General features: G+C 36.5%; 5 protein-coding genes across 6 annotated transcripts; 3 read left to right on the top strand and 2 right to left on the bottom strand.

Moving 5' to 3' along the window:
• The first annotated feature begins 3425 nt into the window (after positions 1 to 3425).
• Positions 3426 to 5188, top strand: LOC127074970 (caffeic acid 3-O-methyltransferase). Its single transcript, XM_051016396.1, has 4 exons — positions 3426 to 4015; positions 4111 to 4421; positions 4516 to 4580; positions 4678 to 5188. The coding sequence occupies exons 1-4, from the start codon at positions 3534 to 3536 to the stop codon at positions 4972 to 4974; spliced, it is 1155 nt and encodes a 384-aa protein (XP_050872353.1). The 5' UTR covers positions 3426 to 3533; the 3' UTR covers positions 4975 to 5188.
• A 21807-nt stretch (positions 5189 to 26995) lies between these two features.
• LOC127074971 (protein SKIP34) lies at positions 26996 to 27676 on the top strand. The gene has a single exon (XM_051016397.1). It carries the CDS (start codon positions 27162 to 27164, stop codon positions 27426 to 27428), a length of 267 nt encoding a protein of 88 aa, XP_050872354.1. The 5' UTR covers positions 26996 to 27161; the 3' UTR covers positions 27429 to 27676.
• A 16725-nt stretch (positions 27677 to 44401) lies between these two features.
• On the top strand, positions 44402 to 48422 carry LOC127074972 (nucleobase-ascorbate transporter 11). 2 transcript variants are annotated; one of them, XM_051016398.1, is made up of 10 exons: positions 44414 to 45510; positions 45617 to 45714; positions 45819 to 45989; positions 46078 to 46178; positions 46330 to 46465; positions 46571 to 46621; positions 46814 to 47101; positions 47183 to 47417; positions 47602 to 47882; positions 47970 to 48422. In XM_051016398.1, the coding sequence occupies exons 1-10, from the start codon at positions 44772 to 44774 to the stop codon at positions 48189 to 48191; spliced, it is 2322 nt and encodes a 773-aa protein (XP_050872355.1). In that variant the 5' UTR covers positions 44414 to 44771; the 3' UTR covers positions 48192 to 48422. The 2 variants fall into 2 exon arrangements, with proteins under 2 accessions (XP_050872356.1, XP_050872355.1); XM_051016399.1 differs by lacking the exon at positions 47970 to 48422 and having other exon boundaries at positions 44402 to 45510; positions 47607 to 47881.
• On the bottom strand, positions 48115 to 51784 carry LOC127074973 (putative U-box domain-containing protein 50). Its single transcript, XM_051016400.1, has 8 exons — positions 51568 to 51784; positions 51382 to 51494; positions 51174 to 51298; positions 50666 to 51101; positions 50438 to 50578; positions 49550 to 50089; positions 48664 to 49260; positions 48115 to 48584 (listed from the first exon to the last, which is right to left on the bottom strand). Exons 1-8 carry the CDS (start codon positions 51734 to 51736, stop codon positions 48390 to 48392), a joined length of 2316 nt encoding a protein of 771 aa, XP_050872357.1. The 5' UTR covers positions 51737 to 51784; the 3' UTR covers positions 48115 to 48389.
• A 2167-nt stretch (positions 51785 to 53951) lies between these two features.
• LOC127074974 (G-type lectin S-receptor-like serine/threonine-protein kinase CES101) lies at positions 53952 to 57517 on the bottom strand. Its single transcript, XM_051016401.1, has 7 exons — positions 56113 to 57517; positions 55825 to 55941; positions 55555 to 55736; positions 55131 to 55341; positions 54747 to 54984; positions 54504 to 54654; positions 53952 to 54417 (listed from the first exon to the last, which is right to left on the bottom strand). The coding sequence occupies exons 1-7, from the start codon at positions 57281 to 57283 to the stop codon at positions 54097 to 54099; spliced, it is 2391 nt and encodes a 796-aa protein (XP_050872358.1). The 5' UTR covers positions 57284 to 57517; the 3' UTR covers positions 53952 to 54096.
• Between the last annotated feature and the right edge of the window lie 14572 nt (positions 57518 to 72089).

Below are 72089 nucleotides of genomic sequence, written 5' to 3' on the forward strand. Positions count from 1 at the left end.
AGTGTTTTGAGTAAAAATTGATAAGTGTGTATATATATTATTTAGATAACTAAATAAATAGAAGTTGTATTATTAATATTATGTTTAAAATAATGTATAAAAAAACAAAACATTAATTTCATATATATTTTTATATTAAAAATATGTTTATAAAAAAAATTAGTATGAATAATATGTATGTCTAAAATGTTTTTTTTTTAAATAACACATATTAGGGTATATGTTTTATAAATATATGTTTAGTTTAAACAATAAAGTATATAATAGTTATATTATATATTTATTAATAGTATAATATATTTTTTTTAAATTGTACGTAATAATTAGTTGGATGTACGATAGAACGATTTTTAAATTGGACGATAGAGGAATATCACTTTTGAAATTAAAATAGTAACGATTTTGTAAATGTGCAGTATGGAATATTTGGAGCTTAGTCACTGGAGGGAAGGGACGTAATGGGTGTTTTTTTGGTGTTGGTCCTTTGGCTGACAACTACAGAACCAGAGATAGAACTTTATTTGATAGAGTTGCAAGTGGGGAAGGAACGTCCCGTCCAACACAATTGACACATGAAATGATGGAAACGGTGAGGCAACTGGCTCTAACAGAGGCTAGACGAGAGACGGCGGAGCGTGAGGCGGCGTTAAAGGCCGAATTAGAGGAAATGAAAAAAGACAACACGATATGGAGGAGCAAATGAGACAATTTATGCAGTCCATGAGTAGAAATCAAAATCAAAGAACAAGTGAAGACGATGAAGATGACGACGAATTTGATGTGTAATATTTATTTAGTTTTAAATATTAATTTTTGTATAAATAATTACTTTGCTATTTTTATAATACATTTTCATATGTGTAATTTTAATTTAAAAATATTTCACTTAATTATTAATTATTCTATATTTTATTATTTATTAATTATTTTATCTTTTATTAATAATATAATTTAATAATAACAATATATTTATCTTTTATTTTAATTTTGTTTTTAAGTTGTGAAGTGTAAATCACGTGGGTAATTTGCCACGTGATTTTCATGTGGCAACATACCATCCATTTTCAAATGTTGTGACGTGATATTCATGTGGCAAAGTTGTGTCATGAATATCACGTGGCAAAGTTTAAGCGCAGAAGCAAGTTAATTCACAATGTTGCGACGTGATTTGCCTTTGGCAAATTAGCGACGTGTTTATCACGTCACAAAAAGTTGCCACACGCGTTCCAGCGACGTGAATCAACACGTCGCTATTTTTGACTAGTGAAGTGATTTTCACCTTTGCCACGTGATAATCATGTGGCAGGGGGGAGTTTTTCTTGTAGTGGTAATTATTAACTTATTTTACAAGAAATCAATATAAAACCCTCCAATTTATCTTGAAAAGTGATAGAACACCTTTTTTTAGACTTTCCTAATATGTATTAACTAAAAACTTGTAAAAGGGCCAGAAAACCATAATTCAGCATGCAAAGATCAAGCTAGAGAAAAACCCTGAAAATCAAGGCTCGCTAGGCCAGGACATAAGTGAGCTCAAGAGACTAGATGGAACTCCCAAGTTAAAGTACTTCATGCTGAAGCAAGGGTTTATGCACTAAGTACATAGGTTCTCCTAGCGAGGCAAGGCTACTAGGGCCACGTGTCAGACCACTAAGATTTCTTAGTCCTGAAGAAAGCCGACTCGTTATGACCAACTGGATATGCATGGGAAGTGTTGGAGGATCCAAACTTGAAAATGGAACAGATGAATCATTAATATTGGCGTTGCAAAAGTGTTATGAAAATGACACAAAAACACTTAAAGACCAAGAAATATTACCGTCAATAGTGTGATGCTTCCTATTACTTGTTTGATCTTCCACATCCAGCCTTCGGATAACTTTGAGTACAAGTAGACCAAACAAGTGGATCCCAATTATACTCATGGATCCACTCCAAGTCATCGAATTATCACAGGTAGATGACATTCACATAAGTGGATCTCTTTTCCACAAAAATGGACATCTCATCCAAATACAACAGGTATCCTTTTAGAGTTTATGCTCTATGTGCGCAATATGCTTGTCATCATTAGTAGTCTGCTCGGCTCTATGCAGCTCTTGTGTATACACCCTCTCCAGGAATTGAAACCTAGCATGACACCCTCGGGTGGCTTCTAACTCCTTCATGGCATCCTCGGGGTCAACTCCCAGGTAGTCAACCATCATCTCTAGTGCATCATCTTTGTTAATCTTCTTGTGGTCTAAAAGTTCCCCCCTAATTAAAAGATGCAGCCAGCACGAGACACTGTCTAGTGTGATAAACATCTCACCATGTGTAAGATAAAATTATGACGTCTTAGTGTGCCATTTCTCTACAAACACAAACATCATACCATGGTTAACCGTAACATAATTGGTCTTGCATAAGTCTCTCAGCCCATATAGTCGCAAAACATCCTGAAACCACTGCTCATTAGGCTGCTGCAGGCCAGTAATCTTTCGGCCATGATTGATGAAAATGTTGGTGCATTTTGATCAAATAGCATTCGAAGATGCATCTCCGTAATTTTCACGAAGATGCATATCCGTAATATATTTTTTTGTCATTGTCTTAGGATCTGACTCAGGAATGTATAGAATTGGGATGCGCTCTGAGATGCATCTTCAAAATCTGAAAATATTATTATATTTTTACGAAGGTGTGATAGTAATCCACATTAAGTATTTCCCTTAATTTCTTCAATGTTATTTTTTATTTCTTCCAAGTGGGTCTGGCCTAGTAATCCAAAGAATTCGTTAAGCATGCCTAATATTTAAATGTAATTGCTTTTAATTAATGAGATGAGAATATTCAAATGTTATTTTATTTCCTTCTTTAATCTAAGGGTTAAAAAACTCTAGTTTGATAGTAGTTGCAGAACCCTCCCATCATCTTGCAATAAAAATATAATTTGTAATATGTATAACATATTCCCTCCATCTTATTATAAATAATTTTTTTAATTGATCGCATGAATAAATTTATAAGTGAAATAAAAATTAATTTATAGATATCACTAGATAAATTTATTTATATGACTAATTTTTATTAATATTTGAATAAATGAAATTCAAATGGAAAGTAAAAAATGAGTAAAATTTAGTGGGGTTGACAATGCAAAATCAATAGTCTTTATAAATAGCTTCTCTCCTTTTCTTTCTTTCTTTAAATGGACAAGTTGTGGCTTTAGAACTTATTACAAGTCTCAAAATAATTACAGCAGCTAATAAAATTTCGTCAAATATTTTACACGGCTCTCACTTCCTCTTCATTTAACGTGTTGAATCTTTTCAACACCAAATAATTCATCTCACTTTCAAAACTCCATTTCAACCATTAAACTACCTAATAATTTTTCAACTACCCCATTATAAATGGTCTAATGTCTTTGTAAATAGCATCTTTCTTTTTCTTTTCTTTTTTTAAATGGACAAGTTGTGGCTTTAGAACTTACAAGTCACCATAACCCAACGCATAGGGAAACTTCAGAACATTATTAAATACAGTTTTGCATGTTATTTGATTCCTCAGGTTCAGAGATGTCAAACCTTTCCAACGTGATAGATTTGAATGAGAACGAAGAGAGAAAACCAGAAGCAGAAGAAGAGTTAGAAGATGAAGAAAGTTTCTCATATGCTATACAACTTAGCACCTCTATTGTTCTTCCAATGGCACTTCAATCTGCAACCGAGCTTGGTGTCTTTGATGTGTTGCTAAAAGCTGGTAACGATGCTCAACTCTCTGCCGACGAGATTGCGTCTCGTCTCTCATGTACCAATCCAGATGCTCCCAAAATGTTGGATCGGATCCTTGCTCTTCTTGCATCTCATTCTATATTGAAGTGTTTGGTTCTTCAAGATGAACAAAAGCTTGGATTGTTTCGTAGACTTTATACTATGGCTCCTGTTGCTAGATTCTTCGCTCGTGATTCTGGTGGTGTTTCCTTGGGACCCTTACTGGCTTTGATTCAAGATAAAGTCTTCTTAGCTAGTTGGTAAGTTTTCAACCTTTTTTCAATTTCAACAGTTAGTTTCTTCATTTAATTTATAAGAAAAATAATTAGTTACAAAAATGTTTCTTGATTCTTAGGCCGGAGCTTAAGAATGCAATTCGAGAAGGGGGTGTTCCATTCGACAGAGTTCATGGCACACATGCCTTTGAATATCCGGGTTTGGACTCGAGGTTCAACCACGTTTTCAATACAGGTATGATCAATCATACCAAAGTAGTTATGAAGAAGATTCTCGAATGCTACAAAGGTTTTGATAATGTAAAAAAGCTTGTGGATGTTGGAGGTGGTCTTGGTGTCAACATTAACTTAGTCACCTCCAAATATCCTCGTATTAAGGGTATCAATTTCGACTTGCCTCATGTCATACAACACGCTCCTTCTTATCCTGGTATGGCCTTTTACATGTTATTTATAAAAATGAAGTTGTTTTACTCAATATCAAATGAGGTATAAGAGTTGGTAAATCTACTTGATGTTGATAGGAGTTGAACATATTGGTGGAGATATGTTTGAAAGTGTGCCTAAAGGAGATGCCATTTTTATGAAGGTGAGTGAATGAATACATATGAGTTTTTTAGTTGCTTTCATAAATAGAATATAATGTTTTTAAAAAAATAAAATAATGGCATATATAAATTTTATAGTGGATACTTCATGATTGGAGCGATGAGCATTGCTTGAAGCTTTTGAAGAATTGTTATGATGCTATTTCTGATGATGGAAAGGTGATTGTTTTGGAGGCACTTCTTCCTATTATACCTGAAAATGGATATGCTTCGAAGTCTACCTCTCAATTGGATGTTCTGATGATGACTCAAAATCCAGGTGGAAAAGAACGAACTAGGCAAGAATTTGAAGATTTGGCAACAAGAGTTGGATTTAGTGGCATCAGATATGAATGTTGTGTTCGTAACTTTTGGGTTATGGAATTCTTTAAGTGAAGAGTGTTATTGCTGTTATATCAAAGTCAAGTTGTCTCTGGTGGTGCTACTTGTTTGTTATACTACTATAATAATATTTCATGTGTGTGTTTTTTTTAACAATCATTCCATGTGTTGTATATGTTGAAAAATAAAATATGTTCAAATTATTTATGCACAATGTTATGAAAACTTAACTCAAAAAGAGTAACTATTGAGTATTTATTTTTGGTAATTGAATTTTTAAATTATCAATTTGTCTTCACATGATAATTCTTTATTTACTTGAAAGAATGTTAAGTACATGGGTAAGGATGTGAACTAAGAAATTCATAAAAATGGATAACAAAATAGCTTGTTTGATTAGACTTAGCTAAATAATTTCCGAGTTGTGTTTTTTTTTATAGAAGAAATTATCCTAATGAGCTATCGAAAATGTGTCTCATTTGACTATTTACACGAGTAATGTGTGAGTGATGTCTCTATTTTAGAATATGTGATGTCTCATGTTTGACTTGTTGTCCTTTGTTTTATGTCGAGTTTTGTTGAGTGTATGCAACTTTATTACCTCAAGGTTTCACAATCTTTGTCCTCTTTAGTTAGTAATATTATTAACATACAACATGGTCATAAATCCTAATTATTCACTCATATGATGCTTAAACTGTCTCTAACCACGATACGCCTTAGTAAACTTGAGAAATATTCGATTGACTCATGTTTGATTGTGTTTGCACTCCCCTAACCTTGTCTCCGCTGACAAACCTTTAATTAACTCTAAAATGGCGTGTTTTCCAGTTTTAAATGATACTTTGATTATTTTTTAGGTGTAAACAAACACCTTCTGTTGGAACAAGTCTGATTTTACATCTATAATCCTTGAGTTTTTATAATTACAAAGTATAAAGAATAATTTTGTATTCTACTAATTTGTTAAGTGTGCAGAATCTGAATAAGGCAGATACTGGATAAAGCAAACTCTAAACAAGTCAGATGCTAGATAAAGCAGACTTTGAACAAGGCAGACGCTGAACAAAGCTAGACAAAACAGACTATGGACTCTAGATAAAGAGACTATGGACTCTGGACTTCATCAGACTCTGCATTCTAAACTTTATTAGACTCTGGACTCTGGACATCATCAGACTCTGGACTTTGGACTCCATCAGATCTGAACCAAAGTTAGAATACAAAGAGGTGCTTAACTAAAGTCAACCTTTGGACATCCTAGTCAACACTTCTGAAGTAAACAATCCAGACTTACTATGATAAATTCAAGTCTCATTTTTACTAGACTCTGAAGTTTAATCTTAAAGGCTCTGAACTACGACAAAGCTTCAAAATATTTCAAATACGAATCCAGTGATTTAGAGAACAATGATTGAAAGAATATTTCTGAAAATCGTATTCAAATAGCAAAATCAAATGTTTCCTTAAAGGATAATATGCTGGAATTATTAAGGAATGTACTACCAACGTGTTAGCCAATAAATTTCAATGTACAAACTTGACAATGGAGTTAGCTGAATTTTTTTGTACAAAACGTAAGGTAAGATTTCATGCCTTTCGGCCAGAGATAGTTTGGGAAAAAACATCAATGTTCGATATATTGAGAATTTGGTCTGGTACTTAGTGAAATTTCCAAAAGTTAGTTGTTGACCAATTCGACAAATTGAAGGATATTCGACCAAAGCAAATTCAAAATCAAATCAGATAACTATTTTTTGGTCTTATCCAAAACGCCAAAAACATGTGGAGATCAATCGAAGGCAGGCGAAACATGTATAAGTGACGTGTCGAATGGAAATTAGTTGAACATTGAAGACAATTAGTTTCATAGTACGATAGAAAGAGAATATAGCGTTAGGATTCAAGGGTGGAAAAATCATTGTAAACTTCAATACAAACTCAAAGTACCCATAAGCAAGCGAGAAACGAGTCTGAAGAAAACGTATTTGTCTGCCAACTTTTACTTATGCAAATAAAGTCTTTTCATTTCATCTACATTTTCTTGTTTTTATTTTCATTCAAGTTACCATTTTGACTTAGTCGAAATTACTAATACATTTACTTTCAGACTTAATCATTTTTCCAAGTGATTGTTTATCAAAATCATCGGTGAACAGATTGGCACACCCAATGAGACCTGTTTGTGCAAAACTTTGAATTTTCTCCTTTTAAAAATAAATAAAAAAGTGTTGCATTTTTATTTATTTGTTGTCGGTCTTTTCTTGTGTTGAAAAATGTTTTCTGCGTCTGGACTTTTATGCGCTTAAGGAGCGGTAGAACTGTAGCTGAAATGGTTCACCCTAAGAACACTTTGCTTCCCCGAAATAATATTCTAGATCCTGAATAACCTGTTGGATCGACAATTGGAACGACAGGGAATTCAAATCCCATATGAACCAATGAACCTATCCTTACCCCAATAACAAGTGCAACATAGTTACCATGAGTGGTGGTTTCATTTCCCGCGGAAACAAGCATTCCAACACTTCGAGTGCCACACACACCAGGTTTTACGATGCCACTGGTTTATAGAAGTTTCCCTTACAGTATGCCAACTGCGATGATGAAAGGATTATAGAGTAACATGTCAACGTACGCAGATAATAATGTAACGATATTGTCTCTTTTAAATCCATATGTGGCGTCGGGGTTCGCTATTAGCAACCCTGGTCAAATAACACAACCTGGAGGGATTTGATTTGCCCTTCCAAATATGTATACTCTAACAACAAATTCCATGTTGTTCATAAGATAATAAATGGATGAAAGTAACCACGAGATGGTTAACATGCTTACTCAGCAAATCAATACAATGTTCAATCCTCTAATTCATAACACTAACCAAAGTTACCAATTCATGGCTAATCAAATGGGTCAAATAGCCGATTTTTTTGATGCCCCTCAGACCCATGCACAACCAATCCCTCAAATTTTGCAAGCCATAGCAATAAAGATACCTGACAATAGGGTTGCCCCTGTTAACCAAAGGCAACAACAATGTGTGGTTTTTTGACCTATCGAACCTCCTCTGTGTGGGGGATAAGAACAGTATATAGGTCAAGTTAACCCAAGAGTGGTTATGGTAAATAGGGACCAAGATATTGAGTGTGTAGTTAGGCTTTTGCAAGTTTCATAATTTTCTGGGTTATAAGACTTCTCGTTGTGTCCTTTACAGGGATTTGGTGCAAGGAGCGATGAACGAGGGAATGCTGAAGTTTGTTGATAAAGCTAAAGTCCCAATGCAGGTGGACTTTGACCCTCTATAAACCAAAGACACAAAATATGATGAACCACTCGAATGGTTGATGGTCGGGGCTACTGAGAGCCCCAACGTGACAATGGAAGTGTCTGAGTCGGAACATGCTAAGAAAGTCAAAGCGGTTTACCCCAGTGCTGAGGAGGAACTCATAGATTTTCTCATTAGGTGCAAATTGAAAGGCTCGAAGTTTATGTTGTTCTCTAGGTGTAGTTCTATGTTTGACAAAAAGGCTACTGAAGGCCTTGAGAAAACTAATCCCCAACCTTTTAAGGGGGGGAAATGGCCTCAGGCGAGGCCAAATTATTCTTTCAACAAAAGAGACATCCCTTATAGGACACAAAATGTGGCCACAAGCTACAAAGAAGGTTGAAATAAGACCTGCGCGCCTTAGTCTAAGGTGCCAGTTGGGGAGTGGGTACACCCCTACAACAGAAGAAACATCAACCAAAAGAATGAAGAGGTGTTGGCGCTAAACACGACTTGGACATACCGTAATAACCCCCAGGTCACCAAGATATAGGCTTGCAGTCCAAATTACTTGGCGAAGAACTTCATGACTCAAACACAATGGAAAATGTATCAACACTAAAAGAAGGTGTTTTGAGAAATGTAGGGTTCTAGTAGAAACCAAAAATAAGAACTAGACAACAAGATAGCCAAAAGGCTAGTTAAAGAAAGAATCTTCCCCCACCATCACCTATCAAAGCTAAAGTCGAGGTGGGAAAAAGGCCAGTGAAGGAGAGGATGAACCTGCCTTTGGCAATTGACAAGGAAGAGGGTAAAGATGGAGATTTGGAAATGATAGCAGATGATTTCTCTGATTCAGAGGGCGATTTAGATGTACTGTGCAATATGGTGTCAGTGTTGCCCGTTGAGTACGACATGGTGACGGAAGTAACTGAAGCATAAGAGGAATATTCTGTAGAAAGTATGGATGAACACAAGCCAATCTTCTATTATATGATGAATGACAGTTGTGTTGAAGAGCAGAATTCCGTCTTTGAAAAACCATATATGGGGATCAAAATCCATTTAAAGCCTTTTTTCATCAAAGCAAAAGTTGGCAATCATGGTGTCAACAAAATCCTAGTCGATAGTGCATAATAATTAACTTGATGTTACATTCCCTGTTAAGAAGGATAGGAACGTGTGACATCGACTTAAGGCCTCATAACATGTTACTCTCCAATTATGAAGGAAAATTTGGCCATTCTCTAGGGGAAATCCAAGTAGATTTGGTTGTTGGAACATAGTTCGACCAACCTTATTCATGGACATTCCTTCCAAAGCCAACTATATATATATATATATATATATATATATATATATATATATATATATATATATATATATATATATATGAAATATGACTCGGGATACAACATTAAACTTATGCATATGGTACTATTATGGATAACATATGTCCTCTCTCCTGAATCCCCACCATATAACCAAAGCACACCAATTTGTTACTATCGCCATAAGTAACGCTTCATTGATTCCCATATTGAACCATTTACTCGATCCTGAATCCACATCATCGGACCATAGCACATTAATTCATTACTATCACTGTAAGTAACACTTCATCGATTACCATATATAATCAGCTACTCGCTCATGAATCTACACCATCGGACTAGAGCACACCAAAACTGGACCGAAGCTTGTACACCATGACGCAGGACTTTCAACAACATGCAATATCACCAAAATTATCACCATACAATCAACACAATATGCATAACATTATACTCAATACACAACAATTGATTAACACCACGGTGAATAATAAACAACACCAGAAAACAACACCACCTCAAATGTGTATTCACACGACATCCAATCATGTTAAATCACTTTAACATTAATTCATCATTAAGTAAGCCCAACGATTCACACAATTATCCACACATTTTATAATATATATTCCTACAGTTAACATATGTTTACACATCAATTATCTAACCAAGAACTACCATGAGGTGGTTTTGCGTGTTAGCTCTCCAACGCTTTAAGCGGCACCTCATTTGGATCTACGGAACTAAAGTTATTGCCATAAATGTTGGGCAATGCAATAGAGTTCAAAACATAATATTTTCAAATTTTGGCCTAAGTCAATCGATTGACATGGGATGCAGTGAGCTTCAGGAGGCCATGCAATCAATTAATTGGAGACAACAACCGATTGTAATTCTATTTTTTTTCAAAATTTGAACGCGTGCAATCGTTTGAGACTAGTATTTTTTCCATATAAACTCAATTTTAACACACGTTCTTCATCATTTATCCTACATACATCATCCTAACCATTATTCCCCCATTCAACTACCCCATGACACGAATTTAACAATACACCATAGTATTATCACAATCAAACAATTTATCATGCACATATCATTCAGAGATCATGGCAATTTGTCATACAATTAAACCATCATTCTCGCACACATTCATACTCATGATCAAAGCTTTAAATATGCACCAATGGCAGAAAATTACATGTTCATAAACAGAATGATTCACACATGTTATCAGTCATACAATCACATAATCAAGCATATCCAATCATAAATTTCTCAGATTTTAACACAAGAACAACACATCCAAAACAGAATTATACAACCCTAATGAGAGCAATGACTTATCTTCTCTATCCAACCATGTAATTCACCCATAGAGAAAGCCCTTACTCCCTCTTACCTTAGGTTCCTTACAAAAACTCATATTCGGGTCAAGTATCTCCTTCCTCCTTCAAGTCTTAGCCCTGCCTTGCCTCTTCCTCCCAAAAATTTGTTTTCACGTACTGACAACTCTAGGTCCCTCTCTAATCCTTTTTACTCCAAACCTAGTTATTCTAACTTTTCAGTAATTCTATTTTCCTTCCCCCATATTATATTTTCTCTCTAATTGTTCCCTCTATTTTCTCATTATGCCAAAATTACCTCAACTCCTCTAATTCATATTATTTTCTCATTTCATTTAATTGATTAATCAAAATGACTATAATTCTAATTATTCTATTCTTTCCTCCACCCTACCAAGGCTCTCACTACACCTTGTCTATGCTCCACATACACATTCATATTTAATTAGAAGCATACCAAATACCAAATAATTAAATAAAAATTTAAACAATTTGATTAAATAAATTAATCAAATTTCAGGGTGTTACAACTCTCATCCACTTATAAAATTTTCACCCTCGAAAGTTACCCAAAGGAAACAGAGTCAGATACGACTCTCTCATCTGACTCTCCAACTCCCAAGTTATGCTTCCACCTGCTGGTCCTCCCCACACTACCTTCACCAAGGCAATCTCCTTACCACGTAACTGCTTCACTTCCCGATCCTCTATCTGCATGGGCGATGCCTCAACAATCATGTTTTCTCTTACCTGTACATCATCCACTTGGATCACCTGAGGCGGATCTGGAATGTATCTCCTCAACTGAGATACATGACATGCATCATGAAGATTAGAAAGTGGAGGTGGCAAGACAACCCGATAGGCCACCTCTCCTATCCTTTGCAAGATTTGATATGGACCAACAAAATGAGGTGTGAGCTTCCAAGACTTCAAAACTTGACCAACACCAGTTATCAGAGTAACTTGTAAAAAAACATGATCTCCCTCCTAAAACTCAGGTGCTTTCCTCCTCTTATCATGGTGACTTTGTGAAGCTTTCACCTTCTCTTGGATCATCTTGATCTTCTCGGAAGTTTGTTGCATAATCTCTAGTCCAAACACAACACTCTCATTAAATTCATACCAACATGGTGGTGTCATACACCTCTTACCATACAAAGCCTCAAACAGTGTCATTCCAATACTTGAATGGAAATTATTATTGTAAATGAACTCAATCGATGACAAGCAGTTATCCCAAGCATCTCTTTGTTCTATCACACAAGCCCTCAACAGATCCTCCAAGGATTGGATGGTTCTCTCTATTTGACCATCCGTCTTTGGATGATAATCGAAACTCAGCTTCAGCTTAGTACCTAACGTTTCCTGTAAAATCTGAAAAAACCTCGATGTAAACCTCAGATCTCTATCCTAAACAATGCTTGATGGGATACCATGCTGGCTAACAATCTTCTCAATATACAACTCAGCTAACTTCTACAAAGGATAATCGATCTTAATCAGAATGAAGTGAGTCAACTTAGTCATCCTATCCATAATCACCCAGATGGAATCACTTCCTTTTGTCGTCTTCGGCAAACTCATCGCAAAATCCACAAAAATACTATCATATTTCCACTCAGGGATGTTCAACGGTTACATCAGACCCAATGACTTCTGATGTTCAATATTCGACTTTTGACAAGTCAAACAAGCATAAACAAACTCAGTTAATTCCTTTTTCATTATTGGCCATCAAAATATTTTCTTCAAATTCTGATACATCTTAGTGACACCAAGATGAATGCTCATACCACTTCTATGACCTTTCTCAAGAATACTCTTCTTAAGCTCTGGCACATCTGGTATACAAACCTTGTATGTGAACCTCATCACACCATTCTCATCAATTCTGAAGTCACCCTGTTTACCTTGATTGATTAACATAATTCGATCAACCAATCCCAAATAAAATTTATGACCTTCTTTGATCTCTTCAAGGATACCACTAGTGAGATTAAACATGCCCAACTTTGCACTGTTAGAAGTATCTTCACACACTAAACTCATGTCTCTGAAATGCTTGATCAATTCTAATTCTCAAACCATTAACATTGACATATGTAACTACTTCCTAATGAGTGCATCAGCTATAACATTGGCTTTACCAGGATGGTAACTCAAGACAAAATCATAATCCTTCAAATTTTTGAGTCATCTCCTCTATCTCATATTCAACTCTTTATGATCAAATAGATACTTCAAACTCTTGTGATTACTGAACACTTCAAACTTGTAACCAAACAGATAATGCATATAGATATTTAACATAAATACCATGGTTTCCAACTCTAGATCATGTGTAGGATAATTCCTTTCATGAACTTTTAACTGCCTAGAAGCATAAGCCACAACCTGACTATTTTGCATCAACACACCTCATAGACCCATCTTCGAAGCATCACAATACAAAACAAAGGACTTACTTGGGCTCGAAAAAATCAAAACTGGAGCAGATGTCAACTTTTTCTTGAGATCTTGAAAACTCTTTTCACAATGTACATCCCAAAGATAAGCTTAACCCTTTCTATTTAACTGAGTCAAAGGTAATGCCAAATTTGAAAATCCTTCGATAATCCTTCTATAATAACCAGTTAAACCAAGAAAACTTTTGATCTCTGTAAAAGACTTTGAAGTTTCCCACTACAACACAACATCTATCTTCGATGGGTCAACAAAAATACCACCACTAGAAATTACATGACCAAAGAAAATCACTTCCTTCAACCATAACGCATACTTAGACAACTTCACATATAACTTTTTCTCTTGTAAAGTCTGCAAAACAACTCTCAGATGCTCAGCATGCTCTTCATCGGACTTTGAATATATCAAGATGTCATCAATGAAAACAACAACAAACTAATCTAAGTACGAGTGGAATATTATATTCATATAATCCACAATCACTCTAGGCGCATTAGTCACTCCAAACGGCATCAATGAATACTCATAGTGACCATACCTCATGTTGAATGCAGTCTTTGGAATATCTTCTAGTTTCACACGAATATAATGATAACCCAACTGTAAATCAATCTTACTGAATACACACATACCAGCCAACGGATCCATCAAATCATTAATTATTGGAAGAGGATACTTGTTCTTGATTATAACCTTGTTCAACTTTTGATAGTCAATACATAACCTCATTCTACCATCTTTCTTCTTGACTAACAACACCGGAATTCCCCATTGAGAAACACTCCCAACTCTTCTAATTACTTCTTTATCTCACTCAACTATGAAGTAGACATCCTATAAAGAGCCATCGAAATAAGAATAGTATCAGGTACTATGACTATGGAGAACTCAACCTCGCGCTCCGACAGCAAATCATTGATATCATTTGGAAACACTTCTAGAAATTTTCATACCATAGATAATTAATTAATCACAACTTTACTTTCAGCCTTCATAAAAGCTAATATCATAAACATCTCTTCCTCGTCCTTCATGAACTCATCTACTTGCTTAGCAGACACAAAAACTCATCACTGGTATCAAACTCTTGAAATGACACTGACTTGTCAAAATAGTTGATATGGACATGGTTCAACTCCAACCAATTCATTCCAAGGATAACATCGAGTTTATTCAACGGTAGACAGGTTAAGTCCAACCCGAAACTCTTGCCATAAATAGTCAGCGGACAATTAAAACAAACCCACGAAGTGCTTACCGGAACCAAAGTTGGGGTATCAACAAGCATACTCCCAACCATAGAAGACAATTCCAAACCCAACCTTTTATCACAATCAAGCGAAACAAAAGAATGTGTTGCACCAGTGTCAATAATAGCAATCAACGAAATACCATTAATAAAACACGTACCTCGAATCAAATTGTCTGAGCTAGTAGTCTCTGACCCAATAAAAAAAAAACTCCCTCTAGACTGAACCTTCTTTGGCTTCTAACAACTAGTACTAATAGGACCCTGTTCGCCACAATTATAATAAGTCAGCCCAACAGTCTTGCAATCTGTAATACAATGGTGACCTATCTTTCCACATTTGAAGCACCTCAGAACGTTATTCTTGCATTCATTAGCACAGTGGCCCAACTCTCCACACTTGAAACACTTGATAAAAGCGGGAGTTTCTCCCCCACTTGGCTTTTTTTCATCTGAAGCTCTCTGCTTCCCTTTGTCAGTTGGAGCATTATACGGTTTCCCACGATACTGATTCCTCCATTTCTTCTCACTAAGACTCTTATAGTGAGCAGATCGAGCCCTATTATCCTCATCATATATCCTACACTTATTCACCCGAATAGGAAATCTGAGAATCTCTTTATAACCAATATCTTTCTTGATCTTAGGATACATCTCGCTTTCGAACCTGATGCACTTCGACCCCTCAGCAGCCGCACCATTGAGTGTGGACAATACTTCACCAGCTATTTAAACTTAGCAACATACTTAGCAATAGTCATATTTCCATGCTTTAGTTCGAGGAACTCTATCTCCTTCTTACTACGCACGTCCTCTGGAAAATAAGCCTTGAACACAACACAAGAAACCCTAGTACCAACAACCTCCAATCTCTAGTGCGCATTATCCCACCAGTCTCCGGCCTCTTCCGACAACATGTGAGTACTGAACTGAACCATTTGGACTTCAGTGCAAGACATCACTCAAAAATTCTTCTCAATCACTCTGAGCCATGCCCATGCACCCTCTAGATCATATCTACCCTTGAAAGTCGGCATATTGTTTCTCTAAAATTTATCCAGCCCACGAAACCCATCATTAGCGCCTTGATGATTTTGTTGACCCTGCAGCGCCTGAGCCATTAAATCCAAAGCATCAACAATTGCACTAGTTTCTTTCAGTCATTACTCTGCACATCAGCAAACAGACATTAGAAGAAACAAGGTATCAATAATGTACACACACATGTCGCATACTAGGTACAATTAATCATGTCAAAAACCTGACGGGGTGAACCGACATGCTCTAATACCACTATGTAACACCCTAAACCCTGAAACTTATTTATAAAGCATTACTCGACAATTTAAGGTGTCACCAACGATAGCTCTTCGAAACTCATCAAAATTATTTACAACTATGCAACAGAAAAACATTTCATAGCAACTTCATAAATAAAGTAATAAACTTTAAACCGACAAAATCAACATTAACTCAAAAAACATAACAACCCTCTCCCCTATGTTACACAATCATAACACTAGAAACCACTAATGTATGACAAAATGATAAATAAAGAAACAAATAGTAGCTCCAACAAGCCACCTTCCATACACATCCACAATGCTTACTCCTGGTTATCTACAAGATGTCCATGGTGAAAAACATGAAACAAAGGGGTGAAAAACAACATTCAATATGAATATTGTAAAAAATGTGAAGGTAGAGAAATATACAACACAACACACATTCAATACACAATCAACATCGCCATAATCTCACACTCATTCATAACAACATGAACATACACACACACACACACACACACACATACACACACACACACACAGATATCTATCTATCTATCTATCTATCTATATCTATCTATCTATCTATCTATCTATCTATCTATCTATATCTATCTATCTATCTATATGAAATGTGACTCACGACACAACGTGACACTTAATCATGTGGCACCATTATGGATAATACATGACCATCTCTATCCTGAATCTCCATCATATAACCATAACATACCAATTCGTTATTATCACCATGAGTAATGTTTCATCGATTCCCATATGAAACCAACCACTCGCTCCTGAATCCACATTATCGGACCAGAGTACACCAATTCGTTACTATCACCTTAAGTAACACTTTGCCAATTACAATATAAAACCAGCTACGCTCCTGAATCCACACCATCGGACCAAAGCACACAGAAACTTTACCAAAATCCGTACACAATGATGCATGACTTTCAATAATCTACAATATCACCAAAATCATCACCATATAATCACCATAATGTACATGCCATTATACTCAATTCACAATAATTGATTAACACCACGATAAATAATAAACAACACCAAACAACAACATCACCACAAATGTGTATTTACACGACATTCAATGATGTTAAATCATTTTAACATCAATTCATCATTAAGTAAAAACAATGACTCACACAATTATCCACACATTTCATATCATACATTCCTTCAGTGGACATACATCTACACATCAATTATCTAGCCAAGAACTACCATGAGGTATTTTTGTGCATTAAATCTCCAACTCTTCAAACGACATCTCATTTTGACCTACGAAACTAAAGTTATGGCAAAAACTATCGGGCAATGCAACATAGTTCAAAACATAATTTTTTCAAAATTTTTCCTAAGTCAATCGATTGACATGGGATGTCAATCAATTGACATAAAAATGTCTACATTCTGACTTTCTTAGAATTTTCTTCAGGAGGCAATGCATTTGATTAATTGGAAACAACAATCAATTGCAATGTTATTTTTTTCAAAAATTGAACGTGTGCAATCGATTGACATATAGTGCCAATCGATTGACACTGGTATTTTTTCTAGAAAAACTCAGTTTTAAAACACGGCCTTCACCCCCCTCATCCCTTATCCTTCATACATCATTCCAACCATTATTCCCCATTTAATTACCCCATGACACGAATTTAACATTACACCATAGTATTATCACAATCAAACATTTTATCATGCACATATCATTCATAGATCATGGTAATTTGTCATACAATTAAACCATCATTCCCCCACACATTCATGCTCATGATCAAAGCTTCAAATATACATTAATGGCAGAAAATCACATCTTCATAAATAGAATGATTCACATATGTTATTAGTCATACAATCATATAATCAAGCACGTCCAATCATCAATTTCTTAGATTTTAACATAACAACAACACATCCAAAACAAAATTATACAACTCTAATAAGTACAAGGACCTCTCTTATCTATCCTATCATGCAATACACCCATAGAGAAAGCCTTCTTCCCCCTTACCTTGGATTCCTTGCAAAAACTTAGATTTGGATCAAGTATCTCCTTCCTCATTCAAGGCCAAACCTTGCCTTGCCTCTTTCTCCCAAAAATATATTTTAACGTACTGACAACTCTAGGTCTCTCTCTAATCCTTTTTATTTCAAATCTATTTATTACAACTTTTTTAGTAATTTTATTTTCCTCCCCTCTTATTATCTTTTCTCTCTCCTTGTTCCCTTTATTCTCTCATTATGCTAAAACAACCTCAACTCCTCTAATTCACATTATTTTCTCATTTTATTTATTTAATTAAATCAAAATGACTATAATTCTAATTATTTTAATTATTCTAATTATTTTATTCCTTCATCCACCCTACCAAGGCTCCCACTACACCTCATCCATGTCCCACATATACATACATATTTAATTAGAAGTATATCAAATACAATATAATTAAATTTAAAAATAATTTCATTAAATAAATTAATCTAATTTTGGGGTGTTACAACAGAAGTGAACCATGTTAGTAAAAGAAACTTTGATAAGAACCTGGCAAACAATGCGCCATGCCCATCCAAGGATCAAGGAGTTAGGCCCTAGGAGAATGTATTCCACTCAGTGAGGCTTCACCCAACTCACAACTTCATGTGGAAAGAAGAAATTTAGGGGGAACAATCATCAGAAGAGGGTGAGATAACCCCAACAGGGTGGGGTGACGATAGCGTCTACTATGTCTAAGTCAAGTGCTTGGACCAATATTACGACCTATGTAGCCGAAAATCAGACAAAGTTGGCTCAAGAAGCCAATGTGGGGTGTTACACAAGCTAATGGCCTGGATTTCTTAAAATTTTATGGGCAATATACCTTAGGGATTAATGCGATAAGAGTCTCAAAAAGAGAGGAGTGAAAGCTACCTATCACAAAAGCATTTGATACAAGCCGGACAACATCATCTCCAACTATATGCCAAAATTGTTTAAAAACAATACCCTGGAATCCATCCGGGCCAGGCGCCTTAAAAGGGTGAATTTGATTCAATGTATAAATAATTTCTTCCATTGTCACCTGTTGAGTCAAAGAGTGTTGGGCTTCTTCTGTAAGGCTTGGAGCCATATTTGAGTCACCCATGCCAGCGAAGAGTATAAGAGATGTAGGGCAAAAAATACCTTTAAAAAATTTAGTGTTTCTTCCTAGAGAATAATAATATCATTGCACCAAATATCATTGGGAAGATGAATACCATGTTCTTTATTTCTCTTCCGCCTGATTACCGTCTTGGTATGAAAACATTTGGTATTCCTATCTCCCAATTTAATCCAATAATCTTTAGCCTTTTGATACCAATAAATCTCCTCTTACGTAAGGATCTCATCATAATTATGTTGAAGCTCCTATTGGAGATAAACTAGTCTTGCTGAATGTATTCTCTCCAAAGAGCGTTGGATACCCTTGAGTCTCTTCTCAATGTTTTTCTTTCGTTTGCTGATATTGCCAAAAGTTTCCTTATTAAAAAAGGATAGAATCATGTTGCACATTTTAGAAATAAGATATAATGCCATATTGGGGATTTCCCTCAAGAAGTCTGGACTATATTGAAGTATTCCAAGTGAGTGATCCAAACTGCCTCAAACCTAAAAGGGCACAACCCATGGTCTTGGAAGGGAAGGTCAGACCTAAAGAGAATTGGGTTGTGATCAAAATGAAATTTACATAACACATATGGTGAAGCCATGCGCCACACAACATCAACCAATGCCTTATCCAGCTTGCGACAGACCATTTGATTACCAGTACAAGGCCTATTCCAAATGAATTTCCCACCAGTCATGTATACTTCAACTAAACTAAATTTATCAATGGCATTCAACAAAGAAGCTGCCCTAGAATGATTAAAATTACCTTCTTTTTGTTTACTTGGATGAACAATGTCGTTAAAATCTCCAATCAACATCCAAGGACCATCAACAATGTTCCTCTGATCAATGAGGTGGAGCCACATGTTAAGACGAGAAATGTACGCAGGACTAAAATAAGTTCTAGTTACATACCAAGAGGAAGCTCCCGATGATAGCTTGATAGTAATTGTATCCATAAAGACACCATGCACGACAATTACAATGTTATTACCATTTTGATTTAACACTCAAATGCCCTCGGATTGACCATGTGTATCCATGTAATGAACACTCACATATCCATCTTTGTCCCAGAAGGACATGGCCTTATGAAAACCAATGTGTGTTTCCACAATGATTAAAAATGTTGGAGAGTGTTTTCTAATCAAATACATCATGTGTCTTTTAGCCTTATTATTAGAGGCTCCTAGGATATTCCAAGAAAGCATGGTGACTTCTTTGAAACCTAACTTAACTAGTCAAGTTGATGGAGGTGACAAATCAAGTCCGAGACATGAGAAAATTTATGTAGCAAGCTCCCATTCAATGGGAGTTTCATGACAACTTCCTTTTCTTGAGTAACATCCTCATCCATAACACATTGGTTATTCCCATCTGTCTAACTTGCCGTCGATTCAAATGTGGAATGCTGTATTGTGTGATGGTCTCCAAACCCAAATTTACTATGGGAACGATGGAGGTGTATTTAGCAGTGTTAGGCATACCCTTTTGTGTTGGGTAGGAATCAAAAGTTGGCCCAGTTTTGTGCGAAGACCCAATAATAGTATGACATGGTTCCAAAATGGGAGAATTAGCATTGGCGTATGGGTCCCCTCTGTGTGATGGACGATACGCATCTAGGGTGGATTCACTCTTATCAAATAATCTCTTCTTGGAAATCGCATCAAGTTGATTGGGTCCAGTCGTTTTGCTGTCAGTGCTTTTCCTTTTAAGGAAACACCAACCCCCTTGGTTTTAGAACTCCCCGGATCTATGGGCGCATTATTGGATAAAGAACTTCCTGGACCATAACCGACTCTTTTGTTGCGTTTTTTTCCTCTGCACCACTAGCCAGTCACCATGTACTGCATTTATTTCTCCATATTCTTTTGCTACAATTTCAGTGCTATCATCGCCCACTTCCTGATGCAATTTTTTTTAGTCTTTTCTTATGGACATCATTGTTTTTCGATGGACCTCTTAGTCGCGCCACCGTAGGAATGACCCACTATGTCAAATTATGTGGTTTTTTCTTACAATCACTGGAGTGATGTCCATAACAACCACAATTTGAACAAATAATGTGAACACCTTCATATTGCACTTTGTACTAGTGGCCATTAACATTGACCTTTTTGACAATCGACAAGGTCATATCAATCTCCACACAAATTCGCGTAAAAAATATCCTCTTTACATTCAGAGTATTAGTATCTACCTTAACATGAGTACCCACAATAGATGGAAAATTAAGAAGTACACTTTCATCGTAATACAATAACTTTAGCTCTGGAAATAGAATCCAAACCAGATTCTTCTCCATTTTTGCATGAGGAGATGCAAAGTCTGTTGAATTGTAATTCCTTGTGTCGAAGCAGGTTACTCGACAGAGTAAGGAAGTGTCGAACCACCTAGTGTGTTGAGTTATGTTAGTGTGTCGAAGTGTCGAAGCACGTTGCTTCACACAGGATTTCGACTTAGGCCTATTTTAGTAGTGTTACCTATTTTGGGCTTTTATAGTTTTGGGCTTTAGCTTGAGGTCCAAGTTAACCTAAATCTATAAATAGAGGGAGTAACCCTTATTTTTTTAATGAGGTGAATATTGTATTCATTACATTGTATTTACAATATTTTGCAGTTGCAAAGTGAATAACAAGTTCTCCACAGTTTGTGGGCAGAGAGAAACTCTGCAGAATTTTAATTCTTCTTCTCCTTCATCGTTTTTTACACTCTTTCTTTCTCCATTGTTCTTTTCTTTTCATTGCTATTGTGTGGGTAATAACAATCTTGTTCATCAATATTGATTGAAATTCTTCATAGGTTTTGGGGGATTTCCAACATCTGGTATCAAGAGCTCCAGTTTAATCGATTAGTGGGAAGAAAATCACCATGGCAGCGAATCATCCAAACGGGCATTTTCCAGCAAATCTCCCGATTCTCAAGAACAACAATTATGAGAATTCGTGCAAACAGATAAATGTTGTGTTCTATTATCAAGATCTTTGGGATCTTGTGAAGGAAGGAGTAACAATGCTTGCAGAAGCCATGCCAGATCAAGAAAAGATTGCACATAAAGAATTGAAGAAGAAAGATTATAAAGCTCTATTTATAATCCATCAATATGTTGATGCAGATAACTTTGAAAAGGTTAGTGATGCAGAGTCAACAAAAGAAGCATGGGAAATTCTGGAGAAATCGTTTGAAGGCGCGGAGAAGGTGAAAGAGGTGAGGTTACAAACTCACAAAAGAACGTATGAATTACTTCAGATGGAAGACAATGAAAGTATAACTGATTTCTTCACTAAGGTTACGAAACTGGTGAATCAAATGAAGGTATGTGGAGAAGTATTGACATCAAGATCTGTTGTTGGAAAGATCTTGAGGTAGTTGGCTCCAAAGTTCGATCACATGGTAGTAGCCATAGAAGAGTCGAAAGATTTATCAAAACTGACAAAGGAAGAGCTTCAAGGGACACTTGAATCTCATGAACAAAAAATGGTTGAAAGAGCTGCAGGAAAGTTGAAGAGTGATATGGCTTTGCAGGCTCAATCAGCAAAATAAATAAAAGCCAAAGAAAGATGGAATGGCAACAAAGGCAGGGGAGGATACAACAATTCGACAAGTCAAAATTATCAAGAAGGAAATTGGTCGAATCAGAGAAAACCCTGGAACCAAGGCAACCAAAGAGGTGGTGTTGCAGGTAGAGGAAAAGGTGATGGTCAAAAGCCAGACAAGAGTCATATTCGGTGTTATAATTGTCAAAGGTATTGTCACTATTCTAGTGATTGTCCATAAAGGCAGAAGAATCAAGAAACTTATGCAAAATTGGCGAAACATGAAGAAGAAGAAGAGACGTTGTTGATGGTTACAACAAAATATGAAGAGAGATTCAAGGACCAGTGGTACTTAGACTCAGGATGCTCATCACATATGTCTAGAAGAAAAGATTGGTTTGTCAACATAAAAATCTCAATTAAGAACATGGTGAAATTTGCAAATGACAACATTCTAGCAGCTGAAGGTGTTGGTGATGTTTTTATTATGAGGAAAGATGGCAAGAGGTCAGTAATTTTAAATGTGTTGTACATACCAGGCATGAAGAGTAATTTTCTAAGCATATGGCAGTTAGTCGAAAATAACTACAAGGTGTTGATCAAAGACAAGATGATGAGAGTTCTCGACTCAAATTGAAGGTTGATCTTGAAGGCTCAAATGTCTCAGAATAGAACCTTCAAGATTGAGCTTAACATGATGGAGCATAAATTCCTTGCAATAGAACCCGACAGAGATGAATGGATACGACATTATAGACTTGGCCATCTCAATTTCAAAGACATCAGATATTTGAAGAGAAGAAATATGGTTTCAGGATTACCATAAATTGACATTCCAAACGAAGGTGTGTGAAGAATGTGTGTAGGCGAAGCAACATAAGAACAACTTCAGTAAGAATGCAGAAAGCAGTTCGAAGGCAATTCTTGAAGTCATATACTTTGATGTATGTGGTCCTCTCCAGGTGGATTCGATTGGAGGTAACAAGTACTTTATTACATTCATAGATGATTTCAGTCGAAAACTGTGGTCTTACCTGATCCAGAAGAAAATGAAGTGACCAAGGTATTTTCCAAGTTTAAATCTATGGTCGAAAGATAGAGCGATCGAAAGATCAAGATTTTGAGAACTGATGATGGTGAAGAATATGTGTCGAAAGACTTCGATGCATTATATGTGAAAGAATGGATTATGTATGAGATGGTGCCACCCTACATTCCACAGCAGAATGGAGTCGCGGAAAAGGAAGAATAAAACCATCATGAATATGGTTAGAAGTATGTTGAAAGGCAAGCATCTACCCAAAGAATTATGGGGAGAAGTTATGTCTACTGCGACATATATCCTGAACAGGTGTACAATGAAGAATCTAGAAGGAATCATGCCAGAAGAATGTTGGTCTGGTATCAAGCCTAGCTTGAGTCACCTGAGGGTGTTTAGATCTATAACACATAGACATGTGCCAGATCAGTTGAGAAGAAAACTTGATGATAAGTCGAGTCAGATGATCCTGATAGGATATCATTCGACTAGAGGATATAAGTTGTTCGACCCAGTGAATAAGGAAGTGGTGATTAGCAGGGACGTGATTATAGATGAGCTTAAGGAGTGGGATTGGGATGAGAATGTCAAGAAAGATTCAGTGAGAATCTTTTGTGACGAACCAGCTAGTGAGGTCGAAAGAAAAGTTCGACAGGAAGAAGTCAGAGGTGAAGTAGGCCCAAGCAGACCTCAAAGAACAAGACACATGCCTGCAGGGTTGCAAGAATGTGTGATTACATTAGATGATATGGTCAATGAAGAAGGTGAGCTGTTACATTATGCTTTCTACGCAGATGTTGAACCTGTCAATGGAGCTGAGGCATTGAAAGATTCGAAGTGGATGAAAGCAATAGACGAAGAGCTGAAGTCAATCAAAGTCAACAACACTTGGTCACTTTTCGAATTACCCCAAGACAAGAAGGCAATCGATATGAAGTGGGTATACAAGGTGAAGTTGAATCCCAAAGGATAAGAGACTCGACACAAGGAGAGACTTATGGCAGAAGGATTTCTTCAGAAAGAAGGAATCGACTTCGATGAAGTTTTTGCACCTATTGCTAGGATCGAAACAATCAGGTTGGTTGTTGGTCTAGCAAACATGAACAACTGGAAGATGTGTCAAATGGATGTGAAATATGCATTCCTTAATGGCCCCTTAGAAGAAGAAGTTTATGTTGCGCAACCAATTGAGTTTGTGAAACATGGCGAAGAAAGAAAGGTGTACATGTTGCATAAAGCCATGTGCGGACTTAAACAAGCTCCAAGAGCTTGGAAAAAGAAGATAAATGGCTTTCTAAGGGATAAGGAATTTGTGAATTGCAAATATGAACATGGAGTATATGTAAGAAGAAGCAAGAGTGAATTGATTATACTATGCCTCTATGTCGATGACCTGTTGATAACAGGTAGTTGCAAGAAGGAGATCGAAGACTTTAAAGGTGATCTCAACAAGGAATCCGAAATGTCAGATCTGGGTGACATTTCATATTTCTTTGGCATCAAATTCTACAAGAGTGATAAAGGTTTGATGATGCATCAAAGAAGGTATGCATGCGAAATACTCAAGAGATTTGAGATGCAAGATTGCAACCTAACTTCGACTCCAACTGAGCCCAGATTACAACTGTCGAAAAATTCAGAAAAAGATGATGTCGACCCAACCAAATATAGAAGACTTATTATGTCACTTCGATACCTTTGTCACACAAGACCTGACTTAGCATACAGTGTAGGTATGATTAGTAGGTTCATGCAGAAGCCAAATGTATCACATCTAGCAGCGGCGAAGAGGATACTAAGGTATCTGAAAGGAACTCTTGGCTATGGAATTTTGTTTCCTGCAACTGATGAAGGAAAAGAATACAAATTAGTGGGATACACTGACTCAAGTTGGTGTAGTGATGCTGAGGATCAAAAATCTAAAGCTGACTATGTGTTTATGCTAGGTGGTACACCAGTTGCTTGGAGTTCGAGAAAGGAGCCAGTAGTGGCATTATCGTCATGCGAAGAAGAATACATAGTTGCTTCTCTTTGTGCATGTCAAGCAACATGGATGGTGAATCTGGTTGAAGAGATAACAACGAAGAGTCATGGATCAATTACCATGAAGATCGACAACATGTCAGCTATCAATCTGGCGAAGAATCCGATAGCACATGATCGAAGCAAGCACATCGAAATGAGGTTCCATTATCTTCGAGAGCAGGTAGTAGATGGAAAAATGAATGTGGAACATTGCAGAACTGAGAATCAAATTGTAGACATTATGACGAAGGGAGTGCAGGTCGAAGTGTTCAGAAGACTAAGAGCTATGATGAATGTAGATAACTTAGACATAATGAATTAGGTGGTATGTTGAATTGTAATTCCTTGTGTCGAAGCAGGTTGCTCGACAGAGTAAGGAAGTGTCGAACCACCTAGTGTGTTGAGTTGTGTTAGTGTCAAAGTGTCAAAACATGTTATTTCACACAAGATTTCGACTTAAGCCTATTTTAGTAGTGTTAGCTATTTTGGGCTTTTATAGTTTTGGGCTTCGGCTTGAGGTCCAAGTTAACCTAAATCTATAAATAGAGGGAGTAATCCTTATTTTTGTAATAAGGTGAATAGAGTATTCATAACATTGTATTCACAGTATTTTGCAGTTGCAAAGTGAATAACAAGTTTTCCACCGTTTATGGACAGAGATATTTTATAGTTGCAAAGTGAATAACAAGTTTTCCACCGTTTGTGGGCAGAGATCTTCGCCTTCATCGTTCTTTACCCTCTTTGTTTCTCCATTGTTCTTTGATTTCTCCATTGTTCTTTTCATTGCTATTGTGTGGGTAATAACAATCATGTTCATCAATATTGATTAAAATTCTCCATAAATTTTGGGGAATTTCCAACAAAATCTGGAGTCTAGCGACCCACATCCAAATAATGGTCAAACAACATATGTCTGACACAATTTTCTCCCTATCTACGAGTAGTTCGCACTTGACCATAAAGAAACCATGTCCATCGTCCATGATTTCAAAACCTTCGATAAAATTTCACATCTTCTTCAACCTATCTTTCATCAAATGATAACCAATGTTCTTCCCAAAAAATTTAATGACTAATACCTCCTTCCAAGAACTACCTAATTTCTAAAAAAAAATCTCATATGTCTAAAATTTAAGATCTTTGATAGTAATTGATTTCTTTATCCTTCATCAAATAATAATGATCGAGATTTGAGATCATTATTTGTTATAGACAAAAAAAATATTATATTTAAGATCATTAATTCCTTTTTAGTGATTGATTATTACTACTTTGTTTACCAATAAAGATAAAATAAAATATTTTTGTAAAACGAAATTGATTAGATAATTTCATGAATGGTGTTGAGTCTTTATTACACCAGTACGGAATAACCATTAACTTGACCATAACGATAAACAAAAATAAAAACAAAAAAATAAAAATTTTATAACCAAATTAATTAGGTGCAAAAGAAAACGTGAATTGGAGGAGAAAAATTTCAGCATCCCAAAATCCCAACCCAGAACTCTCTTTCAATCAATACCGACGCTATGTGTTGTGGCCAATATCCGTTGTTTCCAAAAGACGCCGGCAACGATCACTCACCGTCGGTGCTCGACAACCTCCGCGTCCGCCTCGCCGACACCGAAGCTCGCCTCGCTCGCGCCAGAGCTCGTGAAGCCCAGCTCACGCGCCGTCTTCATGAGATGAAGCGCTTCCTATCTGTTATGGAAATTCTTGAAGGTTATCTCAAACGCCGTTACCGTCTTCAACAACAACGTCTCGCTCGCCTCCTTTCTCTCCCACCTGCCCTGTAACCGTCACCGGGAACCCTGTCTATATGCTGTTGTTACAAAATTGTGGATGTTTGTTGTAAAATTCGCGCTGCTTTAATCTTTAATTTTAGCGGATTTGTGGATTTCGTTTAGAATCTTCGTTGTTAGGGTTTATTGTTTAGGGGAATTGTTGTTGTTTTTATAGATTTTGTGAATTTGATTGATGATATAAGATTGGAAATTGTTACTTTGTTGTTTGTAGATTGAATTGAAGCTGTGCTATTTTCTCAGGTGATTTGTTGTTATATTAGGTTGAAAGGCTGAACTGAATTATTGTTGAGCATATGAATAATTTGATTGATGTTCATGTGCAAATAGCTGCTGATGCTTCTGCGAATAATCCAGTCGTGACGAGCTTGCTAATTGTGCCAGAAGGTGTTTAGAAAGGATACCTTGAATTCACACGAACAGTCTGAATTTCAAGCTTGGTGTTTTGGATTTTCGGGATAAAATTAACATCTGCTATTTTGTGTGATCTGAATGCAATAGTTCACTAATGCATTGATTGTGTGAATGCAGGGAATCTGTTTTCATTTAGAAGAGTTTATTAGTTGAGAATTTTATTACACAAACCTGTGTTTAGGTGGTGGTTAGAAGAGCTTTTGAAAATAGAATAGCTTATAGAAATAGATTATGAAGAGTTATCCCCCGGTTTCTCTTCCATTGTACAATCGGTTTAATTGCGAACACTTAGATGATAGTAGTAATTGTTAAGGGAATAGAAACCTCTACGTGTAATATTGTCGCATTGCATTGGTACTTTAGGCTACTTTGTGGTGTTGTTACCTGCTTAGAATTCGAAAAAGGAAAGTAAGAGGGGAGGGGTAGGGAAGTAAAGGGGAGAGAACTTAATTTTGTCAAAACATGTTCAAAAAATTTATATATTTTAGGAAAAAGGTTTTCTGATTCATATTGTAGGGAAATCACATTGTTGTTTGGTATCTCTGCCTTATTTAATTTCTTTGTTTACCATTTTGTAGAGATGAGATTTTGTTTGTGCCTAATCTGAAGAACATATGTATCACATTTTTTGGCCTTCTTGCCCTTCCCTTTTGTCGTGCTGTGTTGAATCTTCATCCACCCTTTTGCATTTCCTTTCTTTTATCTCTTTCCAATCAGGTGTGCTGAAATTTTCTTGATCATCTATAAAGAATTTGTTATGAAAATTGGGCAGCATGAATTCAGTCATGACTTGGTGAAACAGTGTTAATGATCACCTTAACCAACAAAAAATGAAAAGGTAATGAATGCTTCAAATGCAGTTCATCCATCAGGTGATATATAATATGCCTTTTGTACTTAAACAGATCACATTATTTCGAAGTTTAACTTTGGCGTATTAGCATGGATCAGTGTTTCTATGATCTCTCTAATAAGAACTGTAGTGTTGCAGAAAGTTTTATGCAATCCTGCTTGATTAGCATTACTCAGTTTGGTATTTTGTTGTCTTAGGATTTAACAACATCATGAAAAATGTAGTTGTTCAGAGCATTTTGAAAATCATGTACTAGGTTGATTTTATTTACTTTAATCTTGTCTAAAGATATACTTTATTTGATTGTGGCTGCCATAGAAAACCAATTGATTTGGATAGGAGAGCCATTGGTCATAGATGTCACTGTTTTTTTTCTTTTCATTTGTTGAAAATAATTGAAATGTGGTTTTAGTTTTGTTCTGGTTATAGATTATATAGTTTCTTTACGCACCCTGTGTGTTTCAACCGCACAACGCCAAATTTCTAAAAATGCCCCATTTTTGAAGATGTATTTTCGAAAGCACTCCAACACACACTCAAGATCATTGAGAGTGATGTCATATTGCTTGGTTCATTTTATTTCGAAAATGCATCTCTAGAAATTTTTCGTGGTTACATTTTCGTAAGCCAGACACAGCAGTCCCAGACTCAAAAATAAATGATTTTTTCAAATTAAAATTAAGATTTATAAAATAAAATTAGGATTACATAGATGAGTTCAACATAAAATGCAACATTACACTTCAATATTCAGGTGGACGCTTTAACATCTTTAGAATATCTTCGACGGATTTTAAAATCATCGCTTCCAACTCGAGCGAAATTTTTGTTTCGAAACGGAAAAACGTATTTCACATAGCTCTTACATCCGCTTGCATGTTGAGCTCAAATTTGCTAAACTCAATCTTTCTTTTGTTGTTAATCGACGGTGAACGGTATTCGGGCTTTTTAATTTTTGATTATTTTTGTAAGGCATGAGATAATGGATATCGTTTTTTATATCATCGAGGGAGGTGGAGTCGTTGAGCTAGAACGTGCGTCTGGGAGCTCTGTTGGAGAAAGAGACATTTGTGACATACCAGTCAATGTTTAGTGACGACATTTAAGACATTTTCAGTTTGTGTGAAATATAATATAAGAACACCTTAATTTATAGAAGTCATAGATCAATATGGAATACTCAATGACTGACATGTTGATTTCGGAGATATATCTCTGGAACCACACCATATTATCTTGTTCCGAAGATGCAACTTTGAGATTTCTCCATAACTAGTTTCAAGACAGAACCTGGTTTTTCATATACAAAAAACACAATGAGGGAAGATCAAAAGTGCATTAAGGCAGAATATGAATAAAGGGTGAATATATAACACTTCATTTATATTGAGACACAATTACGTATACTTACTTTTCTGGTAAAACAAGAAATTAAAACGAATCGAAATATATGCCGCCGGTCAAATATGTTGGTCACCCTTTGGACTTTTGTGCATTTGATTATCTTCCAATATTGCTCAATTTCTCGAACTCTTGCATCCTTTCTATAAAATGATTCGGCCAAGTCTCGACTTTTGTTGTTGAATATGCCGTCCACTATGGTGATGTAAGTGGTATAGGGTATCACAGTTTCAAGTGAACTTGAACAAAATGACTTGAGGTGGGGCGGTTCACAGTGGGAAAAAGATTTCTGAAAACACCGTATCATGTCAGATCAATACACGCTCTATCATACACACATGCTATTAGGTGACTCATGTCAGGAAAACACATTCATTTTGTCTCCGGTGCCGGACCGCTAAGGCAAGGAACAAGAGACTCATAAGTCTTGTCGAAGTATTCTTTCTTTCCGTACAATCGTGTGTATGATTCTTTATGCGTCTTCAACTCTTGGATAAGTTGATGGAAGACAAGTGTATGACTATCTTCTCCTTTACCGAGTAAAGCCGAAACGGAATGGTAACTACAACTGCCACCCCCCTAAACATTGGTGATCCACTTGATATATTTGTGCATAAAAACTGGCATCTCGTCGATGAATGGAATCTTTGGCGGAGGCGGCGTCGGAGATGGTTTGCTAATGCGAGCTCCTTTGGCAATACTTTTTTGAGATTTTTGAGTTGGTGAGTTGGGAAAATCTTTGTCAACATGTTTAAAATATGAAGGAGGTCGTGTAGTCGAGTTGTCATTCGGTGTATGTTTCATTTTCTTCTGAGCACCTTTTGTTTTTACCGATTGAGAGGGTGGTTTCATGTCTGTGGTTTTTGGATAGACAATCTTCCTCAATTGTTCTTTGATGTGGAGTTTCATGTTGTCACCAGCCTTCAAAAATATCTCTTGTATCACTTTCCATTCGATCAAAATAGAGATATTTGATTTACCGTCATTCATGACACCATCATTATCAAACCTAAGTTTCTTCCAATGAGTGCAAATCTCATACATTTTTATTGGGTTACCAAGTTTCACTTTTTATCAATAACGCAAGCAAATGAGAGACCATATGTTTTCACAATGGTGCATCCATATTTTGTGCTATCGGAGCCTACATTATCATCTCGTTTAGCCTCGTGAAAAATATAGTTCAAATTTGTCCGAGAAATGTTACCGATCAACTGAGAATATAGAATGTTGTCTTTAAATTTGTGTTCAAAAACTGTGAGGCTCCAATCAAATGATGTTTGTATCTCATTATGTTGGTTTTAAATCATGTGGTTCACAGAGTTCCAGTCTCTACACAAATCACTCTTACTATTTTCCAAACAATTTTTCAAAGTAGCATGGGCAGACTCAACTTTGTTACTTGTTGTATTTTCGATGTGTCTAACATTATCAATCCATACGCAAACAATTTCTCCTTCACCTGGTCAAGAATTGTGCTTTCAACATATTTCAACTAATCTGGGTACTTTTCACACACTTTCTTGAAACACATAACAGAATCGGAATATAGTTCTTTTGTGGAAGAATTTATTATACGACTCCATGCATCCATTATTTTTTTCACAACCATTCCCGCCTTCACCAATTTTCCATCTTGTGACTCTATCTATTTCGTCCCTAACGTGGGTTTAACCCGACTTCTCACATTCTTTGTCATGTGATAACTACAAAGTAATGCATTAGAAGAAGGAAATATTTTTGCAACCGAATTCATCAATATGGTATCGAGGTCGGTAACAATCGCTTTAGGCATCTCATCTTGATCCTTCAATAGTGTCTGACACACCTCTAGCGCCCAAGTAAAGTTGTTCTCTTTTTCACACTCAAGAAATGCAAATTCAACAGAATATATCTTCTCAGTTGAGGTAACATCAACCATCTCCAATAATGGAAGTCTATACTTGTTGGTCTTGTAGGTTGAATCAAGTATGAGCACCGTAGGAAACGTGTTGAACAACTTTATGGAATTAGGATGAGTCCAAAATATATCTCTAACAGTAACTCCATCCTCCCATGTTCGGCACCTAGACACGCAACTATTATCATCCAACAACTTTAATAGTTGTTGCATCTCATTTTATCCCCATAAGCGCCTTGTTAGTCAGGTACCAAATATTATACACTTGTTTGATATTTGATATATTTTCGGTTCGTTTCCATTTCAACGGTTGAGCTAGATTCAAGGTCATGTCAGCAACACATTCCTTCTCTTCCGACATGAGCCGACACACACTAGGATGACAGACTATTTTTTCACATAAATCATAGTTATGCAAACCACACATCACATTAAATATCCAATTTTTGTTTTCCAATATGTAACCACACACCTTGAACGAACACGCACATTTTCTAGACCTAGTGTCGTCTCTTTTAAAATTCCGGAGAAGAGTTATATATTTCTTACTTCTTTCACACGTCATTGTCACAAAAGCGCATAAAAACTTCCATCTGAACTATTATGCAACCTTCCGATAACCACACCAAAGCCAACTTTAGAGGCCTCCATACGAATTCATTGAAACATTTGATCACGAGATTCAAACTCTTGTTTGTTTTTAAATTAGTTTCCAACATCTACCGCCTTCACGACAACACCTTGGACATCCGGAGAAACAATTTATTTTGGGAAAACATTGGGATACACCATATCTAATGAGAAAAAATACAACATAACAAAATATAAGTGCTACTGCTGAAGACAGAACTGGAAATCAAACACAATGAACTTCTGAAAATGCATCTCCGGACAAGTTCATACTCGTTTCGGAGATACATTTATGGACACGTCGCTCTTTATTTCAGCAAAAATGCATGATTAATGTGACCAATGCAGAGAGAAATGAAGGATCTTTACCTGAAATTATATCTTCTTTTGCTCCCTATGATGTGATGAACCAAAATAATGGAGATTTGGAGTGAAAAAATGGATTGGGAGTAGAGAATTGTTTGGTAAAGGGATTGGTTGAAAACCAACCATGTCAACAATGGCTGTGTAATCATGCAGCTGGTTCTTTTATCAGATATTTTCAGAGATGCATCTCCAAAAATATCTGACATGCAAAGATGATAGAAAAATTCAAAATCCTGTCCATAATTCTAGAGATGCATCTCTGGAATTTATATTGAACTCGTAAATACATAATATATTTTTTAAAATATTCTAGAGATACATCTACAAAATAAAAATAACTCAACTTATAGAGCGCCTCTCAGAATGACATTTTTTGAATATGTAAGAGGTGCATCCGAAAATGCATCTTCAGAAACAAAAGGCATTTTTGAAAATCCGCGTGGTGCAGTAGAAACATATAGGGTGCCTAAAGTGTTGGGGGAGTTTTTCACTAGGGAGCATTGAACATTGTGAGACTTCTAAGTGTGAGTCCACAATGCTCCCCCTAAAGTGAAAGCTCTTCTTACTTCCACAAACTCTTGTATCGCACATAACATTTTTTATTCACCACACTAGCATCATTGACACTCTTCAATAGAATGTTTCTTATTCACCACACTGGCGCCATTGACTTTCGATACAAGTAAATCGGTCCCTTTGTCGAACCAAAGGCTCATGATACCATTTGTTGGATGAGTTTTTTACTATTGAGCATTGAATATTGTGGGACTTCTTTTTTAGAGCGGCCTCTTTGTGAGAAACACAACATATATTCACCCTAAACTTTAAGGTGATAAGTGGGTGAGTTCTATCACTTATAAATGCTCAAGTCTCCACATTTTCAATCAATGTAGGACTAATGTTCCTCCTCAAGTAAAAACTCTTCTTACTTGCACAGACTCTTGTACCGCACATAATATTTCTTATTCATCACACTGACGCCGTTGACTTTCGACACAAGTAAATCGGTCCCTTTCTCGAACTAGACTCTGATACCATTTGTTGGAGGAGTTTTTCACTAGGGAGCATTGAACATTATGGGGCTTCTTCTTTTTAGAACAACACCTTTGTAAGAGACACACCATATATTCACCCAAAATCTTAAAGTGATAGATGGTGGATTCTCTCACTTATAAATGCTCTAGTTTTCATATTTCCAACCAATATGAAACTATTACCCACACTACTCACACTTGATATGTTCTTGTTGTAGAATATTTTACTGATATATTAAAAAGTTATTCTTACAGCTTTAAATAAGAGAGAATAGAAAACCTAATGGGCTTTGACTAATGGGCCTCATTACTAATAGAAATAATTACTATTTACAATCTAATATTTACAACACTCCCCCTCAAGCTGGTGAATGGATATCTATCATTCCCAGCTTGCAAGTAAGTTGCCTGAATCTTTCTGTTGGTAAGCCTTTTGTTAACACATCTGCCAGCTGATGCCCGGAAGGAACGTAATATGTAGTTATCAGTCCACTATCCCATTTCTCTTTGATAAAATGTCGGTCAATCTCAATGTGTTTAGTCCTGTCATGCTGAACAGGATTATGAGCAATACTAATAACCGATTTATTGTCAAAAAACAATTTCATAGGACCTTCACATTGTATCTTCAAGTCTTCTAGAATTTGTTTCATCCACAATAGCTCACAAATTCCTAGTGCCATAGCTCTAAATTCTGCCTCGGCGCTTGATCGAGCAACTACACTTTGCTTCTTACTCTTCCAAGCTACAAGGTTACCACACAGAAAAGTACAATAGCCTGACGTAGATCTTCTGTCACTCACTGATCCGGCATAATCCGCATCAGTGTAAGTCTCCATAGTTAGATTTCCACCTCTTTTAAACAAAAGTCCCCTCCCTGGAGTTGCTTTAAGATATTGTAGAACGCGGTCTACAGCCTGCAAATGTCTCACCCTCGGATCATGCATGAATTGGCTCACCACACTGACTGCATATGCCAAATCTGGTCTAGTGTGTGCCAAGTAAATCAATTTTCCCACTAATCTCTGATATTGACCCTTGTTGACTTTGTCACTTTCCTCCTCAAAGCTTATCCTGTGATTTTGTTCAATGGGAACACTTGCAGGTTTGCATCCAAGTTTGTCAGTTTCTTGCAAAAGATCAAGCACATACTTCCTTTGAGAAATAAAGATGCCTTGCTTTGAGTAGGCTACCTCAATTCCCAAGAAATACTTGAGTTGCCCAAGGTCTTTCATCTCAAACTCTGCTGATAATTTCTCTTTGAGGAAATGTCTCTCAATCAAATCATCTCCTATAATAATAATATCATCAACATAAACAAGAAGTACAGTCAGCTTTCCTCCTTGTGAATGTTTAAAAAATAAAGTATGGTCTCCTTGACTTTGCTTATAGCCCAAACACATCATTGCCTTTGTGAATCTTCCAAACCATGCCCGAGGGGACTGCTTTAGTCCATATAAGACTTTCTTCAATTTACACACCTTGTTAGCTCCATTTGTTATGCCAACACCTAGTGGAATCTCCATATACACTTCTTCCTCTAAGTCTCCATGCAAGAACGCATTTTTAACATCAAACTGTTGCAATTCCCATCCACATGAAGCAGCAAGAGATAGTAAAATTCGAACAGTATTCATCTTTGCCACTTGGGCAAATGTCTCCTCATAATCAATACCATACGTCTGAGTATAACCTTTTGCCACTAGTCTTGCTTTGTACCGATCAAGTGTACCATCAAATTTGTACTGTACAGTATAGATCCATCTGCATCCAACTGGACTTTTGTCTCTTTTCCTTTCAATAATCTCCCAAGTACCATTTTTTTCAAGTGCTTTCATTTCCTCATCCATAGCTTGGACCCAAATTCTATTTTGCAATGCTTCTTCAACAAATGATGGGATTTTCATAGAATCAACAGCTGCAATAAAACTTTGATATTGTGTGGAAAGATGTTTAGTGGAGACATATTGAGAGATAGGGTGTCGATATAGGGAGGGACAAGATCTTTTATCCTTCCTCAAAGCAATGGGTAAATCAACTGGATTAGTGTCACAAGTATCAGAAATGGCACAATCATCACTAGAGGAATCATTTTCAGTACTTACCTCCGGTTCAGGCGATTGAATTTGTTTCTGGAGAAGGTCAGGTTTACTTCTTCTCTGATACACTAGAGTTGGTGTTGGAGGTGCTGATTCCTGTAAAACAGAAGGCCTTGAAGGACCAGGAACACTTACTGGCTCAGATTCAGGTGTTGAACTAGGACTCAAACTCAAACTAGGTGACAACTCGGGTTCAAGAGAGGGAACACTGATAGGTGTTCTAGGGAGGCTAGGACCAAGGATCAGAAACTCGGACTCAGACTCTGACTCTGACTCTAAGTCACTTATGTTCTCCCCCTGAGACTGAGAACGAGTGAAATATGACACATTTTCATGAAAGGTGACATCTTTGGAGACAAAGAATTTTCGACTCGGAGGATGATAACATTTGTACCCTCTTTTGTTGGGTGCATAACCCAGAAAGATACATCTGACAGCATGGGGATCCAATTTGTTGCGATATTGTTTGTGAACATGAACAAAAGCAACGCAACCAAAAATGCGAGACTCAAGAGTGTGTAAGATAGGAACAGATGGAAAACGTGAAAGCATAAATTGGGCAGGACTTTTATTACCTAACACTCGAGATGGGACCCGGTAAGAGGTGGGAACAAACATTTGAAAAAGGAGAGATCTAGCAACTTCAAGTAAATGACGATTTTTTCTTTCTGTGACACCGTTTTGTTGTGGGGTGTCAACACATGTGAATTCATGGAGAATGCCATGTTTACTAGTGAAGTTGGAAAATGTATGATTGACATATTCTTTACCATTGTCAGAACGAATTCTTTTTATGCCTTTCCCAAATTGCGTTTGTACCATATTATAAAATTGGATAATATTTGTGGTACTTCGGATTTAGTATTCATCAAGAAAATCCAAGTTACCCGAGTACAATCATCAATAAATGAGACAAACCATTTTGCACCAAAAATATTAGAGGTAGGGGCAGGTCCCCAAACATTAGAATGAATCAAATCAAAAGGTTCATCACTTTTATTAAAACTGGACGGAAAAGATACACGATTGTGTTTTGCCAACTGACAAACATCACACTTAAAAGACTCAACAGAATGGTGTAAGAACAAAGACGGAAACATAGACTTAATTATATAAAATGGAGGATGACCGAGACGCTTGTGCTGAAGCCAAATTTGTGAGGCTGAAGAGGAAGACTGAGACTGGAAACAGGAGGACAACACCTTTGGATGGTCATCAGAGAAGTAGTATAACCCTTCCTTTTCCTTAGCAATTCCAATCGTCTGCCCCATGGTAAGGTCCTGAAAAACACAATGGGACATAGAAAAATTACTTTACAATTCAGATCACGGGTAAGCTTATGGATGGAAATTAAATTGTGGGAAAGTGTGGGAACATGAAGCACAGATTGCAACTGGAATGGAGGTTGCAAGTCAATATTTCCAGTGCCAACAACACAAGCATGAGAGCCATCAGCAACAGTGATATAAGGAATACTCGAAGGTGTATTATAAGAGCATAATAATGTGGAATCAAATGTCATATGATTAGTAGCACCAGAGTCAAGAATCCACACATTCTTAAGAATATTACCACAAACAGTAAGAGATCGGGAACACAAACTCTTACCAGTAACTGCTAGAGACCCAGAACCAGAAGGCTTACTCATGGAGTCAAGCATATAACCTTTTTGAACGACAAAATCCTTAGCATTAAATGGGGCTGGTGGGTTTGTGGGAGGTGGAGGTGGAGGTGGAGGTGGTTGATCGTTAATAATCTCAGCCATTGAAAGGACAATCGAGAGAAAACAAACCAAAAAACAGGATGGGTTAGGGTTTCAAAGATGAGTGAACAAAAACAAGAAGCACGATGTGCTACAACACAAAACAACAATGACCCAAACACCAAAAAACAACAACAAACTGCAAACTGCAGTAAAAAAAAGACTCCGCTACAAGGCGGCTAGGGTTTAGGCAGAAGCGAATCCCCCAAAATCGGGAGCTCTTGATACCATGTTGTAGAATATTTTACTGATATATTAAAAAGTTATTCTTACATGTTACATCTACATGCTTTAAATAAGAGAGAATAGAAAACATAATGGGCTTTGACTAATGGGCCTCATTACTAATAGAAATAATTACTATTTACAATCTAATATTTACAACAGTTCTCAACATAAAAAAATCCCCATAAATTTTCACAGAATACCATAATAATTAAGTCGATATTACCAAGCTAGCATTATTAGCTAATCATGAGCCCTGAAAGAAATTCCAGAGAGTCCATTTGATCATAAGCCAAGGGTCTTATCTTGAAAATATGTGAAGGTTATGTGTAAGATGAAGAGTTATTCTCGGCATTTTTGGCAGGAGCAAGGTTAACAAAGTAGTGAGTGAGAAGAGTTTGCCTAGATGATGATATTTGACTGGTGCTATCCTTTTTTAAGTTGCATCTTTTCTGCTATGCGAAAACTTAGTTATGTATTATGCATTTGTTTGTTTGAAATTGAAGTAGATACATTACAATATCTAGTTTATAATATTTGTTTGCTTAATCCTGTTGTAGACCGTATCTTTATTTGGTGCCAAAAGTAACGTACAACCACATATTCCACATTTGCCCTTCATCATCTTGAATCAACTCCATTAATTCTTGATTCTTCTTCTAGGTTCTACTTGAAGTTGAGAACGGTTGTTAATTTTATCCAAAATTTGTTTAGCCTCTTTAGTTGTCATCTCTCCATCGATTATCCTTAATCTTCTATGTACTTCTTCATGGAATTTGATAACCTTACGTCCATGTGTTCGACCATCCCTCACATCCCTTTTCAAAGCTTGAGAGATCATACCAAATAAAAATGAAACAGTTTTAAAGAGATATAGTAAATGTTGATGAGGCTGAATATGAATGACTAAGATGAGCGCAAAATGGACAATGTGAGATACTCCCTCAATTTTTTTTAAGTATTATTTTTTTTGACATTTTACGTATATCAAGACAATTAATAATGATTGTTATTTATTAAATAATGATTTTTTTCCCTACAATATTCTTAACTTTTTAGTAATTTATTTAATTTTTTTCCTCTCTCTCTATAATAAATTATTAGGGGTAATTTTGACAATACTACAATCCATATTACATTGAACTTTAAAATGACACTTAAAAAGGAACAATTTTTTTTCTAAAAAATGATACTTAAAAAGGAACGGAGAGAGTAACATATTGCAATATTTAACTTGTCACTCCTTCACTTGAACCTAACACCCTCCATTACGTATGAAAAGACAATAATACTTTTGCAAAATCATTTCATTTATTTTCTAAATTTACAGGATTCACGTGTGTATCTGAAAAGTTTGGGTCGATATTGAAAATTTGGATTACACTACTGAAAATTTCAAAAAATAGTACGTTTTATACCGTAAATATCAAAACTTTTGAGATTTTGTATCGGAAATTCTAAAATTTCCGGTATTAATTCTTACAATTTAACTGGAAATTTCAAAATTTCTAGTACAAAATCCCATCGAAATTATTAGAAATTTCAGATTTTCGGTAGTTATAAAAACTTTGTTTTTTACCGAAAATTCTAAAAAAAATCGTAGGGATAAAAACTTTGTTTTTTTACCGAAAATCTCAGGGACGACACTATTGCAGGCACATAGAACGGCAAACCATACTAGGGCTGCTGAGGCCAAGTCTTCCCGGATACGAGTTGGACGAGTCATTCCAACCGGTTCACACTAGAAACGATTGGTTGAACATGATCAGTTATGCGCACCCCGTAGCACTCGACGCTGACAAGTACGATCAGTTGAGTAGTCTAGAGATGTGGTGGCAGATGAGGTGGGAATATCAGATGTTGTTGTTGCAGATGAGGTTGTTGCTGGGGAGGTTGTTGAGGAGGTTGTTGAGGAGGTAGCTGAGGAGGTTGTTGATGAGGTGATTGTTGATGAGGTGGTTGTTGATGAAGTGAATACTGAGGTGGTCCAACAAGATATTGTTGTTATTGATCCGGCCTTATCTGTTACTGTTGACACAAAGGTTACAACTCATTCGACCGAGCCCTCTGACTGATGCTTACTTAGTATGCAAACCATGTGGCGTTATGACTATAACAGGGAGATGTATATGTCTTTTATGTTTAACTTTAATTTGTTTATTATTGTGCCATTAGAGCTAACTGCAATTGTTTTAATATTTATTTGTCACAAAACTGTCTCACACTGAAGGTGACTTCGCACGAGTCAAAGCTGAAGGACTTCCTGAAGATTATGATTTCCTGAGCAGGTCAGTCAGATTGTACGGGATTTCAAGCTCCTTGATTTTTCCCACTGCTCTCTCACCATGCTTGATGCGCCGCTACTTACTACGCTTGCTGAGAGATGGCACAAGGAGACATCTTCATTTCATCTTCCGTTTGAGGAGATGACTATCACTCTGGATGGTATCTCCTCTTTATTCCATCTCCCTGTCTATGGCAGATTCTGGACGTCTCCTATTCTTAGCATGCCGCTTGCATGTATGACTGCTGCACGAGATTTAGGAGTTTATGAGGTGGACGTGCATAAGGAGTTTGACATCAACAGGGGTGCTCACCTTTGTATGTCTTAGTTTCGGAAGACGTACAACGAGCTTGTAGCGGCTAAGAGTTATATGGTTGCCGCTAGGGTGTACATGCTACATATAGTAACATGTACTCTCTTTGCAGACAAGTCATGTGTTTATATCGTTGCCCGGTACGCGTGCATGTTCAGTAGCCTCAAGGTTACCATTTGGGCATGAGGTGCGTTGACCATTAAGTATACAACACTTGGAGTGACGATTGTATTTGAGACCAGAAAACTTGTTGATTATTTGAGTCTGTTATAAGTATACTTGAAATTCTTATTTGTTGTTGATTTATTATTTAAGTGTTAATAATAACATTTCTTATTTATTATTTGATATCAGTGCTGAATATACGAGCATATCACCACCATCTGTGATAGCAAGGTGCAACATTTCCTAGTGGGTGCCCCACGAGCAAGGAGATGGAAGAGGAGGAAGTCACATCTGAATGGTGTTGCTGAGTACCGGAGGAGGCTCGATGCGTTGATTGTAGATGATGTCATCTAGACATCATACACTAATCATAAAATCTACTGTGAGTTCGAGGAGTCTTCATTATATTCAGGTTATATGAGATGGGAGACCATGGTTGCTAGACACTTTCCTGAGAGGCATCAATGACAATATGATTATGTTTAGAGTATCCCATGACCAATTCCAGATATACCATTTGCGGGTATTGATTGGTGGTTTCAGAGTAACTTCATCAACTCTGGTCGTGCCATTAGAGATCAAGCAGTTAGGGTTCACCATCACTTGTAGTGTGAGGATGGATATTTAGAGTGGTACCTCACTATATCACACCCTCGCGTTATCCCACATGTTGATGATACAGGTGATGTTGGGCCTTCTGATGCCAGGGGTACCTGTTGATGACGTGTCACCACCTCCTACAGCTGATGCTGATGACCACCATCGCCTCTAGATGATTGCAGTTATTATGGATAACCTCGTGGGTTTGGTAATCCCAGATGACAAGGTTTATACTGGATTAGTTCGGGCTGCACACATAGCCCGTGAGGGGCATATTTAGACATATGATGTATTATTTGTATTATTTGTATATTACTTAGACATCTTCATCAGAACTTTTTTATCAGATAATATTTTTTATCTTCCATTCATGCAACATCAACATAAACTAACATTTGATAAACGATTACATAACTTAAACATAACTTTAAAAAACGATGATAAATAAGAAAACCTAGACACCACCAGATGATTATGGACATTTCATCATCGACAAACCTTGAAATCTTAGCATCTAACTCGACCGACCCCTTGGTTATCTTACGGAGAAATGATCTCCACATATCCTTCACATCTTCATCTGTCTTCAACTCAATAAGGTTGTATTTCACTCTTCCATTAGTATCAATCAAATCTTCACGAAACTCGATCTTTCTCACCTTTCTCTTTTCAGTATCGGACAACAATTCATTCAACTTGGACGTCAGGTCGGCGAGAGATGTGGTGCCCTTTGGAAGTCGAAACTCTACGGAAGGTGAAGCTTTGTTGAAGTACACTTCTGCCTTAATCAAAAATTGAGGAATATACATTTTTTGAGATGTTTTTTATCAAACAACAGGTGACCCCCCTACACTAATCATCTTCGCAACCCTAATTCATGTAGTTCATCTTCTACCTTATTCGTTCATGCGTAACCTAATTCATCTTCTACCTTCTTCATTCACGCGTATTAGGGGTTGCAAATGGCATACGACAAATTATCCTCAATTGGTACTTCAAATGGAAGACAAATGCCTAGATATGGTTGCAATCAGGTCATGAAGATTTGAGTCTCAAATACGCCAAAAAATTCGAAGAGAAATTTTTGGAGATGTAGGAATTGACAAAAGGTATGAAAATCATGTAACAATGTTTCTTATTTTTCGTTCTTCTTTAAATTCATGTTTCCTTTGGTTCTTAAATGCAGACAGGGATTATCTGCGATTTATTTATTTGGGATGATGAGCTTGATGAAATTGAGTGGAAATCTGGAACTAAGACAGTTGATAATAGCTTAGCAGGTGATTGCAACAAAGGGGAATACATGATTGGTTACCTGAGAGAGTTTGGCAAGGAATTCACAAAGGAGTTTGGTAAGGAGGATTCCAAGGAATCTTGTTCAAAGAAGCTTGAAAAAATCAAGAAGAATCTGCAACATGAAAGAAAGAAAAACTATTGGTTAACTGTTGCACTAATAGTGTCATGGATGTTGTTTGTCATTGTATTCAATATATTATAGTTGTTTCATTACAACTTGATCTTTCAATGTATATGTTGTTGTACTTGTTCCGATGTATTAGTTATTCCAATGTATCAGTTTGAGATTTTAATGAATGAATGGATGAGTTTGTTTCAATATGAGTTTGATTTAATATTTGTTTTGTCTCCAAATGAGTTTTCAAAATGAAGTGGGTTTGAGTACAATTTCAGTTTGGTACAAAATGAGTTTGGTTCAGTTACAATATTACTTCTTAATATCAGTTTGACTAGCATTTCAGTATTACTTTTCAATATCAGTTTGAGTAACATTTTAAAATATCATTACATAATAACACTTGTTGTGTAATTGTCATTACAGAATAAGGCAGAGTAGTCATTCAAAATATCATTACATAATAGCAGATGTTGTGCGATTGCCATACTCAAAGTTAATTAACCATATTGTACCAACTGTCTTACTAATTAAACATATTACACTAATCACAACATAACAAGACAGTAGTTTCTTGTATTAATGTGCCATCTCCATCCTCACCAGTTCCATCAGTTCCACTTATTGCAAAGGGTACTTCAACTGCATCAATAGCAAGGGATACTTCTGAATATGAATCCTATCGTTACCTCTTCAATGCTGTTTTCACTACAGGCTATTCAACACTTCAATGTCGTCTTCTAATTTATGACAAATGTGAAGGACGAAAAGTAAGGGTAAAATTTCCAATTATGAATGGTCACGTGATGTGTCAAACATTTGGTACACGTGACAATGAATTTTTAGATACAATCAACACACACTTTCCACATCAGTTCCTCAAATGAATCTGATCACTAAAAGGTTTAAGTCAAGGGAATCTTCATGTGACAAGGTTGTATTTAAAAAAGAAATTATAGGGGAAAACTAAAAAAACCCTAAATGACATAGGATAAATACCTATTAACCCTTAAAACAATGCTGAAGAGGATTAATCCAAAACAAATATTTGTTATGGATTTTTAAGGAAAAATCGTGAATTAATTTTAATTTATATATCATTTTTAAATTTCAAAATTAACTTATCAACTTTTTGTTAGTTATTGTATATATCTAATCTATCAATTATTACATTTACATTAATAGAAAAATAATAAATGAGTTAATTAAAATATAAGAGACATACTGATTAAATAAAATTGATACATTTAGCTCATTATATATTTCAGTTTTTATTGATCTAAGTGTCTCTTATAAAAAAAAATGTAGTCAGAGAAAGTAATTTTCTTTTTGTTTTATTTGTGCAAAAACAATCTTAAAACACCTTTAAGAAATGGAGTACTATTTATAGTATCTTGGAAGAAAGAATATCTTTACTCTGGTTGAATATGCCAATTTTTCCTTTCATTATTGATTAATATTTGAATGCATAATTTGTATCATTCAGCTTTATATTACTGTCTGGTGACTTACAAAGGGGACAAAATCATGAAAAGTTTTAAACAATTGAAGAGTATCTTGCAAGTTACATCATACTCATCTTAATTATTATGATTCAGACACCTTCCCATCTCAGAATTCACCTCATAAATTAGTTTGTTACGTTGTCAACATCAAACATGTCAAAAACTCTCACTCACACATCTTATGATAGAAACTTGGAAGCTGCACTGAGTTAAACTTGTTGCTATTTTCACTGTACCTTTGCTTCTACTCTCTGTCACTTTATCTGGAGTTTGTTTTTTCGCTTGCTGTTGTGTGAAGCCTCATGCTTCTTCTCGTTGTAAAGTTACTATCTTTTTTCTCTGCACTATATTGGGTTGAATTTATTTGAGTTTTCAATGCAATTTTCAAAGGAAAAGGATAAAATGGAAACTGGGTTAAGCTCGAAAAATTTAATTAAGGGGAGAGTTATGAGAGGTGGCAATAGAAAAAAGAAGGAACTTTCTAGTAATGGTATAAAAATTGAACCTTTTGTTCCTAGAAGAGATCATAATCCTAAAGAGTTGAAGACTTGGGCAAAGAGAACTGGGTTTGTGTCTGATTACTCGGGTGAAGCCGGTACTAGTGCAAGTGAGAATTTTGATAAAGTTGCTGTTGATTATGATCATAAAGAAGGAGGGTCTTCTCCTAAGATAGAGATTGATCCGGTTCTCGGGGTAGCAAGGCCAAACCGTGACGACGAGATTGAACTTGATTCTGAGTCTAAGCATGGAAGTAGAAGGAGTGAGAAGGATAGGTTTTTGAGGCCAAACTATGATTTGAATAGGATTATAGGGAACCAAAATCAGAAGAGGAAAAATGGGGTTGAACCTGTTTTGGATTATGGTGAAAAGAAAGTTGATTTGAGAGGGAATGGTGAGACTAATGGATCGACGGAGAATTTGATTAGGGATAGCAGCGGTCATGGACTTGGAGTCTCTGCGGTTTCTCCGCTTCCAGAACAAAAGAAGGAAGAGGAAGGTGTAACTGAAGGAGAAGTTAAGGTGAATCTGTATGCAGAAGGAGAGGAACCTGCTGATAGAGGATGGCATATACCTTCTGGAATGAAGTATGGACTAACCGAAAATCCTGGTTTTGGTTAGTTTAAATTATGTTTTGGATAGTTATCAAAATAGTATAGTTGGTTAAACTTGAATTTGTATGAAAAAATTGATATCTTACATTATAGAATCTTTAATTGCAGTACCTCTTATCTACTATGGCATGCAGCACTACCTATCACTGATTGGCTCATTAGTGTTTATTCCGTTAGTAATGGTCCCGACAATGGGTGGAACAGACGTACGCATTTGTGCTTTTATGTAATGGTTAACTCTGTGATTATATAAAAGAAAAATCGACAGTTTTCCATACTCATGTATTCACTTTTGCGCCAATGATGACAGAACGACACTGCTAATGTAATTTCTACAATGCTGTTTCTTTCTGGCGCCACAACGATACTGCATTTGTACTTTGGAACTCGGCTTCCTTTAGTTCAAGGGGGCTCATTTGTGTATTTGGCTCCGGCATTAGTTATCATAAATTCAGAAGAGTTTCGAAATCTTACACACCATGTAAGTCACATTTAACTTCGGGTTTTCTACTTATTGTTGCTTACTGTTTCTGGTTTTTTATATTAACAATGTCTTTTTATAACTGCAGAAATTTAGACACATAATGAGGGAACTTCAAGGAGCTATAATTGTTGGTTCGATATTCCAATGTATTCTTGGATTTAGTGGTTTAATGTCTATTCTTCTCAGGTAACAAGAAGCTGCGTTGCATGTGATATTTAATATTTGGAGAATGAAACGATCATAGAAGCGACCGAACTTCATCAGAAGAAAGTTTTCAAGACTTAGCACTCGACTATTTTTGTTCATTCTTTGCAATTTTACTAGTAATTTGTTGTAGGGTAATCAACCCAATTGTGGTGGCTCCAACTGTTGCTGCTGTAGGTTTAGCATTCTTCAGCTATGGATTTCCACAAGCTGGCACTTGCATTGAAATCAGCATTCCACTAATAGTGTTGGTTCTTATATTCACTCTGGTGAGTGAGTCCTCGTGACTCGACTGTTTTATTTCTTTTCATAAGACGTGAACTCTTAGACTTTTTGAAACTCATATCAGTGTTTCCTATTTTTCTTATTTGAAGCATCTTCGCGGAATATCTATCTTTGGACACCACTTGTTTCGAATTTATGCGGTACGTATATACACTAAGACGTCACTTGTTTCATTTTGACATTTTTAGACATGATATTTTTTAGAACATCAACCCTGGTTCAAAAGTAAAAAGATACGAAAACCGTAATAGAAAACACACGATGTTTGATCTCATAGTGGCTGCATTACCTATATATTAACAAATTCTGTTGACACGCTTTAATATCTGCAGGTTCCTTTAAGTGTTACGATAATTTGGATATATGCATCGTTTTTAACGGCCGGAGGAGCATATAACTACAAAGGATGTGATCCCAACATCCCTAGTTCAAACATTCTGATCGATGCGTGCAAAAAGCATGCTTATACAATGAAGCATTGCAGGGCTGATGTATCAAATGCATTGTCAACTTCTTCATGGCTCAGAATTCCTTACCCTTTACAATGGGGTTTCCCGATTTTCCATTTTAGGACTTGCATAATCATGGTCATAGTCTCACTGGTTGCCTCTGTGGATTCCGTAAGTACATTATCGGGATTTTTGCATAATCACTTTTAAACTTTAAAATGAATTTATGTGAATGGTTTGCTCATTTTGTAGATTGGAACTTATCATAGTGCATCTCTGAGAATTAATTTGAAGCCTCCAACCTCAGGAGTTGTGAGCCGTGGAATCGCATTGGAGGGTTTGTGTAGTATATTGGCAGGTCTTTGGGGTTCAGGAACTGGTTCAACTACCTTGACTGAAAATGTTCACACAATTGACATAACAAAGGTGGCAAGCCGGAGAGTAGTGGAACTCGGAGCAGCCTTCATGATCCTCTTCTCAATTATAGGTATTAACAACAAAACTCGAGACATGAATCATAATTTGATGTCAAAATTGTTAAACATAGAATCTTAGTATGATCAATGACTATTCCAATCGGGGAACGAAAATAAAGTGAAATCTAAGTAGTATTTTTGTTATTAAAAGTAGAAAATGAAAATTCCCAACTTATAAGCTCTTTTTCTTTATAGGAAAGGTGGGTGCTCTTCTAGCTACTATTCCACAGGCATTAGCTGCATCAGTACTATGTTTCATATGGGCCCTTATTACCGCATTAGGCCTCTCAACATTACAGTATGGTCAATCCGGACACTTCCGAAACATAACAATAGTTGGCGTTTCATTGTTCCTTGGTCTATCGATCCCTTCGTATATTCAACAATACCAGCCTCAATCCAGTTTGATATTGCCATCTTATCTGGTTCCTTATGCAGCCGCTTCTAGCGGACCGTTTCATTCAGGAATTAAACAAGTAAGCACTTATCTATGATGACATCCCTAAAATTACTAGTTGGCATCTTTTTTATGAAGCTAAGCTGACTTGTCCTATTTGTGTTAGCTTGATTTTGCAATCAATGCCCTTATGTCCTTAAACATGGTGGTTACAATGTTGGTGGCATTCGTCCTGGAAAACACAGTACCAAGAAGTTCTCAAGAACGAGCGGAGTATATATGGACGCGACCTCAAGACATTGCGACTGATCCCTCACTGGTGTCTGCATATTCGCTGCCAAGGAAAGTTGCAAGATGTTTCTGTTGGGCAAAATGGTTAGGAGTATGATTACAAAGTTTTCTGCCGAGTTCCTCTATTCAGCTTGTGAGCCTTCATAGATAGAACGTAGTGATGTTTTTGATATAGAATATATCGAAGCTTATGAAGAATAAAAACATATAGACGAATTGAATTACAGTATACTAAATAGGAGATAGAATGTATAGCACTGATTACTATACATAATTCTTGTAATCAATAGATAATTCATTTTTTTGTAGCTGATCTGTTACTATGCCAGTACTGTATTAGGGAACGGAGGTTATGATTCGGGAAAAGTAATGTATTGTCGAGCCTCAAGCTTTTAGGTGATATTTCATTTCCCGAATCCAACCACTCTTCTATTGCTTCTAGCTCATAAGAATATCCATCTGCTGCTATGTGTGGATTTCTCATTACCTTCTGCACCAAAATTATAACCTTAAGTTAAACCGTAACCAAAACCGCAATGTAATAGAATATATATGGTTAAGAGGCTAACCTGAAGGATTGGACAAAGGAAAATGTTAGGAACTTTAATGGAGTCACAACCCTTTCCTTTGATCGAATTGAGTTCTTTCATAACTCTTGTTATGCTCATTTCTTCATTGGAAATGCACCTTATTGCTAAGTCCAGAAGTTCTCTTGCAACATCCAATGGCCATTCATCACCAATCTCATCAAAAAAAGCTATCATATCAATTGTCACCCAATTTCCTCTTCCGGTCAATAGATGCAACAACAAAACCCCTATTGCCTTCATGTCCGACTCAACGTTACATTCTTCATTGCAGCCATGAAGGTCAAACCCCGCCACCTTTGCAACAAGATTTTTATTTAGGAGGATGTTGGATGGAGAAATGCGACAATGAATGATGGATCTGGGCTGAAATGTATTGAGAAAGCCCAGACCAGAACAAACTTCTATGGCTATCCTTATGCAATCTTGATAGCTTATGACCCTTCTTCTTGTCTTGCAAAGTAGGGCTTCTTCCAAGGTACCATTGTGCATGTATTCGAAAACTAAGCATTTCGGGTCCGAACAGAAGCCCAATACAGCAACCAGATGAGGATGCCGAATATTACCAAGAAACATCAACTAAAAACAACAAATTATAACTTCAGAAAAGGTCCCTACAATTTAAAGAATATAATTTTGATACAGTCTGAAACAATCACTACTTATGAATAAACAAAAAGTCAAAATTCCAGTCCTACTTTTTTGTCTCGTTAAACCAACTCAGTTGGTAACTGTGTATGAACATCAGACTACAGAGGCGCGAGCTCAAATCCGCGTCATCCCACTTATTCATCTTTAAAGGGTGAAATTTCAGCCATTAGACTACTTGACAAAAAAAAAGTCAAAATTTTCTTGTTTAGCGGTTTACCTTATCTTGGAAATCTTTTCGGGACAAGGCAAGAGTAGGATCAATCATCTTGATTGCAACATTGGAGTTATTAATGTTTCCTCTATAAACATTACTCCAATTTCTACCAGATTTCAACCTTAAGTATTCTGAAAAATTGTTGGTAGCCATGATGATTTCTTCCTCTGTGTACTCTTCTAAACAACAACTCTTCGTTATTAGCTTATTGCATATTTCTTTTTCAACTTTTTCTTTGAAAAACATAATCCTTTTGTTCAACACGTTTCTTTGTCTACTTAGCTCCTCTATCTCCATTAACATCTTTGTCCTTTCAGCCATTACATTCTCAAATTTGGTTTCGCATTCTGAAACTTCCAGTGTGGAATCATGAAGTTTACTTTGGAGCTCTAGTTGTAGCTCTTCCATTGATCCAAGACTTTGCTCGTTATCTTCAATATTCATTCTAATTTTTTGAATTTGTTCTTTTTCTGTATTTACTTCCTTCTTTACCTCTTCCTTTCGTGTCACTTCTTCACTTTTTAGATATTCAAGTTCTTCTTCCTGAAAATAATCATAGCTTTTGTGATACCAAAATTATACTTTGACACAAATACGACAATGTTTCACAATTCATTACACACAAAATAGTCGAATGAAGCAACATTTCTATAGTTCACGATTCTACTGTTACTATGATAGTTTCCTCTATAAATAGCACAATCCGTAAATCATCAACACATCCTATCAACCAAGCTACTTTTATGTATTTCTTATTTTAATAGCTCAATGTCCTCACGCGCCGTACTTAAACGTTCTATGGAACCGTCAATGAACTTACAGCCGAGGGACAAAGTTCTTCCCTCAGCGGAATCACTTAAAGGAAAGAGAATCGCTGTTGAGAATTATTACCCGAAGATTGGATACATAAATAGCCCATTCAGCTTTTGCATGCCTCTCCAAATTCTCCTTTTCTTCTTTTCTTTTCACTTGGATTGTATCATAAGCTTCTTTCAGTTTATCTCTGAGGATCTTAAATTTCTCTGCACCACTCTGAATTGGAACCAAATATGACGAATAAGTATAATGTGAAAGTAACATCGAAGATGAGAAAAGAATCATCGTTCTAGTTTTAATTACCTTATTATCAGAATTTTTAAGTTGTTGGACAAATGGCTCAATTGGACTAAAGTAAGAATCATCATTGTCTTGTCCACAAATTCCTTCCTCCATATTTAAAGACAGTAACTCTTGAAAATAACTATCGATTTCTCGGATATAAAGCTCCCACTCATTTTGATCAATATGAGACTCCGAACTTGTCGATGATCTGCTAGAACACCCTTGGTTGGAATCAATAGTTTTATCACAGAAAATTCTCTCTATCCAATATCTAAAATTCGTCTTATAATCTCGCATTTTTGCAACCTTGACACCGCTATCATCCTCCATGGTTATCTCATCATTTTTCACTCTCGGTGAAACTTGCTTCCCTCCACAGATGATGAACAATTCACAGAAATCAGGCTTGTGCTGATGAACGTAGAACAATCCGTTCATGGCATCTTTCGATTTCCTAAAAACACACGAAAATATAACAGAAGCCAAAATCATATTTAGCTCATAGAAATAGAGATAGAAAGAGTACATGGAAGGTCTCATGAATGAAAATCCAATAACCAATTTGGTTATTCCAAGACCATGGATCAAATCTATAGTGAGATTTTGCATTGGTTCATCAAATTTCTCAACCTCAAATGTTTCAGCTGGAACCTGCAATATGGTATAGAAACCATTCTATTAATTACTTGAGTTTGTTAGTTTAGAGAAACACTAAAACTAACTAATTTCCTCACTTTGTCACATAAAGCTATATACTTGGAAAGCAAATTGTTGATAATGTTTTGTTGATAGTTCCTTATACGTTCTAGTTTCTCTTCGCATGCACCTTTTGCAGGGAGTTTTCCAACTGTAACAAAATTTCAAAATATAAGCATAGTGGTAAATTGCCAGACCTTTGAAAATGTCAGACTCAGACTTACGGAGTGTATAAACATGATGATTGGAAGGGTTGTATTTGACATGTAAAATGATGATAGAAATATTTGGATGAGAATTCCATTTTTTGAGAGCCCAATCCAATGTTTGAAATCCATCTAGAACATCATAGCCAACTGCAACATATATTTTTTCTGTTTGAGTAGCATCCATGACTTAGAGGGTTGTTAAGTATGACAGGTTTATGAAATGGAAAATATAGTTGTGAATATTGATGGACGATGTTTACTATAGTGTGTCTTGAATGCTATTATGTTATAACCAAAGAGAGACCTTTGGACTTTCTTGTATTGTTTTCAATACTTGGAAAATCATGTGCATGATGTTGGTATATTCTTAGGATATTACCATGAGTTTATTTGTGAAGTTAAATTTACTATGAAACAGTTATGTACAATAGTTATTTTCAGGAATCTAGCCAAGCTTTTCTTCCATTAACATCATCAAATGACGAAGTGCGTATATTGTATTGGAATTTGAAACAATTTTAAAAGATTTTTTTATGCTAATTTACTAAGACAATTCCGATTTTTTTTTAAATTAATGAAATTAGTTATATTAAATTGAGGTGGTTATTAATGGCGTCTCTGAGCTTGTAAAAAACACAGTTGAAGCTCAGTGCTCACTTTACAAGGATCCAAGAAGAAATATTGTAAGGCGTCATTTTGCATTCAATCAGCAGTTAGCGGTGTCAATTTTGATTGAATAACTCATGTTGAATCCGCGAAAGAGGCATGTGATATTCTTGTCAAATAGTATGAAGGAGGTGAGAAAGCCAAAAGCGTAAAGTTGCCGTCTTTACGAAGACAATATGAGAAAGTTGCAACCTATGTGTCCAAGGTTCAAAATCTTGTTCACTTGATGAAAGGTTATGGTGGAACAATGACAGATAAGATGATCATTGAGAAGGTAATGAAAACTTTGATCTCTCATTTTGATCATGTCATTGTGTCAATTCAAGAATCTAGTGCCTTGTCCATAATAAAACTAGAAGATCTTGTAGATTTATTAGAAGCCCATGAGATGCGAGTTACTAGGGTTCAAGACCATTTAGCCTTTGCAAGCTCAGACTTGGAAGAAGAACAGTGGAAATGGAAACCTTAAAGGAAAATTCAACAAAAGCAATTGCAAGAAGGGTTCTCGGTCTCACTCCCTAAAGCAGAAATGAGATCACATGGCCAAAGACTGTTGGTACAACACGAGTAAAGGAGTTTCTAAAGATAATGATGGTGATGAAGTAAAAATAACACAAGATAATGAAGATGGCTATGAAACTATCATCTTTATGGTTATGGTAACATGATCAAAGTGAGAGGTCGATGTACAGATTACCTTCTTAACTATCATCTTATCAGTTACGACTTCACCACAACCTTTTTATGAGATGAACAAGATTATGCACCTTAGAGACATAACATGCCATCTTTTCATCTTCTTCCATTATAGTAACTCATAATGTCTTCGCAATGTCTGCAATTTGACAACTTTAACCTTCTCACCACCTTCGTAATACTTGACAAGAATATTCCATGCCTCCTTCACCGATTCAACATGAAAAATCCGATCAAAATTCATCGTATCTACTGCAAATTGAATACATAACGCAACCTTGCAATCTTTCTTCTTCGCATCCTTGTGAGTAACTCTCTGAGCATAGTTTGCGTTTTGGGCAAGCTCATGGTTTCCATTAGTAATCACTTTTAGGGTTTCATAAAAATCAAACAATGACTGGATTTGTTTTTACCATAGAATCCAATTTTGCCATTAAGAATTGGAAGAGAATTAGGAATACAATTGTTACACGATTCACATCCCCAGAAATACGACCACTAATGTGCAGTTTCTTGAATTCACGATAAAAAAACGAATTAGAAACTCTAAATACCAATTTGTCAGTGTCAATACACTTGGGTGGTGATGTAATGTGTGTGTGAGAGAGAGAAAGTTGTATTGAATTGGTAAAACTGAATTACACAATACATGTATTATAACCCAAGTAACAAATCATAACAAACTAACTAACCAAATAACTAAATAATTTGGATTATATCACAATATTGGTTACAACGTGAGTGTGACTTCCTTCAACAAAATATGCATTTTTCAGCTGTTTGATCTTATGGTAAAGACATACACGGTAAGTTCAATCTTCTTGGTTACTAAATGGCCGATTCATATTCGCCAATAATGTGTATATTTCATAAGAATTTAATTGAAACACACTGACAATGTAAAAGAATTTTACACAGTCAGTTAATCATAGACGTTGGATATTGGAACAAGTTTGACTTTTATTTTAAAAATCTATAAAGTAATGCAAACGGGTGATGGTGATGAATCGACTGTGTAAAACTTTTTATACTGACAATACATAGTAATTAATCTCATTTCATTAACCAAAACATATTCAAACCACTTTTATTTAACGTATACACATTATAGTTGGATATTTTAAGACTTCAAAGAATAATATTTGTTTCATATGAGTCTATGAACATACAATGATTACTTAGTTATATTTTTTCCTCCACTTCAGATAGGGTAGAGATAGCAGTCGTGGAATAGGTGTCGGTCCCCGTCACTTTTGAAGTTGTTTCCCCCTCAAAGATGTCTCTTCTAACATAAAACGCTGGTTTTCTTGGTAAGGTAACAAGTTCATATTTGTTTGTTAACATCGATATAACATCAGACATTGTAGGTCTATCATTTGCATTTTGTTCGACACATAACAGACCAACATGAATGCACCTTTTCACTTCATCACCAACAAATGAGTCACTTAATAATGGATCCATTAACTCTAGAGAATCACCATCATTCCATACCTCCCATGCCTTGTAGTAATTTAACCAAATTAGGAACAAGGAATAAATATTTTAAAAAAATTAACTAATAAAAAGATTAATTTGAATTGACATACATGTCCTACTAGATTTAGTGGGCGATCAATATCATAGAAACTATTATTTTTCCTTCCACAAACAATTTCTAGTAGCAACACTCCAAAGCTATAAACATCAGACTTGGTAGAACAAATTCCTTCCATTGCGTATTCCGGAGACATATATCCACTACACACAAAATTGTACAATAACCTCAAAAATATTTTGTTTATGTAATCGTCCATAAAATATTAGAAAGAGGTAAAGTTTAGAAAACTCACTACGTCCCAACAATTCTGTTGGTATTTACTGTGGATTCTTGTTGTGTAAACATTCTTGCCATACCAAAATCAGAAATTTTTGGGTTCATATTTTCATCAAGAAGTATGTTGCTAGCTTTCAAGTCTCTATGAATGATTTTAAGTCTTGAGTACTTATGAAGATAGAGTAATCCTTGAGAAATTCCTTCTATAATGTTGAAGCGTTTTTTCCAATCTAGCAACATCCTTTTTGTTGAATCTTCCAAGTGGAAACATAATATCTCAGGTTAGAATCATATAACAATACACAATAGTAGCAAATTAAAATGGATATTTTTGTCAACAATTACTAAATAATTTAGTTAAGAAACACAAAAATAGACTCCAACCCATACTATTACTCACCAAATAGATAGAAATCCAAGCTTTTGTTTAGCATATATTCATAAATTAGAATCCTTTCTTCTTCATGCATGCAACAGCCAAGAAGTTGTACAAGATTTGTGTGCTGAAGCTCACAAATCAGTACCAATTCATTTTTGAATTCCACAATTCCTTGTCCAGAATTTTTCGAAAGTCTTTTTACAGCAACTTCTTGCCCTGTTGGTAAGATTCCCTGAAATGATAAAACAAAAATCAATAATCATCTAAAGCAACATTTCAACGTGGATTCAGTGTTGATGTTTAAAAGATATCCACAATCATGTTTTGAGGAAACATTTGTTTGTACCATGAAGATTATGTCATAACTGCAATACAATAATTCAAAACTTGCTTTTAAACAAACTTAATTATCAATGTATGATTTCATTGCTTTTAATTAAGTCACCTTATAAACAGGTCCATAGCCTCCTTGTCCTAACTTGTTTTCGGAAGAAAAGTCCATGGTTGCTTCCAAAATGGATGCATAGTTAAAAATGTTTATATCATGTCCCTTAACGTCATCTTCAAGATCTTTGATACCATATGATTCATTAGATGCTACCAAATCTTGCATTTTAGTTTTCTTCTCTGCATATCCATGAAAAATAAAGAAAGATAAAGAGCGAAAATAAATGGATTTAAAAATTATGCAGTAAACTATTTTGTAAGAACTTACTTTTGAACTCATACTTTTTTCTCTTTATTCCTAGGCATAAAATGAATGGGCATATTATGAATAAGATAGCCGCTGTTATTGCACTTATCCATATCCACTTTTTTTTACCTGCATTGACTATTTACAGCAGAATATATTTGAATACTAACAGTTGTCATATAAAATACTCCTTTATTTATAGTTAGTGATTCAGTTGATCATTTAATACAAATTAAAAAAATGGAATAAATAAAAGAGAAAATGATATTTTTATAAAAGTATCCCTTATCAGTTATTCACTGGACTTACCATGGTGGGCTATCTTTGTTGGCTGTACCAAAGCATGAAGGTTAATTTCGTCGCCAAAATCAAGAGCTTTGGTGAAATTCCATGAATAGAATACACATCCAGTCCCATTATTATAATATTTTGTGAATGCAGTGCAATTACAGTTTCTCCAACAACTTTCCTTGCAGTCATTATAACCATAGAGTGCATTAACCTCAAAGGTTGCATTGTCTAAACTTACAATAGCATTCTTCTTTTCAAACACATGGCCAGCTTCCCTACAAGTTGGTATGTCCTCCCAGTTTTGGCATCCCCCATCCCTATTATATCCATAACACATATCTGCATTTCCAATATCTCCTACATTATTAATTAACCTTCCCGTCGCGAATAGTACCCATTCTGGAAACCTGATATAATTCCTATCCGTAGTTTCGAAAGCAAAAGAGTCTTCATCCATATTAGAGACAATGACGTATCGATACATTTGTTGAACACTGGTCGGAATGTTCTCGAATAATCCATTACTTCTAAGCTTTCCGCTTTTCCAATACACTTTGTCGCGTTTCTTAATGTTCAGTTCACCTTCTATTGGTTCCCATTCAAGACTAAATTCACCCGAAGCCCATATCGAACTAGTTATAGGAGAAACTAGTGACCAATTATGTCCCGTTTTTCGGTTAATGCCTAGTTTCATATTTGGAATCAAAGTGCTTATTGGATAATCAAAAGTCTGCCACAACAAAGTCTTTGTTCCATTTGGGTGAAATTGTTCAAGTACAAAGTTACCTGTATCTAACATAGTAGCCACAGTGTTGTTAATTGGCTGTGGTGAAGAGTAAATGATTATTGGTTTCCCAAATTTTGATTCAATTTTGAGCACTCCAGAGTGGCTTAGTGATAGAAGTTGTGAATCTGGATATATTGGATGATTTCTATCATAGAGCCACACTAGATTATTTTGGACATTAACGCTAGAAAATATACTCAAGTATGTGTGCTCGTTGGAGCCAAAAACATAACTAAAACTAAGATAATACTTGCCTTGTTTAGAATATAAAGGGGATGACATATCCAAAGTATCGCCAGGCTTCAAATGATCAACTTTTGCATTAGTATGCTTACTCCAACACAACCATAATAAGTATATGATCATGAAAACAACTTGTTTTTCTATTTTATAGCTATTCATGAGGTTGTTGCTAATCACAGAGATTGTTACTAATGGATGAAATTATATTGCTATATCTCACATCAAAAAATGCACTGTAACTAATTGGCTCTCATCAGATTTCATGTTCCACACAATCAGATAAACCAATGTTATCTTTATTTTCCACTACAAGATTACTTTTCTCTCACGTTTTTAAAGAAAAGTATCAGTTTACTTTAACATAATTATTGAAGGATGGGTAATGGAAGTATGATAACATCTCTTTTCACACTAATGCTCATTTTTTAAAACTATATCTACTACCATAAAAGAACAAATTACAACTACACCCTTCTCTTTTTCTACGCGTGGCTGTTGTCACACCCTGATTGATCGATTTAACACATTTATCATACATATTGCATTTCTGCATAGCGTAACACGCATTCCATACCGCATAATATCTAGAATATCAGTCGAAATATTTTTCGGATTTACAGGTAAACCGGTTGAATTAATTGACTGATGTGCGATAAATCAGTAGACGAAATTTTTTAAAATCAAACTTGCAGCCATCAATTTTATTAATTTACATTCGCGTAGTTTAATCTGGTATGCTCGATTTATTTTCTCGGACACTTTTTGGCTGCATTTTAATCAGGAATTTTCCATTTCAAAAAACCTGTATATTTCCAAGTCACTTATTTTGCACATTGTAGTGCGGTCAATTTTTTTTGGAGCATTTTTATGTCCGATTTTTATTTATCAGTTTATATTTATTTTTAGCCCAAAATAATTATTTAAATTAATTAGGATTAATTGATTAATTATTTTGAATTTATTTAGTTTCATTTACTCCCTCCGTTTTTTTATTATAAGTCGTTTTTGACTTTTCACACGTATTAAGAAATGTAATAATTGTGGTATAAAAAAGAGAAATTATGAAGTATTTTACAAAGTTGTCCTTCATTAATGATATTGGAAAGATAAATTGATAGAAAAGAGAATAATAAATATTTAAGGGTATAATAGGAAAAATAACATTAATGACTCATTGATATTATAAAACGACTTATATTGTGGTACAAAATATTTTCCCAAAACGACTTATAATAAAAAACGGAGGTAGTAATTATTAGCTTTTAATTAAGGGTAATGCTAACTTGTGCCTGAAGGCCATAAGTTAAGAGATAAATAAAGTAAAAAAGTCTTGAAATTTGCGCGGTGAACTTAATACAAAGTCATAATTAATGATTATATTATTTTTTTCAATAAATTTTTTTCATTTGTGGATTTCTTAACTTGTACCCCAAGAGCACAAGTTAGCATTACCTAAAGATGAGGGAAAATGTGAGCATCGGATACCTTTCATGTTTACTCTTTGACAGCTACCACCATAAGGTATATTCTATTTTTCTCCTATCAAACATTGCCACGTGGCCTAACCAATAAAGTGGGAGACCCACCCAAATGTGTACAGAGGGACTAGCTAGTGGAATGGTGGTGTTTTTAAAATTGACAGAACAAGCAGAAAGAGAGAGGAAAGTGACAAATAATAAAAAACTCTTCCTCTCTCTGAAAAAAAAATTGGCCGGAAAAAAATTCCATATCCTTCATTTTCTTTGGATAAAGACAAAAATCTTCCACCATAAATTTTTTCTCACAAAAATTATTTGGAATCTCCTTCTCCTCATAGCTATAACCACCATAAAAATTTCAAACTCCAAAAAAACTATCCCTCACTCTAAATCTGTCCACAATCGAAAACACCACGACACCACCGTACTCCTCCATTCAAACCGTCACATCCTCCGTGCAAAAACATCTCTCCTCCATTCATCAATACCATTCGTCGACAACAACATCTTCTTCATCTCCACACGCACCAAATCTCCTTGCCTGCTCTGCGATCTTGAACTACCTTAGCAAGAATGACCCATTTATGTTGCTGCTATTGACTTGTCATCTTTAGAGAAATTTCTATAACTCATTAAAAATGCATTGCTGGAAGCTTTGAAAACTTAAACACCTACTGTGAACTTGAACAATGGTCACGGTCTTGCTCCCTCACCAGCGGAACCACCAAGACCACTGCTGAACATATTCCCGCCGTGACACAAAACCGTAGCACAACTCAGATCCACAGTGTAACTTTTTCTTCTTCCTTTCTTTCAAATTATTTTATTTATTTTTAAACTTTTGAATATTAATAGTTTTAATTGTCTACTGTTTTCTTTTAAAAAAGATATATACAAATTTCATATAGAATAAACTAATCACTTTTTTTTCTTTTAAAATTTGGAACTTAATCATATGGTAGTAATATAATTCTTATATTTTATTCTCATATGCATATCATATATAAGTTTTATTTCGTTTGAGTTTTGGTGTTGAGTTTGTGTACTGTAAATTATGTATTACATTTAAATATTCTAATGACTCTACGATGCTGTAAATAAATTTATATTGTTACTGTTTAATTCCATTGCATTTTTAAATGAGATTTCAATAAGTGGATTCGGCAATTTCATGCTGTTATGCCGCCTAAATTTCAATAAATTAATAGAATATTTCACCGCGTTTCGGTTCTTGCATACGACATTTCAACTCAGTTGTCGCTATGTACAAACCGGTTTATGAGCATATGGTGACCGATTCAATTTAATTATTTTATATTCAATATTGTCACTTATTTCTTTTAAAATTAATTAAAGTTTGGATTAAATTAGATAATTTTGTTAACTAATTTTAATTAACTTAATCATTTGATTATATTAATTTTTAATCAAACAATTTTGATAATTAATTTTAATTACCTTAATTAGACGATTTAATCGAATTTTAATCAATTAATTTTGTTAATTAAATATTGATCAATTTATTTCACTACCATTTCAATTTCTTTAAAGTAAACTATTTCAATCTCATCAATTCAAAACCATGGTTAAACCATTAAAATCACACAATTCTCTGTTCAATGTCGAGCCCCAATTTTCAAATATATTGGGAAATCGATTGCTTCTAGCATCGTCATCAACCTCACATAGCTTACTCTTGGGCTTTCTTACAATGATACCGTCCTCTCGCACCTACACTCATGCATTGTTTGTTTATTGATTGAGCCTGATTTAATTATTTCATTATCTTGAATCCCCATTCGATAAAATGTACCCCCATTTCCATGATGTGTAATAATTTTACTGTTTTATTTCTTTATTTGCTTGACTGTTTAACTAGTTATTAACACAAGAATAAATTTAACTTTTTTTCAAAAATATCAAAAATAATAACTCGATCCAACACTAAGTATTTTCTCAATAAAAAAATTCATCCATTTCTATCCATCTATTTCTATCTATTCCATTTCTTTCAAACCATGTCATTCAAATCTTTCTCAATCGCTCATCAAACGCTTGATCCAATGTCAAACCATTTTCACAATAAAAATTCAAAAATACTTAATTCATATTTAACACTTTTCAATAAATATGGAAATGGAACGTGGTGGATACCACGAGTTCCTGAGACTAAGATTCGAGATGGATATCTCGTCCGTCATAGTTCTCGCCATCATTCAAAACTGTCAAAACGGTTTCTTCAAACCCTTTCTCAATCAAATTCAAATTCAAAAACACTTAATTCTTATTAAATACTTTTGCAAATAAGATGGAAATGGAACGTGGTGGATACCACGAGCTCTTGAGACTAAGATTCGAGATAGATATCTCGTCCATCCAAGTTCTCGCAATTACTCAAAACACATTCAAACCAATCAAATTCTTTTCTCGCCGTCGTGCGATTGATCCTTAAACTCTTTCTCAAACGAAAAGTATTTTGTCTCAAGACGATGCAAAGTAATATTTCGTCCACTTGAACGTGTGAGTGAGCTTGCGACGTTGCCTACGAATGTCGATTTGTAAATCCATTCGGTCATGATGCGAACGCCTCCTTCTCCATTTGTTTTGGATAGTCCAACAATATTTTCGTCGATTGACACAAAGTAGTTTTCACTAAAATCGACCAACGAAGAAACATTTTTCTATCCAGAACTACGTAAGCTTTAAGTTCTCTATTGCACCTGAAGATACGTAGGAGCAGGATTTGTAAATTTTGTCAGACCCATTAATAAAAACATAGGTTTAGTCTCCTTTGTTGAAAATCCAAAAAAAATTATTCTCTTTTCTATTCTTTCTTTCCCACCTAATAACTTGAAGCTTAACATTTCAAACTAACACTAACGCGCACAACTAACCTAACGGTTCCCGTTGAGTACAATGGATGTAAGGGGTGCTAATACCTCCCCCTTGCGTAATCGACTCACGAACCCTAATTTGGTTGCGATAACCATAATCATTGTCGTTCTTTCTTGGGTTTTATCGATATTTCCCCTTTCCTTTTAGGAATAAATAAAGTTCGATGGCGACTCTTTTCAATCCATCATTGCGAGCACGCGATTGCGCTTCGTTAGGTCGTGTTCTCATTTTTTTGAGGTACGACATTTGTGTGCCTTGTTTGTTTATTTGTGTGGCTTTTTCTGTATTGCTTATGTTATCTTTATTCAAAAATACTTAATGCTTATCAAATACTTTTCAATAAAGATGGAAATGGAACGTGGTGGATGCCATGCACTCCTCAGACTAAGATTCGAGATGGATATCTCGCATATCTTAGCTCTCGCCATCATCCAAAATCATCAAAACGGTTTCGTCAAACCCTTTCTCAGTAAAATTCAAAAGCACTTAATTCTTATTAAATACTTTTACAAATAAGATGGAAATGGAACATGGTGGATACCACGCACTCCTGAGACTAGGATTCGAGATGGATATCTCGCTCATCCAAGTTCTCGCCATTACTCAAAACACATTCAAACCAATCAAACCTTTTTCTCGCTGCCGTGCGATTGACCCTTAAACCTCTTTTTCAAACGAAATGTATTTTGTTTCAAGACGACGCAAAACAATGTTTCGTCCACTTGAACGTGTGAGTAAGCTTGTGACGTTGCCCGCGAATGTTGATTTGTAAATCCATTTGGCCGTGATGCGAACGTCCCCTTCTCCACTTGTTTTTGGTAGTCCAACAATGTTTTCATCGATTGACACAAAGTAGTTTTCGCTAAAATCGACCAGCAAACAAACATTTTCTACCAAGAACTACGTAAGCCTTGAGTTCTCTATTGCACATGGAGATATGTAGGAGCAAGATTCGTAAATCTTGTCAGGTTCGTTAATAAAAAACTTAGGTTTAGTCCCCTTCGCTGAAAATCCAAAAACATTCTTCCCTCTTCTATTCTATCTTTCCCACCTAATAACTCGATAAGCCTAACATTTCAAACTAACACTAACGCACACAACTAACCTAACGGTCCCCGTTGAGTACAACGGACGTGAGGGGTGCTAATACCTTCCCCTTACGTAATCGACTCCCGAACCCTGATTTGGTTGCGACGACCATAATCATTATCGTTCCTTCTTGGGTTTTATCGATATTTCCCCTTTCCTTTTAGGAATAAATAAAGTTCGGTGGCGACTCTATTCAGTCCATCATTGCGAGCTTGCGATTGCGTTTCACTAGGTCGTGTTCTCATTTTTCGAGGTACGACAGATGGCAAATCTGCTGGGGAAGCCGTTCCCTAAGTGAGTCAAGCCTAGTTAGGACGTTTGTATGCCTTTGTTTCTTTAATTGTGTGACTTTTCTTTATTGCTTCTATTATCTTTATTGTTATATTGATATATATGTTGTATATTAGTTCCATTGTGATGTTGGTATTTGGATATTCTGATTGCAAACCATGTGGGAAGGACTCTACACCCGAGTCTAGAGTGAAAAACATAAGATACGACGATGGTTGAGTAGTACAGACTCCCGAGGTGAATACTTCGTAAGAGTCGGTATGAGAACCTCACTTAGGGTAGATCCTTTTGCAAATATTGTCGTCTGAGGCGAATACTTCGTAAGCTTCAATATTTCAAAGGGGTCCGTGACTCTAAGAACCTTTTAGAACATTGAACCTTTGACCAACTAGGAATGATGGTTGCGTAGTACGGATTCCCGAGGTGAATACTTCGAAAGAATCGGTACGAGAACCTCGCTCAGAATAGATTCTCTAGATGGAGTTGACGATCAGAAAGTATTTTCCATAAGCGTTAAACATTCTTTTGAATCCATGACTCTGAGCACCCTGTCTAGAACCAAAGTCGATGGTTGCATAGTGCGGACTCCCGAGGTGAATACCTCATAAGAGTCGGTACGGGAACCTCACCCAGAATAGATTCCCTTGATGGAGTTGATAATCGGAAAGCATTTTCCGTAAGCGTCAAACATTCTTGTGGATCAGTGACTCTGGGGGTTATTTATAACAAAACCCTAGATCATACCCGGTGAGAACCCCGTTTTGGAAAGTAATCAAATTTATCCATACCTCAGACCTTTGAACCTATACCAAAAAACATTGCATCCATCCATTCATTACATACGCATAAAAAGCAAAACTCTTAGTTTGTTTCAGGAATTCAAGACTTGTTAGCAAAATGAATCCCGAGAGAAGAAGCACTTTTCAGTTTAAATACAAGAGAGTTGACCTTGCCAGCCTGCAGAAGTTAAGAGCCAAAGTGACACCGATCAAACTCAACATCTTTGTGCAAGACTATGGAAGAATTCTGGGCATCTTAGATGAGAAGATGAATATGATGATTGTGGTGACTATTGCTCAGTTCTATGATCCACCACTACGTTGTTTCACGTTTTCTGACTTCCAATTAGCTCCTACCTTGGAGGAGTTCGAGAGGATCATAGGCCGGAATTTGAAGGATCATAATCCATTTCCTAAGTTTGATGACGGTATTCCTTCCAAGAGGGTAGCTTTAGCTTTGGGTTTGAAGGTTTATGAAGTCGTGGACAATTGGGATGTGAAGGGAGCTTTCAATGGTTTTTCTAGGAAGTTCTTGGAAGATCAAGCTAAGAAGATGGAAAATGAGGGGAATTGGAAAGCTTTCTATGTTGTGTTAGCTGTTTTGGTATATGGAATAGTTCTCTTCCCAAATATTGACCATTTTGTGGATCATTTGGTTGTGAGGATCTTTCTCTCTGGTAACCCTGTACCGTTCCTCCTAGCATACCTTCATTATGCTCTCCATGAGCGTCATGAGAAGAAAGGAGGAACCATTTTATGTTGTGCGCAACTGTTGCATGCCTGGTTTAGATCTCATATACCCGAAGAAGGCCCTTTTGTCTCAAAGGAACTCAAGCCCTCTCAGAAGTTAACTTCTCTCACCTCCAATCATGTTAAGTGGTACATTAGGGATTGGGAAACCGAGGATGTTATTGTAAGCATTGGAGACTTCCCCAATGTACCTTTGATAGGAACCAAGGGCTGCATCAACTACAACCCCATGTTATCTTTGAGGCAGCATGGTTACCCTATGAATGGCCCTCCAAGAGCTGAAGCTTTAGAGCCATTCATCTTGCACAGCGTTGAAGCAGATCACCCCACAGTGAAGAAGATCAAGAGGTCATGGCAAGCAATTATCAGAAAGGGTAAAGAATTGGGTAAGAGAAATGTCATCGCTCGAGAGCCTTATACTTGTTGGGTGAGAGAGATGGTTCAAATGGTTAAACTCCCTTTTCCATTTGATCCTTCTATCTATCTGTTGGTTCCTGAGCCAGAACCTATATTACTTGAACATGTGGAGAAGCTTAATGCCTGTATTAAGGAGCTGGAGTTGGAGAATACTTATTTGAGGATTAAGCTCGGTCGAGTCTCGGTAGAGAGTGGAAATCTGAAAGATAGTCAGCAGAAGAAGGACAAAGAACTTGAAATTTCCAAAAAAAGATCCAGGGAGTCTGAGCCAAGGAGAGAAAAGTTCGGACAAGCGCTCTACGGTACTAAATCTGTGTTCAAGACGAAGAAAGAAGAGTTGGATAAAGTTATACTCCGGATCTGAAAGCTCAACAAAACTCTGGAGTTGACTCTTGAAATAAAGAGGGAAGCACGATTGATTTCTGAGATTCGTACTCGTGAACTTGAGAACACCATTCAGAAGTACAAGGATGCTTGGGAACGTGAGAAGTTGAGGATTGAAGAGTCGGAAAGAGTTTGTACACGTTTGAACTATCGGTTGGAACAAGCCGATATCAGGATCCTGGCACTTGAGGGTATGGATCATAATGCTGCCTATTTGATGTTGCTGAATGAGTGCAGATACTAGAGAAACCTCTATAGAGACATATAGGTGACCAAGGCTGAAGACTTGCACATCATTCAAGACCTCCAAGGACTTTATGCTGAGTGGAAGGGAAATTTTTTGAGGTTGTCCAGATTTATAAATACCCTCATGCAAGAGTTACCTGGAAAATTGCAAGAAGCTGATTGGTGCATGTGTCGAGAGAACACTCCGCGTCAAGTTTTTAATTTCATTAAATTTTGTAAAATGATGTTGGAGGGGCTGACTACCGACCTTACTACGATTCGGAAGGCCCGTATGCCGTAGGCATTTGTTTGTGTTTGAACTTTGTTCTAAATTAATGAAACGTTGTGGCATTTCTGAAATGAATAACTAAAACTAACCAATAGTTTTGCAAACAAAATGCATCCATAGACGAATTCATACATTTTCAAAATAGAGTCTCACTCCGTCCTTTCTTCCTCCAGTTTCACGCTGAATCTTCAACACCCGTATAATACTCGCGCCCGAGCAAGACAAAGGATGGCTGAACAAGAGTAAGAGAGCGCCCGAGTTAGAGCTGAATTAGACGAGATCAAGGGAGGCATGTCCCAGATGAGAGAAATGCTACAAGCTTTAACTTTCAGATTTGAAGCCCCACAAGCGATCGTGATTTCAGAGATCACGGGCCCAACAGTCGAAGTCCAACTTCAGAGGTCTTTACCTTCAACCCTGCCTCCATATGGGCTACCTTACGACTTCATCCCTCGAGCGGAATTAGTGCATGACATGGGGAAATCTGTCCAACAAGTTGTGCCATTGCCGGTTTACACCGATGCACGCCCAGTCGTCCACACCGTTGCTCCAACAGCTGCCTATGATAGGCATGTTCTGCATTTTGAAGATCAACATCACATGTATCAGACCGTCGACTCATTCGTTAGTGGTGATGAAGTGAGATTTTAAGATTTCAGAGAAGTGAAGGAGAACATGCAACTCCTTGAGAAGAAGTTCTGAGCATTGGAAGGAGACCGCGTCTTTGGTTCTGCTGCCAAAGAAATGTGCCTTGTATTTGGGTTGGTAATTCCGACAAAGTTCAAATCTCCGGATTTTGACAAATACAAGGGGCATACTTTTCCAAAGAGCCATCTCATCATGTATTACCGTAAAATGGTTGCTCAAATGGAAGACGACAAGCTGATGATCCACTATTTCCAAGATAGCTTGAGTGGGTCTCCTTCCAAGTTGTATTTAAGTCTGGATCAAAGTAGGATCAGATGCTTCCAAGACCTATCAGACACGTTCATCAAACACTACAAATACAATATGGACATGGTGCCCGATAGAAGACGGCTGTAAAGTATATTCCAGCATGACAAAGAATCCTTCAAGGAATATGCTCAGAGATGGAGGGAACTATTCAATCAACAACCCGTTCAAGCTTATCAACCAGCTCCGATTTATCGACCAACTCTGGCTTAACAAGGTGCTTCTGCTCCCCCAGTTTATCAGCAAGTGCCAGTAGCTCCTGCCTATCAACAGCCGAGAGCTCAAGCTCCAAGACAAAATGCTCAAAGTCAAAACAGGAGACATGGGGATAGGGCAACCTTCTCAACCATAACACCATCAGAGGCATCTTCAATCGCATTCACTATAGGGTCTCCAATGGGGAGGAAGGGGATTATTCTTCACTTTTCGTCCCATCTCTGAGCATATTCCTTGAAGGACTCTTTGTCATACTGGAACATGCTTTGCAACTATCTTTTATCAGGCGTCATGTCCATGTTGTATTTGTAATGTTTGATGAACGCGTCTAATAGGTCTTGGAAGCATCTGATCCTACTTTGATCCATACTCAAATACCTTCGGAAGGAGCCCCACTCAAGCTATCTTGGAAACAGTAGATCATCAGATTGTCATCTTCCACGTGAGCAGCCATTTTATGGTAATACATAATGAGATGGATCTTTGGGCAAGTATGCCCCTTGTATTTGTCAAAATCCGGAGTTTTGAATTTAGTCGGAATCACCAACCCAGATATAAGGCACATTTCTTTGGCAGCAGAACCAAAGACGTGGTCTCCTTCCAACGCTCAGAACTTCTTCTCAAGGAGTTGCATGTTCTCCTTCACTTCTCTTAAATCTTTAAATCTCACTTCATCACCACTAACGGTTGAGTCGACGGTCTGATACATGTGATGTTGAACTTCAAAATGCGGAACATGCCTATCATAGGCAGTTGTTGGAGCAACGGTGTGGACGACTGGGCGTGCATCGGTGTAAACCGGCAATGGCACAACTTGTTGGACAAATTGCCCCATGTCATGCACTACTTCCGCTCGAGGGATGAAGTCGTAAGGTAGCCCATATGGAGGCAGGGTTGAAGGTAAAGACCTCTGAAGTTGGACTTCGACTGTTGGGCCCGTGATCTCTGAAATCACGGTCGCTTGTGGGGCTTCAAATCTGAAAGTTAAAGCTTGTATCATTTCTTTCATCTTGGACATGCCTCCCTTGATCTCGTCTAATTCAGCTCTAACTCGGGCGCTCTCTTGCTCTTGTTCAGCCATCCTTTGTCTTGCTCGTGCGCGAGTATTATACGGGTGTTGAAGATTCAGCGTGAAACTAGAGGAAGAAAGGACGGAGTGAGACTCTATTTTGAAAATGTATGAATTCGTGTATGGATGCATTTTGTTTGCAAAACTCTTGGTTAGTTTTAGTTATTCATTTCAGAAATGCCACAACGTTTGTTAGCAAGTGTTTAACGCAATAAAGCGATAAAACACAATAAAATGAATCCCAAAAGCGATTTTTTCATTAATTTAGAACAAAGTTCAAATACAAACAAATTCCTACAACATACGGGCTTTCCGAACCGTAGCAAGGTCGGTTGTCAGCCCTTCCAACATCGTCTTACAAAATTTTATGAAATTAAAAACTTGATGCAGAGTGTACTTTGGACACATGCAACAATCAGCTTCTTGCAATTTCTCAGGCAACTCTTGCATGATGGAATTTGCAAATATGGACAGCCTCAGAAATTTTCCCTTCCACTCAGTGTAAAGTCCTTGGAGGTCTTGAATGATGCGCAAGTCTTCAGCCTTGGTTACCTCTATGTCCCAATAGACGTTTCTCCAGTATCTGCACTCACTCAGCAACATCAGATATACAACATCCTGATCCATAACCTCAAGTTCCTGGATCCTAGCATTGGCTTGTTCCAACCGATAGTTCAAACGTGTACAAACTCTTTCCGACTCTTCAGTCCTCAACTTCTCACGTTCCCAAGCATCCTTGTACTTCTGAATGGTGTTCTCAAGTTCACGAGTACGAATCTCAGAAATCAGTTGTGCTTCCCTCTTCATTTCAAGAGTCAACTCCAGAGTTTTGTTGAGCTTTTGGATCCGGAGTACATCTTTATCCAACTCTTCATTCTTTGTCTTGAACACAAATTTAGTACCGTAGAGCGCTTGTCCGAACTTTTCTCTCCTTGTCTCAGACTCCCTGGATCTTTTGTTGGAAATTTCAAGTTCTTTGTCCTTCTTCTGCTGACTATCTTTCAGATTTCCACTCTCTACCGAGACTCGACCGAGCTTAATCCTCAAATCAGTATTCTCCAACTCCAGCTCCTTAATACGGGCATTAAGCTTCTCCACATGTTCAGGTAATATAGGTTCTGGCTCAGGAACCAACAGATAGATAGAAGGATAAAATGGAAAAGGGAGTTTAACCATTTGAACCCTCTATTTCACCCAACAAGTATAAGGCTCTCGAGTGATGACATTTCTCTTACCCAATACTTTACCCTTTCTGATAATTGCTTGCCATGATCTCTTGATCTTCTTCACCGTGGGGTGACCTGCTTCAGCGTTGTGCAAGATGAAGGACTCTAAAGCTTCAGCTCTTTGAGGGACATTCATAGGGTAACCATGCTGCCTCAAAGATAACATGGGGTTGTAGTTGATGTAGCCATTGGTTCCTATCAAAGGTACATTGGGGAAGTCTCCAATGCTGACAATAACATCCTCGGTTTCCCAATCCTTGATGTACCACTTAACATGATTGGAGGTGAGAGAAGTTAACTTCTGAGAGGGCTTGAGTTCCTTTGAGACAAAAGGGGCTTCTTCGGGCATATGAGATCTAAACCAGGCATGCAACAGCTGCGCACAACATAAAATGGTTCCTCATTTCTTCTCATGACGCTCATGGAGAACATAATGAAGGTCTGCTAGGAGGAGCGATATAGGGTTACCAGAGAGAAAGTTCCTCACAACCAAATGGTCCACAAAATAGTCAATATTTGGGAAGAGAACTATTCCATATACCAAAACAGCTAACACAACATAGAAAGCTTTCCAATTCCCCTCCTTTTCCATCTTCTTAGCTTGATCTTCCAAGAACTTCCTAGAAAAACCATTGAAAGCTCCCTTCACATCCCAATTGTCCACGACTTCAGAAACCTTCAAACCCAAAGCTAAAGCTACCCTCATGGGAGGAATATCGTCATCAAACTTAGGAAATGGATTATGATCCTTCAAATTCCGGCCTATGATCCTCTCGAACTCCTCCAAGGTAGGAGCTAATTGGAAGTTAGAAAATGTGAAACAACGTAGTGGTGGATCATAGAACTGAGCAATAGTCACCGCAATCATCATATTCATCTTCTCATCTAAGATGTCCAAAATTCTTCCATAGTCTTGCACAAAGCTGTTGAGTTTGATCGGTGTCACTTTGGCTCTCAACTTCTGCAGGCTGGCAAGGTCAACTCTCTTGCATTTGAACTGAAAAGTGCTTCTTCTCTCGGGATTCATTTTGCTAACAAGTCTTGAATTCCTGAAACAAACTAAGAGTTTTGCTTTTTATGCGTATGCAATGAATGGATGGATGCAATGTTTTTTGGTATAGGTTCAAAGGTCTGAGGTATGGATAAATTTGATTACTTTCCAAAACGGGGTTCTCACCGGGTATGATCTAGGGTTTTGTTATAAATAACCCCCAGAGTCACTGATCCACAAGAATGTTTGACGCTTACGGAAAATGCTTTCCGGTTATCAACTTCATCAAGGGAATCTATTCTGGGTGAGGTTCCCGTACCGACTCTTATGAGGTATTCACCTCGGGAGTCCGCACTATGCAACCATCGACTTTGGTTCTAGACAGGGTACTCAGAGTCATGGATTCAAAAGAATGTTTAACGCTTACGGAAAATACTTTCCGATCGTCAACTCCATCTAGAGAATCTATTCTGAGCGAGGTTCTCGTACCGATTCTTACAAAGTATTCACCTCGGGAATCCGTACTACGCAACCATCATTCCTAGTTGGCCAAAGGTTCAATGTTCTAAAAGGTTCTTAGAGTCACGAACCCCTTTGAAATATTGAAGCTTACGAAGTATTCGCCTCGGGCGACAATATTTGCAAAAGGATCTACCCTAAGTGAGGTTCTCATACCGACTCTTACGAAGTATTCACCTCGGGAGTCTGTTCTACTCAACCATCGTCATATCTTATGTTTTTCACTCTAGACTCGGGTGTAGAGTCCTTCCCACATGGTTTGCAATCAGAATATCCAAATACTAACATCACAATGGAACTAATATACAACATATATATCAATATAACAATAAAGATAATAGAAGCGATAAAGAAAAGTCACACAATTAAAGAAACAAAGGCATACAAACGTCCTAACTAGGCTTGACTCACTTAGGGAACGGCTTCCCCAACAGAGTTGCCATCTGTCGTACCTCGAAAAATGAGAATATGACCTAGCGAAACGCAGTCGCACGCTCGCAATATGGACTGAATAGAGTCGCCACCGAACTTTATTTATTCCTAAAAAGGAAAGGGGGAATATCGATAAAACCCAAGAAGGAACGACAATGATTATGGTCGTCGCAACCAAATCAGGGTTCGGGAGTCGATTACGTAAGGGAAAGGTATTAGCACCCCTCACGTCTGTTGTACTCAACGGGAATCGTTAGGTTAGTTGTGTGCGTTAGTGTTAGTTTAAAATGTTAGGCTTCTCGAGTTATTAGGTGGGAAAGAAAGAATAGAAGAGGGAAGAATGTTTTTGGATTTTCAGCGAAGGGGACTAAACCTAAGTTTTTTATTAACGAACCTAACAAGATTTACGAATCCTGCTCCTACATATCTCCAGGTGCAATAGAGAACTCAAGGCTTATGTAGTTATGGGTAGAAAATGTTTGTTTGTTGGTCGATTTTAGCGAAAGCTACTTTGTGTTAATCGACGAAAACATTGTTGGACTACCGAAAACAAGTGGAGAAGGGGACGTTCGCATCACGGTCGAATGGATTTACAAATCAACATTCGCGGGTAATGTCGCAAGCTTACTCACACGTTCAAGTGGACGAAATATTGCTTTGCGTCATCTTGAAACAAAATACATTTCGTTGGAAAAAGAGGTTTAAGGGTCAATCGCACGGCAGCGAGAAAAAGGTTTGAATGTGTTTTGAGTAATGACGAGAACTTGGATGAGCAAGATATCCATCTCGAATCCTAGTCTCAAGAGTGCGTAGTATCCACCACGTTCCATTTCCATCTTATTTGTAAAAGTATTTAATAAGAATTAAGTGCTTTTGAATTTGACTGAGAAAGGGTTTGACGAAACCGTGTTGATGATTTTGGATGATGGCGAGAGCTAAGATAGGCGAGATATCCATCTCG

This window comes from Lathyrus oleraceus, chromosome 4 (genome assembly GCF_024323335.1).
Source record: "Lathyrus oleraceus cultivar Zhongwan6 chromosome 4, CAAS_Psat_ZW6_1.0, whole genome shotgun sequence".
Taxonomy (NCBI): domain Eukaryota; kingdom Viridiplantae; phylum Streptophyta; class Magnoliopsida; order Fabales; family Fabaceae; genus Lathyrus; species Lathyrus oleraceus.

Bases quoted from the DNA above. Each gene is read 5' to 3' on its own strand.
- LOC127074970 (XM_051016396.1), top strand. From the start codon at position 3,534: ATGTTATTTGATTCCTCAGGTTCAGAGATGTCAAACCTTTCCAACGTG. The intron at 4,016-4,110 runs GTAAGTTTTCAA...CTTGATTCTTAG, and splicing joins AAAGTCTTCTTAGCTAGTTG to GCCGGAGCTTAAGAATGCAA. The intron at 4,422-4,515 runs GTATGGCCTTTT...TGATGTTGATAG, and splicing joins ACACGCTCCTTCTTATCCTG to GAGTTGAACATATTGGTGGA.
- LOC127074971 (XM_051016397.1), top strand. From the start codon at position 27,162: ATGTGTTGTGGCCAATATCCGTTGTTTCCAAAAGACGCCGGCAACGAT.
- LOC127074972 (XM_051016398.1), top strand. From the start codon at position 44,772: ATGCAATTTTCAAAGGAAAAGGATAAAATGGAAACTGGGTTAAGCTCG. The intron at 45,511-45,616 runs GTTAGTTTAAAT...CTTTAATTGCAG, and splicing joins AACCGAAAATCCTGGTTTTG to TACCTCTTATCTACTATGGC. The intron at 47,102-47,182 runs GTAAGTACATTA...CTCATTTTGTAG, and splicing joins TGGTTGCCTCTGTGGATTCC to ATTGGAACTTATCATAGTGC.
- LOC127074973 (XM_051016400.1), bottom strand. From the start codon at position 51,736: ATGGATGCTACTCAAACAGAAAAAATATATGTTGCAGTTGGCTATGAT. The intron at 50,090-50,437 runs GTAATAATTCTC...GATTATTTTCAG, and splicing joins TTTATGTATCCAATCTTCGG to GAAGAAGAACTTGAATATCT. The intron at 48,585-48,663 runs GTTAGCCTCTTA...ATTTTGGTGCAG, and splicing joins TCCTTTGTCCAATCCTTCAG to AAGGTAATGAGAAATCCACA.
- LOC127074974 (XM_051016401.1), bottom strand. From the start codon at position 57,283: ATGAATAGCTATAAAATAGAAAAACAAGTTGTTTTCATGATCATATAC. The intron at 55,737-55,824 runs GTAAGTTCTTAC...ATGGATATGCAG, and splicing joins AAAAAAGTATGAGTTCAAAA to AGAAGAAAACTAAAATGCAA. The intron at 55,342-55,554 runs GTGACTTAATTA...TTATCATTTCAG, and splicing joins GCTATGGACCTGTTTATAAG to GGAATCTTACCAACAGGGCA.